Genomic DNA, 72,089 nt, shown 5'->3' on the forward strand with positions numbered 1-72,089 from the left:
AAAGCTACCATATTAAATTTGACCCATATAATAGAAAGGAATGTTTGGTTACCACATGGTGAAAATTTCCCACCTTCAAGTGAACACTGAAACTTTATCCAATATATAACTTTTCAAATTCTCATGGAATAATTTCCAGTAAATCTCAGCAAGTATAAAAATCAATATTACATTTTTCAAGTACTCTTTAATAGAAATGAACATAATTTGGAAGGTTTTTACACAGATTTGAAAACCTTAATCATTTTGCCTTGTGACTGGTTGGCAAAGCCATTGTCTTCCATTTTGCCTTTCTCTTTCATTGCATACTTTTCATCCTTATCTTAGACACAGACAAAAGAAAGAAAGAAAGAAACAAAAATAAATAACAAAGCAATTTAAAGAGCCCAAGAGTAAACAATGAGATATACACAGCTTTCACATAAATGAGTGTAAGGCCAAAGAATGAGGAATGAACATTCTGATCCCAATTTAGCAAATAACATCAAGAATGTAGAGTAGAATGCACTAAACAAATGACTTCAATCTCTAAAGCATAAATTTTGTCGATGGATATCTTATTAGAATTAGTTTTTGATGTTGTTAAATTGATTGAGAAGAACGTTAACAAACTGCATAATCTCAAAAAACCTTATCTAGCTATAACTCAAAGCCTTTTTGCCAATATACAATGTAACAATGGTAATATCCCTTGCCTTAATCCTCAATTCCAAAAAGTTACGATCAATTTTTGCTTCATGTTTAGCCACATAAGGTTAGAATAACTATTACGAAGGTATAAAATAATTTAAACAAAATAGTTCTCTAAGTTTGAGATGTCCAAGGCTACCTTTGTCTTGAGATACCAAAGGCATGTGAAGAATGCCAAGAGTATGCTCAAGGTAAGATTAATTATAAAAACAATTGGAGCATTCTCAAGGTAAAATTAATTAAAAAAAAAAATTATGAAACCAAAAATAAATGCAAAAGAGTATGCCCAACTCTCTCACTGTCTTCCACTCATCGATAGTGTGACGTTAAGATATGTTAGGTTTGGGTTGTGATATGACATGATAGATGAATGATTAGATTTTGGCGATGATTGATGACATATTGTATGTTTAGATGTATGCTAGTATGTATGTGAGTATAGATACAATACTGAATATGCCTTTAATAGGGTTAAGACATAAGATACAATGAAGGAAGCCAACCTTAGGGTTGGGCGGTTTCGGGTGCCTAACACCTTCCCAAGACCATACCTTAACTCGAAACCTATATCTCTGGTAGTAAGATCAAAAGAAAAGGTCATTCCTTGAGAGGACGCTATATATATGGTTTCTAGACCATTGCAAAAACTAGGTGATGACTCCTTTGACCTGTTGTGTCCACAGGCACAATTGGAACGAACTTCAAGTGCCAAATTGGATGAAATGCTGAATCTTCAAAAAGCTGCATCTGACAAAACTGGTCTCGGGTATGATCCTTCTTTCTCTAGCTGTAGTACTTCTACTAATGCTTCTCATAGTGTTATTTTTGTACCTCCTGCTATAATTGTTAATTCTAAAATGGATGATCCTAAGATAGAGATAGAAAATGATGTTAAAAATAACAAAGGAAAATCCATTCCAGGAGTTCTTAAGAAAGAGAAAAAGTAGAATGCTCATCACTCTACTAACAAGAAGACTCAACTGAAGAAAACTCACTTCTGTCATCATTGTGGAGCTGCTGGACACACTCAACCTAATTGCTACAAGTGGCTTGCCAGTCAACAGTGCAATAGTGTGTCATATTTTGGAAATCAGAACCAGCTTTAGAATTCCTTGGCTCCTCTTGGAGATTTTCTTAAGGCTGTGTTTGTGTTTATTGGTACTTATGTACCTTAAATGGCCAATGAAACAAGGTTTCATAACTTTGTATCTCTTGTAACTTGGATGAGTATCTTCATGCACAACTAAGCATTGTGAGCTTTGTGGCTCGTTGTGTGATTTGTATGATTGGGACAATCATTCTTACTTATAACTATATCACTCATTTTGACTGGAATGACTAAAAAATCCTAAAGGAAAGGCATAAATAACCATCTCACCACTAAAACTTGTCAATTATAAACATCTGGGTGCAATTCATAAAAGCCATGCTCGGTAAGGTGTAGCACTTGCACAACAAGACAAAGGTGTTGTATAAAAATTTGAAGGGTATTTTTTTTTCTCTCTTATATGCCCATGCATGATATGCTTCATTGTGCTTCAAAGAAAAATGAAAAAACACAAAAAGAATCAAATGCTTTTAAATTGATTGTAAGCGTGTTTCTAGGAGATGTGAGAGTTATATGATGTATCTTAAAAGTGATAGTCCCAATTAAACAGTTATGATTGTGTGTGAGTGTTTTTGATTCTCTTATATCATTATTTTGCATGATGGGACATTTATAATTGCTTGCAAAAGTTTCACACACAACACGCAAATCTTTGCTACTATTGATACAATTGTATAGGTACAATGTAATTTGGCCATCACAAGGAATACATATGGTAGTAGAAGCTAACTAAACTGCCATAACTCTTTTTTGAAAATAAAATTCGTTAGACATGTTTAGTGTTTTGGAACTTAGAATGTTTTGCATCTAGAGTTTGATATGTTTGAGTGATTAACATATTATCCTTACTTTGATGTTTGGTTGGTATTATTTTTATCTTGATTGCATTCATATCATGTCTTTTCTCTTTTGGAAATTCATGTTTCTATGCTCCTTAATACCAGCTCAATAGCAATCTTGACACCTCTCGATACCTCTCAACACATGTCATTTCTATCGAACTTATTCTGGGTTTTTCTCGATACCTCTCGATACTAGCCTGAAACATCGAGCAAAATTTCCTGAGATTCTGTTTGCTTGATAACATCCTCGATACATCAAAGAATTTTGCTATCAACACCTCCTTGATATCTCTCGATACATCAAGCCTTTATTCTCGATAACTTCTCGATCTATTGAGATGCCTGATTCTGTATATACTTGAGGCTCAACCCAGCTTTCATTTCACTCAAACACTTCGACACCTCTTCAATTCCTCTCAATCCAAAACCCTTTCTCTCACCAAAATCCCTCTTCTAGTCAAATTTTCTGCCTATTCCTTCCTCCAATTCATTGGTAAGTGGTCTAAATCTCTTCTCTTTCTCATTTTCTCATGCATTTCATGCATTTAGACCTAGGTTTTGAAATTTTTGAGTTTTTTTTTTCCATTTTGTGAAAAATTTTGGGTTGGGTTATGTTGATTAGATTTCACATGCTCATGCATTGCATTCTCATGCACTATACTTTAGTTTTCATGCATTTCTAGGTTATGTCCTTGATTATATTGTGAATGTTGTAGTTTGGATTGGGTTTTTGACCATGATGCTTTTATATTTTGCACGTCACATGCTTATGCATTCCCATGCATTGTTCATTTCTCTCCTTCTCTATTCTGAGTATGTGTGTTGTTTCTTTTCTACCTTAGCTTTCCTTACTATGGCACCCAAAGTTAGAAAATCCGTCTTGTCTAAGAATCCCATCTCTAGACGTGGTTCTTCTACTTCTATTCCCTCTCATGAATGATTCTGTGATACAAAATCCCAAAACGATTTTGAGGAGAACTTTTTGGGCTGGTCTATTCGTACTAAACGACAAGTTCTCCTTGTGGGCGCAAAGAAGAGTATGTCTAGGCCAAGTGGACCGTGGCGGAGAAAAGTGGATTCACCACCTAGATTAGGTCTAAGAACCATATTGGGCCTTTTGGGCCAATCACTTACATACATGGGTCCACATACCAGATTATGGATACGACTTGGGAAAGTGTTAGGCACCTAGGACCGACTGGCTTGTGGACCAGCCTCCATTATGTGTTGCTAGGCCATATTCCATATTTAATTAAAGAGTTCATTAAGAGAGCCATAATCCTTAACCTAAACATACGTCATGCACTTAAGGAAATAATGCACACAACATAATAAAGATCACAATATAAAAGGAAATAAATAAAACATAATCAAGCAAAATAAATTAAACATGGCAAGTTGATAATTAAATATGAACACACAAGGAAAAGATATTAAATAAACTAAATATGGCAAAAAGATAAACATGGCAAGTTGACAATCAAATATAAAAACACAAGAAAAATATATTAAATAAACTAAGCCTTCGTTTGGATAGAGATGAAAAATTAAAATTATTTTACTATTCAGCTTATTTTTGCCACTATTTATAGGTCCCATTGCACTTTTTGGTACTATTCATGATCCTAATTGTACTATTTCAACTAAATTTTACCTTTATCTACAGTACTTTCAGCAATAAGTTTTCAGTTTTAACAAAATAAGCGATATCCAAACAAGCCCTAAATATGGCAAAAATACTTAAACAGACGTGGAAAATTATCAAACACAATTTATTAACCTAAAACAAAGTCAAACGGAATCAAATTACATGTGAAAAATGATTAAAACAAATAAAAACAACATTTTACCCTAATCTGGGTTTGGGTTACACACGCGTATTCAACTATGCGTACACATGGTTAAACTATGTGTATGCATACTCAAAGATGCGTACGCATCCTCCAGCACAGATTTAAAAAATTGCATTTTTACAGATTTAATTATTCAAAGATATAAACATATGAGATCAAGTAAACATGTTAGAAACCCTAAACACTAAACTAACATAAAGAAAACAAAACAAAACATCAACATGAACAAATAAACAAGAAACAAAATCAAACAATTAAACTGAACTATATTAAATCATATCAAACTAACCTAGGAATTGATATAACAAAAACAAAACAAAAAGAATAGATTATGAACTCTAAAATCATATTAATATATATCAAACATAATTAAGAACATCAAACAAATCAAATATAACAAATGGAGAAACTATACCAAGAAAATCATGTGAATCATATTAAGCAAAGTGGGAAACCATGGAAAAGAGGCTCACCTTGCTTTAGAATCACAAATTTGAAGTTGTTTAACTGACCCCTCAGTGCCTATAACACAAAGATTAGATAGAGAAGACAAAGATAATCAAAGAATACCACAATTGTTAGTAATCACAACTCAAGGAATGATATAACAAAAACAAAACAAAAAGAATAGATTATGAACTCTAAAATCATATTAATATATATCAAACATAATTAAGAACATCAAACAAATCAAATATAACAAATGGAGAAACTATACCAAGAAAATCATGTGAATCATATTAAGCAAAGTGGGAAACCATGGAAAAGAGGCTCACCTTGCTTTAGAATCACAAATTTGAAGTTGTTTAACTGACCCCTCAGTGCCTATAACACAAAGATTAGATAGAGAAGACAAAGATAATCAAAGAATACCACAATTGTTAGTAATCACAACTCAAGGATAAAAAGATTTTAAAAAGGTTTTGAGAAATCAATTTTAGAAAATAGTTTCTACCTTAGAACTAACTAAAGAGAGGTTTTTAATCTGTAAAAAAACGTGCTAAGGTGCTGCCCTAGGGTTTTGAAAAGAGAAAATAGGGTTTTAGAAAAGATGGAGGCAAAAAATGACTCTCCCTAGCTAGCCTTTTGATTAGACATAAGATAAGTATTTATAAGTTAAAACTAGGGTTTTGGGGCTTTTTAATAATTTATGGACGTTCTCAAGGGTTTATGGGCTAGACCATATTAAAGCATGATGTTTTAGGCCCTAAAATGAAGTTTTAAAACCCAAAAAATCGGACTGCCCAATTGGCTTAACTTCAACTGGTCATAGCTTACTCAATATTAGTCAAAATTAGGATGTTTACTCAATATTAGTCAATATTAGTTTTAAAATCCAAAATTTGTGTTTAAATTGAAGCCCAGAATGTCTACTTTCCAACGAAATAAACCTCAATCAATATTTCTTTATGGATCAAAAGTTATGGTAAAAAAAGTGAGTAAAGGTCATTTTTTAGAATTGATTTCAAAGCAATTTGAGCACTTATGAGTTATGATTACTTCCAAATTTTTGTGAATTGGTTGACATATGTCAAGCTCATTATTGGGGCCGGGGACTAAAATTTATTTACAGGTACAGAATGCGATGTCTACAATCCTATCTGAATTTTCAAATACTTTGTTGCCTAGATCGTTTAGATCACATGGCTGGGAATTTCTTTGTGAACCCTTCAGCTATCCTAGCGTGTTTATACAGGAGTTCTACTCCAACATACATGCTATCAATATCTCTATTCCTCGGTTTAATATTTTGAGGTACACAAATCATTGTTACTATGTTTTGTGTGAGCTCATTCTGCTAAGCACATGCTTTTTCGGCGATCTCCTTACCTATACCGGTGGTGAATTAGAGTGGTAGCAGCCCTTGTAAGGACCGAGGGAGCCCAAGGGTGGTTTGGGAGTGTTTGGATTTTACACTTTTAAGTTTCAGAATTTGGATTTTACCCCCTAATGTTTGGGGATGTTTGGATTTTACACTTCCAAAATTTGAAACTTTATGGTGTAAAATTCAAACACCCTCAAACTTTAGAGAGTAAAATCCAAACACTCTTAAAATTTAGGGGGTAAAATCCAAATTCTGAAACGTCAGAGTGTAAAATTTATACACCCCCAAACTTCAAGGGGTAAAATCCTAATTCTGAAACTTCATGGTATAAAATCCAAACACCCCCAAACTTTAGGGTTGTAATTTGCAATTTACCCTAATTATTAAAAGATTCTTAGAAATAAATAAATATAAACATTTCATATTCTCAATGTTTTTATTAGATTCCAAATCACACACCAAATATTAAAAAAAAATAAACCAATAACCTGAATAATAAAAGTAATGTAAATTTTCCCGTATCAAACACAACGTCAAGTCATTAAGGTCAAGACGTATAATAAGTCAATAACATGTGCCATTTGCTGTCTATTCATTGTTGCAATGAAGTTGAAAAAAAAGTGAAACTGAAACTTAATGGACAAGTTCTCAAATTAAAAAAAAAAAAAAAAAAAGCCACCAAGTCAACGAACCCGTCATTCTTTGGAAAACTTTCCTTTTCTTTTTAGAGTAATTATTTGGAAAACTTAATTCTGAAAAATGGGAAAAATATATATAAAAAGAAATACTAGGTGAAGCTAAGGGGAGGGGGGCATCTGAAAAATTTTATGAGTAATGCTGCCATTATAAACTATTTTATAATATTTTTATAAATTATTGATATGACAAATTTTTACTAATTTTAATTTGAGCCAATTATTAACACTACATTTTTACTTACAATAATTATTTAAAAAATGCTAAAATTATATTAGCGGTTTATAAAAATAGTGTAAAATAATTTGTAAAATATTATAAGATAATTTGTGTTTATAACATATATTAAATTTTATTGCTACTGCTAGTCAAGTCCTTTTTTTTTTTTTTTTTTTTTTCTTTTGAGAATTACTGCTAGTCAAGTCTAAATGCTCCTGACATAGAAAATACACCATACGCTGACCCCAATTAGCAAGAAACTGTCCTAACTTATCAAAAAAAAAAAAAAAAAAACTGTCCTAACACTATTCATGGAATAATAAAGCTGACTCAAACCAAAGACTTGTGTTTGATTTTGTACAACTTTTTTTAGCTTTACACTATTTAGAAAATCACATCAATTAAATTTAGTAGATAAAAGGGTATCACGGTGCTTTTATTTTATTTTTTTAAATGATTAGTTTACGTCGTACATTTTAAGTAAGATTTACGTTATAGATTAAAAACAAATGTATAAAATATTATATATTTTTAACAATTTTGAAAATTGATTTATTTGCTCAATTTATTTTAAAGAATCAAAGTATATGTTGAAAACTTATGTGTTTAGATTAATCTCTTATGTGGTTATATTTGTTTCTTTATTTTAATGCTATGAAATATACACTTATAGTTAATTGAAACTATAAAGAATCTTGAGAGTGATAATGATATGAAATATATAATTGTACTTTATGTTTGTATTAGATTTTGTATATGACAATTATAGTTGTTACAACTATTTATTTATTTTGTTATTAATATCAATTAAAAAAAGTCTTCATTGTTTTAAAATTTATCTTTTAATTTTGCCTTCCTAAACTAAAATCTTAGCTCTCCCATTGTCTATTGGTGTATGATAAATAAGTTCATCATGAAACAAGTATTTGTTGTTTGTTTGGACCCCTTAAAACATATTTTTAATCAAATATATCAGCCAAGTGATTATTTAGATTAATTATGAGATTTATGTTAAACAGTGAAAGATCATATCATGCACAGTAACAGACAAATAAATAAGACAACGATATGTATGCCCCCTAAACGTTTTTGCGGGCTTGGGCTGTTTAAAATTCTGCAGAAATTCTTTTTCTGGGATTTTCGATCGATCAAGAGCAATCAAATAGCAATTGAGAGAACTAGATTTATTTCACTTTTTCACCCTGAAATTGAGTTATTTTGTCTTGGACTTGAATGTATGGTATTCTAACTCAATGAGACTTAGTTTTTGTCATGGTTTGCCAATACTACAAACTCAAATCCTAACAGATATGACAAGTTTAAATCCTTTTTTATGTAAAAAAAACAACTAATCATGGCATCTTCATTGCAAAAGGAAAAGAAAAGAAAAAGATTATCCCCAAGAAATGAATGATAATGGTGAATATTGTGAATTGGTGGTTTACTTGGCACATACAAAGGGTTTTTTTTTTTTAATGTGCAGGTTGCACAACATGATATTTATTTTAGAAGGATGCACAAAAATAGTTATTGAATTTTTTTTGATGTGTAACCATTTTTATAATATGATTTTTGTCAATAATATGATTTCTACTTTTAATTCTTTTGGTTAAATGTTTGTTAGGATTTTGCATATGATAAATGCAATGAATCAATTTGATATATATATATATATATATATATATATATATATATATAGAGTTAGGGAAGGGGAGGTAGGATTCAAGCCACACATATGGTGCACCACAAAATATAATATATATACTATTGGTTATCACTGAAAGTCTAAATCAATTTGGAAAAGAAGAAAATCTGTATTATAAAGTATTGATTGACTGACTTATTTTTCTTAAAAAAAAAATGTGATGGACTTATTTGGAAAGTAAATTTATAGAAGGCTTAGATCTTATAAAAATATTGTAAACCTCATTGGCCATTTTTAGGAGAAAATGCCTCATTTATGCTTCTTCATAAAGGTTTTGGCCATTTAAACTCTCAACTAAAGAACTCATTCATATCTTATCAAAAAAAAAAGAAAAAAAAAAAAGAACTCATTCATAAGTTTAAAATTAAACGAGATTTTTATAATTTATTTAGAAGAAGACTAAACCAAATCTCTAATGATCAAATAAACATAAATAGAAATAAAGATAAATTTAATTCCTGTCACATGCATAAAGGAATTTCGTAAATTAATGAAATATGCAATTAGTTGAGCCAATATATAACGAACATATAATCACTAGCTAACTAGTGCTGGCAAATCAGTTCAAATACCATCTGAAAAGATTGAGTTATAAGTTATAGCAGTCAAAGACTCAAAAGAACATAGACATATGTAATTTTTGTAACACCATCCAAAAAAAAAAAAAAAAGGAAATGTTTGTAAGGAATCCAAGGATAGCATAATATATTGAATTTAAATATTCTCAAAGAATCAGCTACACTCGTACACAACTTGAATACTCCTCCCCTTGGGAAGTTGGGATTAAAACTCGCTCATCCAAAAATCCAAAAATTAAAAAAAAAAAAATATATATATATATATATTATATATATATATATAGAGAGAGAGAGAGAGAGAGAGAGAGAGAGAGAGAGAGAGAGAGAGAAAGAGAGAAGATGAAACTATGTAAAGGACAGCCCCTGTTTTGTATCTTGGAAGGCTGGTTTCAATAAAGTTTTTTCTATCAAATAATAATAATAATAATAAGTAAAAATAAAAAACACAGTCAATAAAAGTAAATTATTTTATAAACCTTTTTGACAAATAAGTGAAAAAGTAAAAGAAAAAGACAAAAAGCAACTTAGATTGTCCGTTTAGATACAATTTATTTTTGCTGAAATTAAAAATTGAAAATTTTATAGTAAAATTATTTTTAAATGTATAAATAGTGTCGTGAGACCTGTAAACAATGTATAAACAGTATATTTTGTCTCTTGCACAATGAATCTATGTGCATAAACAGTGCAGTTATTATTCATTCATGCAGGGAAAAAAAAAAAATATCGCAGAAAAGCGCAAAAGTAGGAAAACGTGAACCCAAAGACTCACTTAGGGCTTGTAGACTTAGAGCATTCCCATCAATCTTTGCATAGTTGTTTATAAATGTGCAAAATAGAAAAAGTCATCACTTTTATACAATCTGAGTAAAAAAAACACCCACATCAGTGGGTGTATAGTTGTTTATATTTATAAATTGCTACAGTACCCGTGTAAACATACACGGGTACTGTAGCATGTTTATATCATTTTTTATCATTTTTTTCTCTCTCATCTGTGTAACTGCCTCTCAGCTCCCTCTCTCTCTCTCTCTCGGCAGCACAACTCTCCCTTTCTCTCATCTCATCCATTTTTCTTCCTCTAGCTTCCGCCGATTGCCATCGCCGCTGATGAGAACGAGGTCGAGCAAGCCAAGTTGCCGGATAGGTCCATCGCCTACAACATGAACGGAGTTCTCCAACGGGTCTGTCGCCTAGAAGATCATGGGTTTTGATCCATTTTTGGTTGAGCTTGAGGCCGGAGGCCATCGCGAGGAGGTGGCGGTGCTGCGAGGCACTTTGGTTGAGGCCGGCAACTGGGTTTTGATCCATTTTTTCTAGTTTTTTGGTTGATTGTGGGTGTGGGTTTTGATCCATTTTTTCTGGTTTTTTGGTTGATTGTAGGTGTGGGTTTTGATCCATTTTTGGTTGAGCTTAAGGTCGGCGGCCATGGCGAGGAGGTGGCAGTGCTGCGAGGCACTTTGGTTGAGGCCGGTGACTGGGTTTCGATCCATTTTTTCTGGTTTTTTGTTGATTGTGGGTGTGGCTCAATGGGTTTTGATCTTGATCGGCTTGGCTTGAGTGGGTTTTCCTTTTGATGATGCTGGTTGGGTGGTGATGATGGTGGCTCGGTGGTGATGATGGTGGTGATGGTGGCGGTGGGTCTGTGAGAGAGAGAGGGGCAATGAAGGAGTGAGTAATAAAAAAATGTAAAATAATGAATATTTTATTGAATAAATGTGTAGAATAGATAAACTGATGTGTGTGTTTTGTAAAATTGGATGTGTAAAATAGAAAAAGTAGGTTTTTCCGTGTAAAATAGACAGAAAATTTACACAGACTGATGCAAATGCAGGAAAATAATTTGGTGATCTGTGAGCAATAGTTCCACTCTCTTTTTTCAATTTTCTTTCAGTTAAATATGACAGCTTTAAGCCTACGGCAGTCCTGTTCCTAACTTGTTTCCAAGCAATTGTCGTAGAATGATCACATGCTGCATCCTTTAGAAAAACTTTTTCCTTTTTCAATTTTCTTTTGGTTAAAGATGACAGCTTCAAGCCTACGGGCTACGGCAATTCTGTTCTTACTTCTTAACTTGTTTCCAAGCAATTGTCAGAGACTCACATGCTTGCGTCTTTTAGAAAAACTTTACTTTTAAAGGAGAGTTCACATTGAAGCTTTTAGAAGCTAAATTGTCATTCTTTAAAAAAATAGCTATGGTTTTTCTTAAAAAAAAAAAAAAAAAAAGGTTTCAATAAAGTTTTTTCTATCAAATAATAATAATAATAAGTAAAAATAAAAAACACAGTCAATAAAAGTAAATTATTTTATAAACCTTTTTGACAAATAAGTGAAAAAGTAAAAGAAAAAGACAAAAAGCAACTTAGATTGTCCGTTTAGATACAATTTATTTTGCTGAAATTAAAAATTAAAAATTTTATAGTAAAATTATTTTTAAATATATAAATAATTTCGTGAGACCTGTAAACAATGTATAAACGGTATATTTTGTCTCTTGCACAATGAATCTATGTACATAAACAGTGCAGTTATTATTCATTCATGCAGGGAAAAAAAAAAATATCGCAGAAAAGCGCAAACGTAGGAAAACTTGAACCCAAAGACTCACTAAGGGCTTGTAGACTTAGGGAAATAATTAGGTGATCTGTGAGCAATACTCCCACTCTCTTTTTTCAATTTTCTTTCAGTTAAATATGACAGCTTTAAGCCTACGGCAGTCCTGTTCTTAACTTGTTTCCAAGCAATTGTCGGAGAATGATCACATGCTGCATCTTTTAGAAAAACTTTTTCCTTTTTCAATTTTCTTTTGGTTAAAGATGACAGCTTCAAGCCTACGGGCTACGGCAATTCTGTTCTTACTTCTTAACTTGTTTCCAAGCAATTGTCAGAGACTCACATGCTTGCGTCTTTTAGAAAAACTTTACTTTTAAAGGAGAGTTCACATTGAAGCTTTTAGAAGCTAAATTGTAATTCTTTAAAAAAATAGCTACGGTTTTTCTTAAAAAAAAAAAAAAAAAAAAGCTATAGTAAATCGAGGGGATTAAAGCAAACCCCATAGATTGAATTCGAAATCTATTTTATTGAATAATAATTATTACATACATTCGTTAAATGCATCATCCTTTTCATGATATATGTGTTTTGTATACGAATTCAACAACAATTGCATATCTATATATTTCCAAGATTTATTATAATTAAGGTTATAAACAAATTTTCATTGTTTAAATTGAAAAATATATCACATAAAAAAAAAAATAAAAACAATTATTGATTAAAAATATTCCAATAAAAACAAAAGTGAGAGAGAGACCTTAATTGAATACTTCAAACTTAAAGGATTGAACGAATTCTCTTGGCACTTCCTTATACAAAAAGTGCTTGAGGTCTAGGAGGAAAATGGTAAATTTTGTATTTAAACCTTAAAAAAAATTGAAAAATACAAATTAACCATAATTCAGGATGGTTTGTACAATTAATCTATTTGTTATTTTTTATAGGATTAATCCAATTTGTTATGTGACAGACTCATAATGTACCTATTACTGGTCCACGTTGAATTATTGCTTTCAAGAATATATATATATATATGAGAGAGAGAGAGAGAGAGAGAGAGAGAGAGAGATAAGTTGATATGGCTTTTGCAAAAGCATTTGATACTATATGTTTCTTTTGCCAGCCAAGTCAACAAACCTGTCATTCTTTGGAAAACTTTTTATTTTTTATTTATTTTTTTTACTGAACTTCTTTGAAAAAACTTTTTTTTTTTTTTGAAAACTCCTTTGGAAAACTACATATAAAAACAAATTAATAGTAGGTGAATATAGCAAGTCATGTTAGGGACACAATGGCCCCACACGTAGAAAACTAAATAAAATTTTAATGTCGACAAATTGGGTTCAAATTCTGCTTTTATTAAAAATCTATTGGTGTATGATAATTATAAATATGTTTAACATAAAATAGATCTGACAAGTTCAAATCTTATCTACAGTAGGGAAAAAAAATTATCCCAAAGATATGGATGATAATGGTGAATACCATGAATTATTGGTAGTTTACTTGGCACATACAAAGACTTCTTTCTTTTTTTTTTTCTTTTCATTTTTTATAATGTGCATGTTGCACAAATGATATTTATTTTAGAAGGATGCAAAAAAACATTTATTGAATTTTTTGATGTTGTAACCATTTTTATAATATGATTTTTGTCAATAATGTGATTTTTTATTTTAATTCTTTTGGCTAAATGGTTTGTTAGGATTTTTGCATATGATAAATGCAATGAATCAATTTGATTATATATATTGTATACCATTGAGTTATCACTTGAACTCTAAATCAATTTGAAATTATAGTAATAGAAAAGAAGAATATTTGTATTATAAAGTATTGAGTGACGGACTTATTTGAAAAATAAATTTATAAGATGGCTTAGAGCGCTAGCATTAAATGTGCTAGATGATATATTTTTAGCATTTAGTATATTAAACATAAAACAACACCCCTACTTTAGATCTCCCCAATGCCAAAAAAAAAAAATTTAGCATTTGGCATGGTACACTTCTATACTCCAAAGAAGTGTACGGTATCATGTGCTATAATTATTTTACTCTTTCTTTTCCTTTTCTCTCTCCTCTCACATGTCATGCTTCTCATTTTTGTGGTTGAATTTTTTTTTTCTTTTTTTCTTGTTTAACGTGTGTTCTTCTTTGGAGTGTTTTTCTTTTTTTAATAAAAAGTTGATTTTATTTTAGGTTATTTTAATTGTGATGTGTTAAAAGTAAGAGATGTCATGTAGTTGAATTGTAAAATGATGTATTAAAATAGATAAAGTAACTTTTTAAAGTGTCAAAATAATATTCTTTTAGCATAACTTATGCCAATACTCTTAGATCTTATAAAAATGTTATAAACCTTATTGGTCATTTTTAGGAGAAAATGCCTCATCTATGCTTCTTCATAAAGGATCTTTGCACTTGGAGCAATGACGCAGCTAATGAGGTTCTAACCGAGGCTCGTCTATTGCTGGTTGAAAACTATTAAGGTTTTGGTAATTCAAACTCTCAATTAAAGAACTTATTTATAAGGTTTTGGTAATTTAATCACATTATGAGAATCACATTTGCCATTAACTACAACAAAAAAATAAAATAAAATAAAAAATAAGGAAAGCAGTCCTCCATAATTAACTATCCAAAATAACTTTACGAAGGAGTGATGTGAGAATAAAGAACACGGTAGTGAGGTACGATATATTGAAATTGCGTATAAGTATATTTATCTTTCTTGTTCTTGTTAAAATATATCATCATTTACTTAATCATCTGAGAATTGGTGGCAATTAATAAAAAAAATACAGCAAATAGTTGATTTTAATTAGCCAAATTATCAACATGTTTAATAAGATCAATTACGCAATGTATTTTGTTGGTTTTTAGATCCTTGTTAAAACACCTGTTAACCAGTTTTAAGCCCAATTTGTTAATTTGATTAATTATGTACCGCCCTTGATTAATGAGACAATTACCAATATTATGTAACAAATAAACACATTAGAGAAGAAGAGTACATAGCAATATGGTAACCTAGGGAAAACCAATGAAATATAAATTCCAAAGTGATTCAACCTAACAATCCAAAGGCACAACCGTTGCATCTAGAAACCTAGGGCATGAAACCCAAGGCTTGGGTCATCATGGGCTGAAAAACGAGCTTGATTAGTCAGCTGGAGTCGAGATTTAATGAAGCTTGATTGATCGAGCTGCAATGTCCAATACCATATTGGCATTCCTTTTATCTTTCTTTTTGCATCTGTTTCTTGTCCGCGTTAATCGTGCAAATGCAACCAACTTTTTCTTCAAATTCCATTAATGATATGCAAAATCCTAACAAATAAGATTAGAAGTAAAAATAAACTTATGCAACCAACTTATTCTTCAAATTCCATTAATGATATGCAAAATCCTAACAAATAGGATTAGAAGTAAAAACAAACTTAGTGACAAAATTCCAGTGGTGGCTTCAGGATTTTTCTTCTAGGGGGGTCAATAGTGTTGAAGCTATAAATTTGTTGTAGGAGGAGTACAAATAAAATGATTATTTATTATTATTATTATTTTTTGTATATACAACTTTCATATTATATAAAATAATCTAAAATAGTATTCTAAATACAACTTAGTATACAAACTGTATTGTACAATAGTCTAAAAAATTACTAATAGTTTAAAGATCGATAAGACAACAACCATTGAATGCATAAATAAATATAATTAAATAATAATTAAACATTTTTTTTTTCAAACTTATAATAATTTATAATATTTATATGTACTAACAATTTAAAAAAAAAATGATAAAGAAGAATAGTAATACACATAAGATTGGGTCTGGGAGTAAATGTGAAACTAAGAAATAAAAATAGTAATTGATATAAGTTTTTGCTTTTGAATTGTATGACTTTTTAATCATACACATGGTCATTCTCTTGGAATTGGAGCAAGCAATAAAAGACTTCTTGGACTTGGAAATCTATAAAACACTTATCAACCTACTTGATTAGATAGAAAGAAAACATAGAAGGGAGAAAGAAAGATAAAGAGAATGAGGAAAAAATCACAGATATAAATAGGTTTGTTGCAGAGGTGGTGTAATTTTTTTTTACAAAAAGTGGAGTAATTTTTTTGCTAATGAAGAAGAAAATTGGAAGGAAAAATAGTTTCATTCCACCATCAATAGTAAAGTAAGCCAGAGTTAAATAAAATTTATTGATTTATTTATTTTAAAATGAATTAGTAATTTTAAGAGTAGTGTTACTGCACAACACCTTTACAACATAATCTAGATGACAAGTTGTTAAAGGTATGTAAAAAAGTGTCGTCAATTGTGGGTCTAAATAAAATTAGTTATAACTTGTCGCTTAACCTTTATTTTAAAATTATTATGAAAATATTGTGAAAATAGCAATAAGTTAAGCATATTCAAGCTTATTTCAACTAAATTTAAACAAAATTGATGTTCAAGGCATTCAAAATTTTGTTTTAAGGGTCAAAACAAAAAAATTTTAAAAATTTTATATAGTTTTTTTTCCCTAGTTCATTTGAACCCCTGATTAGGTTGTTTAGAGCATTCGCATCAGCAATCTACAAACTATTCTATTTTACCACCTCAAAATCTATTTTATCATTTATACCATACCATTTTACAACACTCCCAACATCCCAACTTTTATTTTCCTATTCTACTCATTAAAATAATATTTCTACACAATAAAATAATATATCTCTCATTCTTTCTATTCAACACCACAAAAAAAACACCACCCTCTCTGACCATCAACACCACAAAAAAAAAAAAAAAAAAAAAAAAGCAACCCATGACAGTAAACCCAAACCCACACCATCATTAATCACCACGCAAACCCAAACCCACACTCATGACAGTAAACCCAGACCCATACTAGTAAACCCATCCCTTCACCACCCACAGCAACCCCCACCTCCACGACTCCACCCATCATCAATCAGCACACCACCACCACATCATCACCACACCACCCTAAACCAACCCAAACCAACTAATCCGAATCCAAACTAAACCCAATCACGACCTACCCGATCTCCACAAACCTAGACAATCCACAAAAACCCCCCATTGGAACCCACCCAAACCCACCTCATCGATCTCCACCTCAACTACGCCGCCCGCTGCCACCATCGATCACCGACCAGACCATGCCACCTCTGCCACTACCACCACCACACGAGGGTTCATGTTTGAGGAGAGGAGAGAATAGAACAAGACCACGCCAAGAAGGAAGGTAAAGAAAAATGAAAGAGAGAGAGAAAAGTGTCTCGTTGGGGGAGAATAATTTTTTTTTTTTTTACAATACTGCTACAATGCAATTCTACCTTTAGAATTGCACTGTAGCAATATTGCAATTTTTTTTTTTTTGCAATACTTGAGTTTTACAATTCTAGATGTAGGGGGTTTTTTGAGTCTTTATACTAAATCTTGCCAACATATAACATATAGCATTCCTAATGTGAATGCTCTAAAGCCACCCATGCAAAACTCATATAAATATTATTAAAAAATTGCTGTAGCATTAAACAATTGCAAAGATCTTTCTTCGATCCTTTTCTAAAATAATTATACAATTCACCATTGTCACGACATTTCTAATTTCTATAGATGATTGTCCTTTTTTTTCTTTTTCTCTTTTGCAAGGAAGTTGCCATGATTAGACTGATGAGAAACTTACTTTTGTTTGCTATCAACTTTTCTTCAAAGCTGACTCATTAGGACTAGTAACAGAATTGTTCCATCACAATTATGATTTGACACTTCAACCTTTGAACTTGGTCATGGACGGTGAACCATTGAACTTCTGTTTGTTCATATTTATTTTTTTAAATTTTCTTTTAGATAAAGATGAGAGCTTCAGGCCTACACAATCTTGTTCTTACCTTGTTTCCAAGCAATATTGTTAGAGACCCACATGCTTGCATTTTCTAAAGAAACTTCTGAGTAATTGTAGGACTACGAACAACTACACCATTTTTGTCATAGTTGTACGACGGGATGAATGGTAAGTGGTGAAAGTATAGACACACAACTTTTTTTTACTATTCACAACTCACCTTCTTTTGGATAAAGATGACCACTTCAAGTCTACGGCAATCATGTTCTTATCTCGTATCAAAGCAAATATTGTCAGAGACTCACATGCTTGCATCTTTTAGAGTAACTTATTAAGCAAAGCTAAGACCACAAACAAATACACAATTTTTATGATAATTTTACTGCATGGCGAGTTGTGAGTGGTGAATACATAAACTCACGTGGACTCACCACTTTTTCTTTACCACTCACAAACTCTTCTTTTGAATAAAGACAACAACTTCAAGTATATAGCAATCCTGTTTTTATCTTGTTTCCAAGCAAATATTGTCAGGGACTCGCATGCTTGCATCTTCTAGAGAAACTTACTGAGCAATGCTTGGACCACAAATAAACACACAACTTTTATCATAATTTTGCCATGTGGCAAGTCGTAAGTGGCAAACAAGGGTGGTTCTACCCTTTGTTCAGGGGGTTCAAATGAACCCTCTGACTTCCACAAAAAAAAAAAAAAAAATATATATATATATATATATATATATATATATGTATTTATAATTTTTTTTGTTAGTCTAATATTTTAATTTATTCTTAACAAGATTTTTGCACACCTTAACTTAAATTTTATACACCCTTACTAAAAGTATTTCCAACTTTAAGAGTACGAGTAAGTGTATGTGAACTGTTAGTATCACTCTTTATTATGAATTATATTATATGTGTGTAAGTGTGTCTAATATTAATTGTGTGCATTACCTTTTGTTATAATATTATTTGTATGAATAATGATGTGTGTGGATATTTGTGTGTACAGTATAAATATAATATAACTTTATATAATTTAATAATTAGGAAATAAAGAGGGTTTTTTACATGTGTGTATTGTTATCATGTCATAATAAATTTTTGTTATAAAGTAAAAAAAAATTCAAGAAGAAAAATTGTAAAGTTAGTGATTGTTCAAGCATTTAATTGGTTAAGTAGACACGTAGTGTATTATTTTATATATGAATGAGTGTAGTTGTATGCGTCAATAATTAATATAGAGCCAATGAGTTAAGTTTATTCACGTAGTTTCAAATATTTTTATAAAAACAATGACAAATTAATAGATAATAACAATTGCATAAAAATAAAAATGTTAGACAAACTTAACAAAATAAAATGGTCATAACTATCCACATTGGCAATAAATACTCATAATGAACTATCTTTTTTTTTTTTTTTTTTGGGTTTCCCACCGTATTTTCTCAAAACTTTCAACTAGTGACTAATCACTGTTCAAAATTTGAAAACTTGTAGAAAGAAATTGTAAAACAACATATTTTTTTGTCAATAACTTGACATATTCAAGTTCTCTTTTTATTAAAAATTTTTTAATTTAAGTTTTTTAATGATTCCCCTAAACAAAATTCTTGGAGCTGCCACTGGTGGTAAAGGCATAGACCCAAGTGAACCCATTATTTTTTCTTCATCACTCATAACTCGCCTTCTTTTGGATAAAGATGACAACTTCAAGTCTACTGCAATCCTGTTCTTATCTTGTTTCCAAGCAAATATTGTCAAAGACTCACATGCTTGCATCTTCTAGAGAAACTTAGCAATACTAGGACCACAAACAAATACACAATTTTTGTCACAATTTTGCTACGTGACAAGTCATGAGTGGTGGAGACTAGGACCCATCACTTTTTCTTCAGCACCAACAACTCGCCATGTGGCAAATTGTGCAAAAATTGTGTAATTATTTGTGGTTCTAGCATTTTCAAAACTTACTTCTAAGTGAGTTCACATTGAACCTTCAAAAAACAGCTAAAATGTTATTTTAGCAACTTCAAACACCAAAAATATTGCTCTATTAATTAAATATTGCTTTTATTTTTCTAGTGTAGCATATCAGATTAGCTACTTGCTACTCATTAAGGTTTCGTTTGTTTTGATGTAAAAGGTGCCTCGATGGGTTGAAAACCGAAAGGCAATCCATGCAAAATTAGAGAGATCCCGCTAGGTTGAGAACCTAGGCAAAAATTAGGGATTGCATCCAAGTCGTTGAGGGTCTCTGCCAAGATCAAGCCACCGGATTACCTTTCTTTAGCTCATAAGCTATCGTGCACATTTGAAGGTCCACACAACATGCGTTTTGAACCAAGAAATAGCTTGCATGAGCACACAAGCAAAAGGCAAAAAGAAAGTACAAGTGTGGCCTCTCACCCTCGGGAAGGGTTGAACTAGAAAAATACTCAAAAACCAACTTAAGGTTGAACTTCCCAAAAACACACCACCTATTTGCTGCGGTGGAAGGGATGCCTAACAAGACTTGCAGCAAGGAAGGAAGATCCCACCCATGGTAGAGAAGATGAGGTCATCAATCTCTGGTTCACACATAATGGCAGCAAATTCCTTGATAGTAGGGCATAATTCTATTTCGTGGAAGCGGAAGAGAAGGAACCTAATAGTTGATAGCAGCACGAAGAAAAGGTTTATCCACCCTAATTTGATTTTAGGGAAAGATGCAGGAAAGACCATAGGGAGCAATGGAATCCTTGAAATAGGGACCAAGCTTCATAATCCAAGTGGAGACATCAAGAGGAGAATTTTCTACCATTGGGAGACCTCAAAAAAGTGTTCTTTGGGTTGGAAGTACGTTGGTGAGGGTTTTGGACTCAAACAGCTACTTTTAGTACTTAAGTAAGTCGGTTAGGGTTTTCCAGATTCGTCACCCATGTACGCAAGGTCAACCCTGCTTACGCAAAGTCAAATCTGCATATGCAGGCCCAACCCCATGTACGCATGGCGCTTGGTAGAAGCCCATGTTCCTCTGTTTTGAGTAGAGTTTTTCACTCCAAGGCATTCCTAAGGGTTCCTGCAGCTTAAGGGATCATCCAAGATACATTCCAAGCATAAGATTGCAAGCATCAAAGAAGCAAAGTTGTATAGAAACATACAATTTATGATGTATCTTGTAAATTATATACTAAGTTGCCAATCAAGAGCATAAATGTAAAAAGATGTTTTCAAATACAATCCTATCTCAAACTTAATCCAAATATGTCTGCTAAAGGGAATAAAAAACCATAAAAGAAAAAAGAAGAAAAAAGATGTGTGTTGTATGCCCATATGTGTCTTAAACTACAGGTAATCAATGGTGCCACCTCTTCCTCGACCGATAGCTAGAAGTCGCCTCCAAATCCTCCTCTTTACCATCACCATCATCACCACCACCACCACCAGGATGGGCCGCTCCTCCAGGACCATATAGCTCCCTCGAGTAGTTGGTCACCTCCAACTTGAGATTTTCGACCAGCCATACCAACTCCTCGTGCTCTTGGATAGTGGGCTGCAATTTAAAGAAAGAAGGGTTAGTGACTGAAACAAATAGAGAAATTTGGCAAAAAGAAAGGGACAAAAGGAGAAAGAACTCACCACCCAAGTGTTGGGAGGGAAAAGATAGCCCATGACATTAGGATTACGGGGCACGACACGCTCCCAAGCAAAGCCATCCGAGCCATAAGCATAAACCGTCCAAGAGAGGTGTTAAGGATCAATAGGCTCACCGACAGCAGGTCCCCCTTGTTACAATTTCCCACATTAGAAGCCATGACAAACAAGGAAATAGGGGTATTTGAAGACACTGCATTTTGTACCCTTTACAACTTGGGCCCTCATTCCTCAATGATGCTCGAACTCTAAGGCCTAAGGCTAGGGTAGAGCCCAATTAGATATCAAATTGACTTGAGGAGTGTTAAAATGGAAAATATAACCTTTTAAATAAGCAAATATTTTTGAAAATAAAATGATCAAAGTGGCCCTCGGCCTGCGTACGTGGGCTGAGGCTTGCATACGCGAACCAAAGCATGTGTATGCAAGCACATTCCTGCGTATGCAACTAGGGTTTCAGGAGCATAAGAAATGCAAGTTTTTTGCAACATTGGATGGGGTTTGGAATGGATCCTACATCGTTTGGGAGCCATTCCAAACCCAATTTTTTCAACTATAAAAAGCCTTACATGGTACATTTTCAAAACACACAGAAATCCCATGGGAAAAACCTAAGATTCACTAGAAACTAATGAATCAAAAAGGAGTTTTACACAAAACACCCTTAAGTCAATTTTATTTGACTGGACCTTTTCTGGTCCCAATCCTTTTAATTTAATGTTGATAATCACTTTCTTATTGGTTAATGAATAGATTTGACTGAGAGTAACGGTCAAAAATCAAGCTTAGGAGCTTTTGCTTTAAGGTATTCTTTTTAGCTCTTCTTTTTATTTTTTGTCTTTCTTTTCTGTTTTGATCTTGTTTTTAGTTTTGTTTATGTTTATGCATGTTTGCCTAGGTTAATATACAATTTTGTCTAGGTTTTGAGCATGCTAGGTTGTTAGAGATAGGTTATTAATGCTTGTGCTCTGTTTTCTACGTTTTTAGGTTTTCTGGGCAAGGACTTGCATACGCATAATCTTGCCTACGCATGTAGGCTTGATTATGCGCAAAAGAAATTGTAAAACAACATATTTTTTTGTCAATAACTTGACATATTCAAGTTCTCTTTTTATTAAAAATTTTTTAATTTAAGTTTTTTAATGATTCCCCTAAACAAAATTCTTGGAGCTGCCACTGGTGGTAAAGGCATAGACCCAAGTGAACCCATTATTTTTTCTTCATCACTCATAACTCGCCTTCTTTTGGATAAAGATGACAACTTCAAGTCTACTGCAATCCTGTTCTTATCTTGTTTCCAAGCAAATATTGTCAAAGACTCACATGCTTGCATCTTCTAGAGAAACTTAGCAATACTAGGACCACAAACAAATACACAATTTTTGTCACAATTTTGCTACGTGACAAGTCATGAGTGGTGGAGACTAGGACCCATCACTTTTTCTTCAGCACCAACAACTCGCCATGTGGCAAATTGTGCAAAAATTGTGTAATTATTTGTGGTTCTAGCATTTTCAAAACTTACTTCTAAGTGAGTTCACATTGAACCTTCAAAAAACAGCTAAAATGTTATTTTAGCAACTTCAAACACCAAAAATATTGCTCGATTAATTAAATATTGCTTTTATTTTTCTAGTGTAGCATATCAGATTAGCTACTTGCTACTCATTAACGTTTCGTTTGTTTTGATGTAAAATATTTCCAGGAAAATATTGTCACATTTTACAGTGTTTATTTTGTAGTAAAATATTTGGTCAAAAGTAAAATATTTTCAATCAAACAAATCACCTTAGGCAAATTTGTGTAAAATATTTTACACTTGAAATTTCAGTAAAATATTTTACATTTTTTCTCTCCCTCTTGCCTGATACTTTTCATGCTTTCTCCCTCTCATACTCTTTCTCCCTCTCAGATTTCTCTCCATAACCTAGGTTACTGAGCCACCTCCAATCCCTTTCTCCCACTAGCAACTCTAATTTGGCAACAAACTTGGTTGTAGATTAAGACTACAAATCCACTGGATATTTTTTTTATTGGATGTGAATTTTGACAAATCTGCCATTGGATTATATATTTTTTTCTTATATCTTCCATCCTAGCAAAACTTCACGAAGATCAAAGATCAATAGTTATGTCATCAATCAAATATTTAAATTTCAAGTTTTTGTAATCTAAAATTATACATAAAAAATAAGTATATGGATTGAATAGTAAATAGCATCTAATTAGCATCAAATTTGACATGTGTTTTAAGAATATAAAAACATAAAATTCCATGGTTAGATTTTCAAAATATTTAGTCTTATTAATTTTTTCAATGAGAGTTGTAGTCTTAGGCTATAACTAAGTTTGTAGTTAAACTTTATCCTTAAACTTTGGTCCTTTTATGTCTTAACAATATATTAGGCCCTTACAAATCCAAGAAAAATTTTATTTAACTCAAATTTTGAAAAATATGTAGCTTGTAGTATTGATAATAAGATTATCATACAACGATTTCAAAATATAAAAAAAAAAAAATCATAGTAGCTTTTTTTTTTAACAATATATTAGGCTCTTACAAACAAAAAAAAAAAAACCAAGAAAAAATTTATTTAACTAAAATTTTGAAAATATTTATTTTTTATGTTATTATCCTAATAATTATAGAGAGAAATGATTTTTTTTTTTTTAAAGGAAAAAGAGAGAATGGAAATTGAACAAAGCTTTATGAGAACTTCTACTTTCTATAACAGGTTTCAGGTATCCAGTGAATGCTCTAGGAATTTTTCAAGGTGGTTATTAAGAAACTTAAATTATGCAAAATCTAATAAGAAGAAAATTTTTTTTTTGAGAAAATAAGAAGATAACTTCATATATTGGGAAAAAAATGCAAATACATAAAGTCTTACAATTTATTTCTACGACTTTTTTATTTTGAAATCGTTGCATGGTAATCTCATTATCAATGCTACAAACTGTATCTTTTTCAAAATTTTAGTTAAATAAATTTTTTCTTGGTTTTTTTTTTTTTGTTTGTAAGAGCCTAATATATTGTTAAAAAAAAAAGCTACTATGATTTTTTTTTTTTTATATTTTGAAATCGTTGTATGATAATCTTATTATCAATACTACAAGCTACATATTTTTCAAAATTTGAGTTAAATAAAATTTTTCTTGGATTTGTAAGGGCCTAATATATTGTTAAGACATAAAAGGACCAAAGTTTAAGGATAAAGTTTAACTACAAACTTAGTTATAGCCTAAGACTACAACTCTCATTGAAAAAATTAATAAGACTAAATATTTTGAAAATCTAACCATGGAATTTTATGTTTTTATATTCTTAAAACACATGTCAAATTTGATGCTAATTAGATGCTATTTACTATTCAATCCATATACTTATTTTTTATGTATAATTTTAGATTACAAAAACTTGAAATTTAAATATTTGATTGATGACATAACTATTGATCTTTGATCTTCGTGAAGTTTTGCTAGGATGGAAGATATAAGAAAAAAATATATAATCCAATGGCAGATTTGTCAAAATTCACATCCAATAAAAAAAATATCCAGTGGATTTGTAGTCTTAATCTACAACCAAGTTTGTTGCCAAATTAGAGTTGCTAGTGGGAGAAAGGGATTGGAGGTGGCTCAGTAACCTAGGTTATGGAGAGAAATCTGAGAGGGAGAAAGAGTATGAGAGGGAGAAAGCATGAAAAGTATCAGGCAAGAGGGAGAGAAAAAATGTAAAATATTTTACTGAAATTTCAAGTGTAAAATATTTTACACAAATTTGCCTAAGGTGATTTGTTTGATTGAAAATATTTTACTTTTGACCAAATATTTTACTACAAAATAAACACTGTAAAATGTGACAATATTTTCCTGGAAATATTTTACATCAAAACAAACGAAACGTTAATGAGTAGCAAGTAGCTAATCTGATATGCTACACTAGAAAAATAAAAGCAATATTTAATTAATCGAGCAATATTTTTGGTGTTTGAAGTTGCTAAAATAACATTTTAGCTGTTTTTTGAAGGTTCAATGTGAACTCACTTAGAAGTAAGTTTTGAAAATGCTAGAACCACAAATAATTACACAATTTTTGCACAATTTGCCACATGGCGAGTTGTTGGTGCTGAAGAAAAAGTGATGGGTCCTAGTCTCCACCACTCATGACTTGTCACGTAGCAAAATTGTGACAAAAATTGTGTATTTGTTTGTGGTCCTAGTATTGCTAAGTTTCTCTAGAAGATGCAAGCATGTGAGTCTTTGACAATATTTGCTTGGAAACAAGATAAGAACAGGATTGCAGTAGACTTGAAGTTGTCATCTTTATCCAAAAGAAGGCGAGTTATGAGTGATGAAGAAAAAATAATGGGTTCACTTGGGTCTATGCCTTTACCACCAGTGGCAGCTCCAAGAATTTTGTTTAGGGGAATCATTAAAAAACTTAAATTAAAAAATTTTTAATAAAAAGAGAACTTGAATATGTCAAGTTATTGACAAAAAAATATGTTGTTTTACAATTTCTTTTTACAAGTTTTCAAATTTTGAACAGTGATTAGTCACTAGTTGAAAGTTTTGAGAAAATACGGTGGGAAACCCAAAAAAAAAAAAAAAAAAGATAGTTCATTATGAGTATTTATTGCCAATGTGGATAGTTATGACCATTTTATTTTGTTAAGTTTGTCTAACATTTTTATTTTTATGCAATTGTTATTATCTATTAATTTGTCATTGTTTTTATAAAAATATTTGAAACTACGTGAATAAATTTAACTCATTGGCTCTATATTAATTATTGACGCATACAACTACACTCATTCATATATAAAATAATACACTACGTGTCTACTTAACCAATTAAATGCTTGAACAATCACTAACTTTACAATTTTTCTTCTTGAATTTTTTTTTACTTTATAACAAAAATTTATTATGACATGATAACAATACACACATGTAAAAAACCCTCTTTATTTCCTAATTATTAAATTATATAAAGTTATATTATATTTATACTGTACACACAAATATCCACACACATCATTATTCATACAAATAATATTATAACAAAAGGTAATGCACACAATTAATATTAGACACACTTACACANCTAGGTTCTTATCTCTTCTGTATACGTATGAGGATCGTTCCTGTTAAGGAAATCTTCTAGAGGGTCACCTAAATTACTGAAGTATAGAGTCGATCAGTATTTAATCTTATCCGAGACCGAACTTCTCCTCGGACCATCCTCCTCTACTCCATCTTTTATAATTCTGAACTATGGGCTTCTTCTAATCAATCGTTCTCCTCGAACACACATATTCTTAGATCTAGCCCAAGGCCCAATATACAATCCTGGGCTTTTACCCCCACAATAGCCTCTCAAAATTCCGGTTTTTCCCTCGCATTCGAGGAGAAAAGATGGGATTTTGAATTATTTCAAATTTGAATAATAAGAGTATTAAAAACCCCTTAGCTTACACGTGTGGGAGTATTGTTTTATGCGCTTTCATGATTGCTGTTAACGTTTCGGAATTCGTGAGGCTTCATTAACTGCTACAGGTGGCGTTATGTCCCTCGCGTCTGATGATGAGGCTTTAATCAAACGGCTGACGTTCTTCCTCAGGATTTGGGCGGGATAACTTCCACCCACTTTTGCCCTCTATATAAAACTTCGAAGGAAATCCTTTCTCATTTTCTTTACAAATTCTCAAACTTTCCAACGATCTCCAGCGTTTCAACACACAAAGCCTGCTAGAATCACCAAGCTTCCATAGTTGTTTTCTCAGAAATTATTGCAAGTTTCTCGAAAAACTTCAAGGGTCACAATATACCTTAGTATATGTGTGTGAAATTAAATCTTAGAGACTAGAATTCCAGCTCTTGCCCCTCCTACCTCACAAGAACTTTGTACTTGTAGAGTAACTATAATGTCAAGAGTGTCATTATTAATTTAAAACTTACTCACATGCTTGTTTTAAAATTTCACCATCACACCAATGGTGTCATTATAAATTTTTAGATTTTAAACATTCAAAAATGAGAATTTCTGCAGGTTGCCATTGTTATCTGGATTACTAGATGTACATAGTACTTTATAAAACTTGAATTAATATATCATATATAAAAAATACTAATTAAAAATATAAATTTAATTGTTTAAAAAAATCTTATACAAACTCATTTAGGAGGTAAATACTAAATAATTAATAATTTGACTATTATGGATTATTTTAACATGACAAAAATACACATTATAAAAAAAAGGGGGATTGGTCCATTCCCAGAGAGGTGGATGGAGTGTGAAACAGTGAAAGTAAGAAAATCATAGGATCCATTCCCACAAAGGTGGATGGAAATGTGAAAGTAAGAACATGTTCCCACTTAAAGCACCTATAAATGCCTCTCCCACGTTGCCAGGAATTTAATACCGCGAATGATAATTGAAACCTTGATACAGAAAGTAGAAGTTCTCATAAAGCTTTGCTCAAGTTCCATTCTCTTCCTTCTCAAAAAAAAAAAAAAAGAAGTTCCATTCTCTTTTTTTCCTTTAGAAAAAAAAATCCAATCTCTTTTAGTACTCCCTTTTCCATAAACAAGCTATAGGTAGTAGTTCTCATAAATCTTTGATCAAGTTCCATTCTCATCCTTCTCAAAAAAAAAAAAAAAAAAAAAAATCCATTCTCTTTTTTTCCTTAAAAAAAAAAAAAAAATTCCATTCTCTTTTAGTACTCCCTTTTCCATAAACAAGCTATAGGTTGTGAATTTCCAATGACTTCCATGAGCACTCAAAAAGCCTGCGCATCCTCGTCTTTCTCATCTTCTTCTTCTACATCTCAATGGAAACATGAAGTTTTTCTTAGTTTCTATGGAGATGACACCCGTAAGAATTTTACGGATCATCTATATGTTGCTTTGATACAAAAGGTATTATTGTTTATAGAGATGATGAAGATCTCGAGGAAGGAAAACCCATTGGTTCAGAACTCATGAAAGCAATAGAAGAATCCAAGTATGCAATTATTGTTCTCTCAAAAAATTATGCCCATTCAAAGTGGTGTTTGGATGAACTTGTCAAAATTCTTGAATGCATGAAAGAGAAGGGGCTGAAAGTTCGGCCCATTTTCTACCATGTACATCCTCTGATGTTGGGAATCAGAGAAAGACTTTTGAGGAAGCATTTCGCAAGCATAAAGAAGAGGGCAAAGTTAGCATAAATCAGATGCACGATTGGAGAACTGCACTGGAAGAAGTAAGCAAGATCAAAGGGAGGCATTTATTGCATAGGTAAGGTTCTTCTACCTTATCTTCTGGTCATATCATCAATGATTTGGATAACTTTTGAATTGGTTTTGTTCTAATTATCTGAAAAATAATATGAAAAAACAAATATTGTTGAACTTGTCCAATAAAACTATAGAAGTAAAGTAAACCCAACAAATTCAATTTGGTACCAAAAAAAAAAAAAATCAAAAAAATTATATTTGATACCAAAAATTTATGCATTCGTATCAAAACTTTCAAAATGCTATTTTTTAGCAACAAAAATAATAAAATGCATCAACATCAATAATGCTAAAGCTAAAACATTTAGCGTCCAAGCTACAGTGAGCTGTCATCTTTAACAGCTTACTGTAGCAATAATCTTAAAAAAAAGTGTTGGTGGTAAATGGTTTTGGGTCGTGGTTTGCTATGTTATGGTGGTGGTGGTGGATTTTGGGTCATGGGTTCGGTGTGTTGTGGTAGTGGGGATGTGGTGGGTCATGGTGGTAATGGTGGGTCACAGTGGGTTTGCTCTCTCTCCAAGTCATGGTGGTAATGGTACGCAATGGTGGGTTTGTTTATGGTTTTTTTTTTTTTTTTTTTCTTTGGTGGTGGTCTTGGTGGATTTTTTTATTATTATTATTTATTTTGGAGGTGGCTTGTGATTGTGATGGTGGTTGTTGTGGCTGGTGGTGTTGGTCTATTTTAATGGGTTTTGTGGTAGGTTGTTGTTGATGATGGTGGTTGTTGTTGTGTTTGTGGTGGTGGTTTTGTTTTTCTTTTTGTTTTTTTGTTTTTTCGGTAAGTTGTGGCTGCCGTGATGGTGGTGGTGGTGGTGAAAGTGATTGGTTGTTATGAACTTTTTTTTGAACTTTTATTTTATTTTAATTTGTTTATATTATTTTAACGAGACAAAGTAAAAATAGAATCTTTGATGTTAGATATATTGGGTCCGATTGGATATAACTTATTATTGCTGAAAACTGATGACTGTTGCTGAAAACACTGTAGCAAAATAATTTTTAAATGTATGAATAATGCCGCAGGATCCATTTTTAATATTTTTTTAATAAAGTGGCTGTGGGTCCCATGAATAGTACGTGAACAGTACCAAAACAGTGTGTGAATAGTGTTTTTTTCCCTTGCACAGTAAAACTTTGTCTCTAAACCGTGTGAAAGCAAAAAGAAAAGAAAAAAAGAAAAAGAAAAAAGAAAGAGGAGAAAACGCAACGCCGGATTAAGTTGTATCCAACAATACATTGTAAATATATTTGTTAAAATTAATGTTAGATATATTATAAATGCTAAAATTTTTAAAAAGGTTTGATGGGAGTGCACTCAGCCCCGTGGTCCTCCAAACACACTGAAAAACCCCAGTTTTCCATTTAACACATTCCAAATCACCATTGGAAAAAAAAAAAAAAAAAATACAAATTACCTGCTATGAGTCTGTGACTTCCGTACGGCTGGCATGACTGGAATCTCTGTCGCTCCCTAGCCTTTGTACTGCTATATTTTTTTGAATAAAGGTCCATTTTGAGTACAGTTTATTTTATTAAAAATTAAAAATATTGTAGTAAAATAATTTTTAAATATATGAATAGTATTGTGAGACCTATTTTTAATAAAAAAAATTGCTGAAAAGTGAAGTTTATGAGTTTTGTGAATAGTGCACATAGTGCACTAGAAAAAAGTAAAAAATTATGGCTAAAAAAAAAAAAAAAAGGAAAAACGTGAAAACACAGATGTGGGAAGCACAAAATGCGCTTTCCAAATGCACTCTAAGTCTAGTTGTATAACTTGTGTCACAACTTGCTCAAATTGTAGTTGGTAGAGAGGTGATAATGAGTCCATGTGGAGACACATTTTCATTAACCACAACTCGCAGTATGGGCAAGCCACAACTTGTGGCACAAATTCTGCCACAAGTTGTGGCCTAAACTTATTCATATTTTGTTTGTTTGTTTGTTTGTTTGTTTTGTTTGATAGAACACTGTGTTCTATGACTGAGAATTGAGACGTTTCCATGTGATTGAGTTTAATGTCATATAATAATATATAATGCTTATCAAAACTCATTAAAAAAATGCTTACTATAAAAAAAATATTATAATATATAACATACATTACTGTTGTTTATAATTATTTATTTATATTTGGTATTTATAAATTTTTTTTTTTATATATTGGGTTGTAAATGGGTTGAGGTATAGAATATCTTGCATATTATATAAAAGCTGAAGCGTAAGCTTTTAAATTGGGTTGTAAATGGCTAATGAGGACACATTTTCTTTTTCCATTTGTTCTTCGTCCACAGCCCACTACTTTCTTTAAAAAAATTCTCCCGGTGGGCTGTTGTCCAACTTTTTCAAAATTTTCCGTGTCCTTAATTACTCCATTTAAATCAAATTAGACGATGTTTAGCGCGATTCACAAATATTTTATAATTTCATATTAAAATTCCTTTTATGACTTATTTTGACATTTTACTTTTTTTCATTAAAAAAAAAAAAAAAAAAGCTTGGCACAAATTATATCACTAAACTAATTAGTATGATATGATTTTTTTTTTTTTTTAACCTGAACGCGAAATGTACATTGTGCACCATCTAAAAAAAAAAAATTCCAATGCATTTTACACCTGCAATTTTTGTAAAATCCTACTGTTACAAAAATTGAATCAAGCACCCAAATTTTGTACATGGCAAATCGCATAGATAAACTTCTAATAGACCTCATACGATTTTTAAAATTCATATAAAATAACTTTATGTACCGCACACCCTTGGTGTGATGGTCACTCCATAAGTATAAATGCTTGTGGGGTGTGGAGGACAACAGTCGGGGTTCAAGTTTTCAGGAGAAAGCTTCACACACATATACATTTAGATTAAGTTAGAGTAAAATTCTATTTTGTATTAAAAAAACTTTATGTTAATTAATAACAATTTTTCTGAAATCTATTAAATTATAAACCTCACATTCAAAATTTCAAATACAATTCTAATAGTTCATGCTAATCAGGGAAAAAAACTATTTCATTTATGTGTGTGCAATACTTAGTATCAAAGTAAAGTTAAAAATACAAAAAGACCAACAAAGAATAGGTAAAAAATTGGATTAAGGGTTGAAAGTTGATAGAATGGTATATATGTTGCCACAATGACATACCCATCAAATCAAAACTCCCAAAACCCATAAAAGTTCTCCCCTATCCAATCACAACACTCACAAAACTCATGTTGGACCTCTAACCTCCACATAGCATGATAGTGCTACATATGTGCAGCTGATGGTTGAGGCTAAAGAACATCCTTCCTAGTTTGGAGAATCTCATGTGTGTTTTTGAGTTGGGATGAAGTAAAGGGCTATGGGCAGGTGTACAGAGAGGAGCAGAAGTGCAAGAGGTGAAAACCCAAAGTGAGAGAGAGAAGGAAGAAAGTCTTGAAACGATGTACCTAATTAAATAAAGAGTCTTTATCTTTTAATTGGTGTTTATTTTAGTTAATAAAAAGTCCTTATCTTTGTGAGAGATAGAGAAGAGTCTTGAAATGATGAACTAAAGAAAACTAAAAGTTCATATCTTTTATTGCAGAGAATCCTCAACATAGTGCCACATGGAAGGACCTACTATTTTCTCACAAAAATCATAAAAAATCAGCATAGCGTAGTGTCTCATTTTTTTATAAGCATAGCCGAGTGTCTCATTTAGTTTGTACCGTATGCAATTATTATAAAGAAAAGTAATTCTTTTTTTTTTTTTCCTAGCTTTAGTAATATAAGATTTTATTTTATTTTTAAAATACAAGATTTAATTTCTATTCTAGCTCAATCTAAGTTTATATGTGTGTGAAACCTCCTCTAGGAGATTTAAATCCGGGTCCTTACCCCCTACAAGCATTTATACTTGTGGAGTGACTATATACCAAGGGTGCGTGATGGTATAAGATGTTTTAGTATCGAAAGACAAGGAAAGAAAATAACTTCTACGCCTGCTGGTTGCTTAATTTTGCTGAAGTTTAAAAGGTTTTTGGAATTAAAAAAAAAAAAAATCCTACAAGTTTATATTTGTGACAAATTAAACCTCTCTCTCTCTCTCTCTCTTTATATATATATATATATATATATATATAATTGCGTCAATTAAAACTCCACACCACACTTTCATTAGTGGGACGATCAAAACTCCTATTCCCACTTCCTTAAACTCTGTCTTAATGACATAAATTTGGCATCAATACAACTTTTTTTGTAAAGACAAGTGTGATGTTTTCTATTGAACTCTAATGCTATGTTTGGTTGGAGTGATTTTGGGGAGGATGAAAAAAAAAGAAAAGAAAAGGAAAATAGGAGAGAAAATAGATGGGAGGGGTGTTTGGTTGGAAAGGGGAGGGGGAGAGAAAATAGGTGGGGCCTAGCTATTTACAATTCTCCCACTTTTTCATCCTTCTATCATTTTTTATCTTCCCACTTTTTAATCTCTCCAACCAAATGAACTTTAGGAGTCAGTTTGGTTGGAGTGAAAACATGAAGGATGGAAAATTGAGTAAAAAAATTGGTTAGTGTGTGTTTAGTTGGAGGGATAGAAAATGGGGGAGAAAAATTTTTCTCCCAAGGCCTACATCTGCCATTCTTCATCTTCAATGTTGGTTTCCCCTTTTTTTTTTTGGGTAAATATTTTTTTTCCTTCTTTTTAAAAACTATTAATTTTTTCAAAAGTTTTCCATCTTTTCATTTTTCCATCCCTAACTAAACACACATGAGAGAAAACTAAAATCTTTTCTATTCTCCCACTTTTCATCCCCATAATTTTTTATCCTTCCATTTTTTCATTCTCTAACCAAATGGAACTTTAGAGAGAGAGGTAATGTTTTCAAAATGTGTTTTTCCTTTTTGGTAAAGACTTCTTCTCTCTCCCTCTCTCTCTCTCTCTCTCTCTCTCTCTACATTTATTGATGTTCTGTCTCTTTATAAATTGCACACATGTCTCATCAAAATTATTGTCACATCTCTTTTTCTACAGTTATGAATCAGAAGTTATCCAGAAAATCACAAAAAGCATATTTGATGAATTGAGTCGTGAATTCCCAGATGTATCTGAGAACCTTGTCGGAATAAACTCACGTTTGGAAGAAATGATGAACTTATTTGGTACAATGTCGGATGAGGTTCAATTTATTGGGATTTGGGGAATGTCTGGGATTGGTAAAACCACTCTAGCTGAAGTCACTTATAATAGAATTCATCGTCAATTTGAAGCTAGCAGCTTTATTTATAATGTTAGAGAAACATCTAAAAAAGGTGGTCTAGTTAAACTACAAGAACAACTTCTTTCTGAGACTCTTGCGGAAAAAGTAGAAAATATATGGAACCCTGAGAAAGGAATCAAAATGATAATGAATAGACTACCCCATAAAAAGGTTCTTATTGTTATTGATGATGTTGATACAGATGAACAACTACAAGCATTAGTAGGGAGCTGTAATTGGTTTGGTCCAGGGAGTTGCATCATTATAACGAGTACATATAGGCACTTGCTAAAGAGGCATCACGTGGGTATCACTATACATAGGGCTAATGGATTGGATAATGATGAAGCCCTAGAGCTCTTTAGTAGGATTGTGTTTAACCAAACTTATCCTAAAAAAGATTTTGTGAATTTGTCCAAAGATTTTGTGAAGTATGCTCAAGGGCTTCCTTTAGCTCTTGAAGTTTTTGGTCGAACCTTGATTGATAAAGAAATAGAGATATGGAAAGATAGCCTACGTCAATTAGAAGAAATACCTGAAGGAGAAATTGAAGAAAATATTGCAGATAAACTTGAAATAAGTTATACGGGATTGAATTATGCAGAGAAAAATCTATTTTTGGATATTGCGTGTTTCTTCAAAGGAGAGGACATGAATCGAGTGGCACATATAGAAGGTTCTGGTGGCCTCAAGAATATAGATACTCTCCAAGAAAAATCACTTATTACCATTTTAGGGAGAAGATTGTGGATGCATGATTTACTACAAAAGATGGCTTGGAGAATTGTTCATCGTAAATCACCTCAAGAGCTTGGAAGACGTAGTAGGCTCTGGCGTTATACAGATGTATTTCATGTACTAAAATATAACACTGTAAGTGGATTAGAGAAGTGTATATTTGTTAATATAATACTTCTAGCAATTTTTTGCTACAGCTTTCCCTACCCTAATTTAATTGTTCTTGATTACCAGGGAAAAAATGATGTAGAAGGCATGGTGCTGAAAGAAGACTTGAATGCCAAAGATGATGTAGAAGGCATGGGGCTGAATTTGCCTCCACATAAAGAAGACTTGAACGCCGAAGCCTTCTCAAAGATGAAAAGTCTAAGGTTAATCAAAATTTGTAATGTGCACCTACCTGAAGGCCTCAATTTTCTTTCTAATAGGTTACAAATGATGGAATGGCATGATTATCCTTTGAAATTCATGCCAACCAATTTTCAACCGGACAATCTTGTTGAACTCATCATGCCTCGCAGCCACATTGAGCAATTACCAGAGGGATTTAGTGTAAGTTTTCCACTAATGCATGCCAGTGTTATTGGTTTTTTTGTTTTTGTTTTTTTAGTGTAGATTAAGTTCTTGACTACCTAATTTCCCATGTCTATTTATTATCGCAGAACTTGGCCGGGTTGAGACACCTGGATCTTAGAGACTCTAAGGGCTTAGTCAAGACTCCCAGCGAAATCAACTTGAAATCTCTTGAAATTTTTATTCTATCTGGCTGTTCAAGTCTCAAGAAGTTTTCAAAGATTGGAACAAATATGACACGCTTGTCAGAGCTGTGTTTAGATGGGACTGCTGTAGAAGAATTGCCATCATCACTCGAGCGTTTGACTGGCTTGACGGTCTTGAGTCTTCAAGGTTGCAAAAACCTTTCTAGTTTTCCAAGTGTCAATTTGCCGTCTCTGAAAACTCTCAATCTATCGGGATGTAAGGCTCAACCACCTAAATCCTGGCTTTCGCACGGATTCTCCCTCGTCCGTGCTGCACATGTTTTTTTCCAAGGTTTCTTCCCTATCCGAGAGGCCATCAACCTGTTGTTGCCTAGGTTAAGATTTATTGTATCTCTAAATCTAGGTGACCGCAATTTATGGGACGGAGGACTCCCCGATGATCTTAGTGGCTTATCTTCGTTGCAGGAATTGGATTTGAGCAAAAACAACTTTACACGCCTGCCTGATAGTATTTCTCAGCTTTCTAAGCTTAAATCTCTCACGTTGAGTGATTGTAGCAGGCTTCAATCATTTGCAAATCTTCCGTTAAGTTTAGTGTTTTTAACAGCACGAAGATGTCCTTTATTGGAAAAGTATTCAAATCAGTTTGTTTTATGGACTTCGGGTGAAACAGGGTTCACTGTGGTTGATTGTGACAACCAAATGGATGAGGACCGAATTGCACCCGTCCGCATTCCGAGCTTACCATACAATGACTTCGATCCATTTTTTGAAAGATTTGTGGAGGTATTTCTCTCTCTCTCTCTCTCTCTCACAACACAATGTCACAAACGCGCGCGTTGAACATCTTTTTAATGCTTATGCATTTTAATATTTTACAGGGTGTAATTCATCAAAATAAGATCTTTCCCTTGTTCTCAAATTCAACTGAAACTCCAAAGTGGTTCAGCCATCAGAGCCCTGGGTCATCTGTAACAATCCCGCTACCTTCAAATCTTCGTGGTGATAGTAATTGGATAGGGATTGCTTTGTTTATTAGGGTTGTAATCCTTGAAAATTTGAACAATGTTTCTTCTTGTCAGGATGAAGTTTCTTTTGACTTTGTTTGTAGATCAGACATAATTGAAGGTCCATGTATAAGTTGTGGTCACATAAGCATCTCCGAAGCGCTATCTAAAGGAGTCAATGGACCCTTATTCTATGCTAGTTCATATGGAGTGAGCGTACTTATTCCAGCCGAAAGACTTAGAGACCATTTAAAGGATTGCAGTTGCATTAGTGCTGTTATTAGGAAGAAGTGCACTTTTATCGAGATCGAAACGTGTGGTGCGCGTGTACAGTACAAGCAAGAACTGGTAAAGTTTATACATGCTAGTGGCGAGATGAAGCAAAGATCCAAATGCCACCTTGATAAAGTGGAATCTTCAAGATTGTGTCAGGTCTCCTCCCATTCTTCACTTGACATTATATTTCTGTATCTCTTTTTATCTCTCTCCCACACACAACACAAACACGTGCGTTGAACATCATTGTAATTATGTATTTTAATATTTTACAGGAAGCAGTTCATCAAAATAAAAGCTTTTACGTGTTTTCAAATTCAACTGAAATTCCAGAGTGGTTCAGCCGCATCAGAAGCTTGGGCCATCTATAGGAATGCCACTACCTTTGGATCTGCATGATAATAGTAGTTGGATAGGGATTGCTCTGTTTGCTGTTGTTGTAGTCCATAAAAAATTGCACGGTCAAGATTATAAAGTTTTTATCAAATTTAATTGTAGATCAGACATGGTTCAAGGTCCTGTAGATAGACGTCCCTTGGTCTGTGACATCTCTGAATACATACCTGAACCCCTTCGCCGTGCTAGTTCATTTAGTTTTAAGTTCTTTTTTCAAGCTTGGCAACTTAGAGACCATCTAAAGGAATGCAGTTGGATTAGCACTTTGATTACGAGTGACAGCCCTTATGTCCAAATCCAGATGTGTGGTGCCGGTGTAGTTTACAAGCAAGATCTTGAAAAGTTTGTACAGGCTGAAGGAAAGATCAAGCAAAGATCCCAATTCCAGATGGATAAGGTGGAATCTAGTCAGTCCAATGACCGGCTTAAAGAAAAGCTAATGTCATTGCTTTTAACAGTGTATCAGGTCTCCCCTATTCTTCACTGAACACTGTATTTCTATATATATATTTTCGTCACACTCATTTGAACTATTTTTTAATTCATTTTATTTTACAGGGAGACTTGGCTCGAAACCATAAATATGATTATGTCTTTCCTCATATGTCAGTTCCAGACTGGTTCAGTTATCGAAGTTTTTGTTCCGACATAAGAATTGAACTGCCCGCCAATTTGCAGCGTAATGGGAGATGGATGGGAATCGCTGTGTGCGCTTATTATACTGTCCAAGAGCGACCAGCAATTTCTGGTGACAATAAGGATTTAACAAGTTTTCTCAACTTCTATAATCCTTTAGTTAGTCATCGAGTTTGCCTCACTCGTCACAAGGTCTTTCAGGAATCTAAAGACATTTTTGTTGACTCATCCCATCGAATTTTGGTATTTTATATACCACACGTGTTACTTCGGCTGGAAGAGTGTCGACATATCGGGGCTTCATTTGAACACAATAAACCAGATGTGCAGGTTAAAGAGTGTGGACTCCGCCTTGTATACGAGCAAGATGTTGAAAAGTTTGTGCAAACATTAGCCCAGTGCATGTTACAAAGTCCAGATGCCGAGTGTTTTTATCAAAATTTATTACATCAAGTTGAGGAAAGGGTGGCAAGCAAAGATTTTGGTTTCTCTTCCTCGCTCCAAAGGTTTTTCAACTGGAAATAATTTTTTATTAACCTGAATGAGACATTTATCAAATTTTTATGTCAGTATGTTGAATTTCTAAGATATGTTATTTGATACCTGCAGGATGCCTCAACCCATGCCCGTCCTTCAACCAAGTATTGAAAATATAGCAGACGGTTGTACCTCTTCGGAAACAAGTCCGAGCTCTTTTACTGGTTTTCTCGTAACAACTAGGAAAGAGCAATATGCAAGTATTATGTCAAGTGAATCTTTGATCAAAGCACGATTAGAGGTTCTCTCTGTTTCTCTCTCTCAAGAAAGTTAACCTTAGCATCATAGCATACATACAGAGGATAAACAAGACACAATTTAGTCTTTTCCACTCACAACTAAAATTATTATAGTTGCCCGTAGTAAAACACATAATAAGGTTAGAATTCATAGATACATTTAAAACATCGATATGGGCAATCTAGTAAAGGTCAATTTGTCATTTTTACATTGCCTCCTTCAAATTAAGTTTTTAATGAAAATACTATATGCAGATGCCATCATTTTGAAATTATCATCGTAATTGAATAGTGATGTCATAGAAGCCTAAAGAAAGCATACACAATACTCTCTTCGATGGAACAGAAACTAAACTGTTAGTTTCTTGTAGTAAATCTTGAATCCACGAGGGGTTTCTTGAATCGACAAGATGATAAGTCTGGAATCCACTAGAAAAAAACAATAAACAAAAGTCCGAATTTTTATTAATCTGAAAACTCCATTGCATTTGGAGGCTACAATGCATTTAAATAGTAAAAAGAAAACTTAAATTAACTTGAAAACCTAAGGCAACTAGGAAACCCTAAGATGACTAGGGAAGCACATAAAATCCTAATTTGACTAAACAACATTAAAAACACCTAAAACAAGGAAATAAATAACATAAACCTAAAATAACGAAAATTACATAAAAATACCAAAATTAAATAGTAGATTTTGTCCTACGTCAAACCCCTCCACTTAAAACAAACTCATCCTCGAATTGATGGTTGAGATTTGAAATCTTCCATGCCAAGAGAACAAATACTTTGAATACTTCATCTTCTTTGTCTTCTTGCCAAACTTGAAAGTCATCAATTGGGCAACTTGAACATCTTGTCCCTTAATCTTCATGCACTTGACAATATTCACCAAATAAGAGTCAATGATCAAATCAAATCTTTCCACTTCAATAAAATTAATGAACTTTGTTTCAGTGTCTCCTACTAAAATAATAGGGGCTTGAATGTTGCAATCATTTAACTTGACTTCATCGAGATCATTGACAACTTTCTCTATAATTTCTTCTTCAATGGTCTCTACTATCTCGACTTCAAGATCTATATGTATACTAGGATCTTTGTTAATCTCCTCCAAATTAATCTTGATGTTAGGATCTTCTTATTCTACAATAAGGCTTTCATGAAATTCCTCAGAAATCTCTAAATTTTCTTCCTTGACTTTTGCATATTCTTCAACATGCAATTCCTCCATTAATGGTAGAATATATGACTTTTCACAATATTTTTTGTATGAACTTCTTGGCCAATAATAATCCTGTTTTGTGTACAACAAAACTTCTTCACAATCCAAAGGATAAAAGTTGATAGCAAGTATCATTTTCATCCATAGCCATGAGGAATTTTGTCTTTACCTTGTCGGATTTTATCAGATTATAATCGTTCCCACTAATGTAAGGCATATTCACTAAGTTTATACAAAGCAATTTTAACTTTTCTCTTATAATAAATATTCTCATTGTCAAATAAATCCTCTAGATCAAGTAACCAATATAAAAATAACCATTAAAAATTGCAATTTTTTTATAAGGCCTATATGAAATTTGCTTACTAATAGGTTGTCCATAAGTTATGTCTCTGTGGCAATTATCCCTATTGTTTCCATGCTCTAATGACGCCATCGTAGCAAAGATATTTGTGAGTACTTGTTATACGTCATGTAATACTTGCTAAGTTGTTCGTCATTGTTGTTGTGGTAGTTACCGTCTTGTCGGTTAACAATCAGACCAAGGTAAGCCAAGGCTTAGATACCAACTGATGTTGTAGAAGCCTGAAGAAAATGCACATGATGCTTTCTTTGGTGGAACAAAAACTAAATTGTTAGTTTCCAGTAGTAAACCTCAAATCCACTAAAGATTCCTTGAATCTATAAGGTGATAGGTCTAAAATCTATCAGAGAAAAGTTTGACAAAAACTTTGAATTTTATTAATCTGAAAACAGAATTGCATTTGAAGGTTACAATGCATTTAAATAGTAAAACAAAAACCTAAGGTGGTTAAGAAAGTGTATAAAACCCTAATTTGACTAAACAACATTAAAAACACCTAAAAATAAGGAAATAAATAACCTAACCTAAAATAACGAAAATTAAATAAAAATATCAAAATTAAATAATTACAAAAATTAAATAGTAGATTCTATCTTACATCAAATCGTTCATAGGAGTAGAATTACCATTGTATGGTACCCCTTTTAAAATGTGCTTGAGACCTACTTTATAAGCTTCATTCACTTAGCTAAAAAGAAAAGTTTATGTAAAATCAACTTCCTAAGTGTCTTCACCTTCACATGCTTGGATGATCAAACGTTGCACTATCATTTGAGTCTTACTTTGTAAAGGGAACCTTCCTAAGCTATTCAGATATTAATTAATTAATTTTTATTTTTCTGAGTAATCAAAGCCATTCAGATTTATGATCCTAGTTTTGAACATCATCCTTGAGTATCAATAAACTTTCTATTCGTGAGAAATCATGAACTTAACAGCACAAGTCCTATAAAAACAATGTGAATTTATAATTTAGCAATATTACTAGACAATAGACATATGAACTGATAAAAACTGTAACTAACAAATTATATCGTATTTCGAAACCAAAAATTTTGCAAATTAATATTATTGGAAAGCAAAAGTATTTTGAAACTTCAAGGAATCAAGAATTTCCACCTTGTCAAGGTAAAATCAAGTAAAAGAGTATTTGCTCTATGTATGAACAGAATCTTAAAAAAAAAAAAAAAAAAAAAATTTCATCAATCACTTCTACTTTCTTTAACTACATAAGTCTAGAAATTTCGTTTACTGCAAAAACAATTGACCAACTTGTATTTTTCATCAAAAACAACTTTCAGCATTTCAACTTCTGGATTTGGATTGTACTAGAATCTGACAAGCAACGTTTTTCAACCTTAATTCTTAACAACTTAAATATTCCTTCATAAAAATTAAATTGATTGTTTTTTGATATGGGTTTCAGTTACAGCACTGTCACCCCCACAGTATATTTCTAGAGCCAATTTTTTCTGTAAACATATTTAAGGATATATAGTACGTGTTGTATTATTCTCTCTGAAACTCTGTGCTTTCAGAATATCTTTTTAGCTAAACGGGGGTTTTAGACTACTTACAATAAAGTATTATTATAAATAATAAAGACTTTACAACTTGTTCACTCATTGAATCAAATCGGTCACAAATATTCTTTTCAATATTTTTCATAATTATTTATGTGCTAAGTTATGATTAAAATAACATCCATTCCACATATATAGGTATAACTCCCATCATAACATACCATCGCATCGGTCTTGAAAAGGATTTATTTATTTATTTTTTTGTGTATTTAGACCTTTTGATAAATTACCAATATATTAGTATGTTTTAATTAGCTTAAACTGTTCAACTAGTAATATTTCTTGTTGTTAAATAAGAGAAATGAGTTCAAAATTAGCCTACAACAAATGGTAACTCATTGGTGTCTTTACTTAAAGAATAATAATCATTTACAGATTTCAAATACTATCGTATCTTAAAAAAAAAAAAAAAAAACAAAACTTTGATCACGCTTGATATAAACTTCCGCCATGTTTTCCAGAAAAACTTCGATGAGGGTGAAATATTCAATTGCTGTTTTGCTGAGCGTGAAATCCCACTGTGGTTTTGTTACGAAGATAAGCAGTCAACGAAAATCCCACTATATCCAAAATCTGTTAATGATCCTGATTGGATGGGATTTGCACTATGTGGTCTTTTCTCTTTTAATAGGCATCCAACTGCTGTTCGTCAGAGTCTGGGTTCAATAGGAATTGAATTTTTCGAATTCCGATGTCATTTTCAGACCAGCTCTTGTTATCCGCGTTTAGTCTGCTATGGACTATTGACTACGGACAACGAATTAGTTACATTAAATCAACGTGCATTCATTTGGGTAATGTTCATCCCACGTACAACGCATGCACATTTATGGAGTAAAAGTGCTTGGGCTGAATTCCTGCTTGACAGTGCAGAACCAGATTTGTTAGTACAGAGTTTTGGGGTCAATCTTGTATTCAGGCATAACATGGAAGAGTTAACGCAATTACTGGTGCAATGCTCTGCCCCATTTGGTAGCTTCCTTGACTCCTGCGATCCCAGGGTATTCTGCGAAATATGGGATGAATATCCTGTGCTATTCACTGGAACAAAGAACTCTTATGAGGACCTACACCCCCAAAGGTTATTCATTTCTCAGGATGAGACTAGCGTAACTGCCCAATATTCTTACGAGGAGGACTCATACCCTCACAATCGTTTCCGGGTAACAGTTCATAACTATTTCTGCAAATTTAATAAGAAGTATATGTATACTTTTATATATTTACATTGTATTTACATGTAAACTTACATTTTAGACACAAAAAGTGGTAAATATTGTACACTTTTTACAAATATGTATAATATATGCCACTTTTTATTAGTTTACAGTGTAAGTTTACATTGCAAGTACATGTAAACATAAAATTTGCAAATGTAAACATAGAATTTTTCGATATGCATGCATAGTGGTCTATGTTGGAAGTTGGTTGAATTTTCCTCTATGTATAGTCGTCTATGTTGGAAGTTGGAGGACCTTCATGGATTCTCACTTCCAAACACTAACGTCAAGGATCCTGGATTTTAAATTTCTATTATTAAGCAGTGTATATTAATTTATCATATTTGAAACTTTTTATTAAAAAAAAAAAAAAATTATGTATAGCCTCCCTCCAAAATTGAAAATGAGCCCTAAAGAATTTGGGATTTGGATGTTGCCATATTCATTGTCTAGCTCCCCCTAAAAAATTGTTCCGGTAGTCTTTTCTTTAACCATTAGCAGGATGACTTTACAATCAAGTATCATTATTAACTAAATATTTTCTATATTAATGCAGAAAATTTTCAATTACAATAATTGAATCGTGGATTTAGTGAGCATGTAGTTGCTTATTATTATCTCATCTTTGGATTCTCAAGAGGCATATAAATATTTTTTAGAATTGATTGTATGTGTTCATTAGTAAACACGTATTTTTAGTAAGACTTCACAAATCATAAAAAGATAATCTTAAAAACGAAAATTCACCATTATGAGAATAATGTAGGTCGACATTTAAACTTCAAAAAATAGTTAATTTTTTTTAATCATGTCAATGGCCAATATGGACCATAAAATCAATAGCCTAATAATTTGCTTATAAAGTGGGTATACTTATATTACCTCTTCTAGTTTCTATCGCAACTTTGGAGTTGTAGACACCTCATATGGGAGCATGTACATTTTCAATAATGAATACTGTCTTTTGCAACAAAATGAAATATGATTTTTTAATAAATTCTTTGATTTTGTATATTAAAAAGAAAATTGCTACAAAATTTAGTACAAAATTAATATCGTACATGCCTTTTGAGATATAAAAAAGATTGAGTTCCCTTTTAATAGATCATATATGATTGAGTTGAAATATTAAAAAAAACTTATTTTGTATCTTTTATATTGTTAATGCTGAATAAATGATAGTTTTATTTTTTATATATTAATTTAAATTGGAATTTTAGGGTATTTTTTATTCTTAAATGGTCAAAAGAATTATTCATGTTTTACCCACACTTAGATAAAATCACAGTTTTGTCCCTATTCACATAATGCTAAATGGAAGAAACTTACATTCACATAGCACGTACACACAGGGAGAGAGAATGGGGAGGGAAGAGGAAGAAAATCTTCACTTTTTTGGTTTTCTCTCTTATTTCACTCTTGGTTTGGAATGAAATGATGCATAGGATATATATAATACACCATGTGACCTTTATCTCAATTACATTTATTATATAAACTCCCCACATTTATAAGTATTAGGATTCTCTTCATTTACAATGGATCAATTTCATGTTATAGACTTCTTAAAAAAAAAAAAAATTCATGTTATAGGTTGAATATTACAAATATAGAGGAACACCCAATGCTACATTTAGAATTTTACATGACGTAACATTTTGTACACTATCTATTCAAGGCATAAAATTTCAACTTGAAAAAGGACTCTTTGTTCCAATTTATAAACTCTCCACATAACTTCAACAAACTCCTCACATGAATTCACTAAAAGATTGTCAAATATTAAAAATCTTAATCAAACAATTTTAACTTCTAACAGTCTTCTTTTTCTCTTCCTTTAATTGGACACAATATTTCTGTTTTGTATTGTAAAATTGTGATTTACAACTATGTTTTATATTGGTTTTAATTTCATATCAAATTTAATTGTAATTATGTTCAATAATTTCCCTGTATTTTTGTGGGATTTAATTTAAGGGTTGTGTATGAGAGTTTGGTGAAGAATTTGTGAAGATGAGGATTTTTTGACTAGCTTGCGACTGCTGACCAGCGAAATAGGCCACGTGAGAAGCACATACTGAAATTTGAAGAGTCTTTGACAGGTTGGATTTCGCGAGTTAGGCCAAGTCGCAAGTGACCTGCGAAACTCTCTGCTTGATTATTTTTGAGTGCGCCTTTTCTCATTCCTCTACCAACACTATATAAATCCTCATTACCTACGAAATATAAGAAGAACATGGAGTATTCACAAAAAACTTTTGAGAGAGAAAACTCTAGCCAAACACTTAAGAGTTAGAGATTGTTTACCCACAATCCTCTACATCATTTCTCTAGAGTTTCCATTTACTCCTACCTCTCAATCTACACATCATTGAGAGGTTTTTAGTCCAAACACTTACCTTACTCATTCTAAGTATTGAGAGAAGTTTTGGTGCTTATGGGAAGCATTGGAAGAAACCATTAAGTGATGGATGCAGTCGGGTGGAATTGCGAGATCCGGATAACTAGTAAAGACAAGACTTTGAGAAGTCCGATGGTATTAGGAGTTTAGAAGGCTCAAGTACATTAGGTAGATTAGGCTTGAAAGGTCTTTTTGATATTCGTGTACTTCAACTTATTCACTAGTGGATTGATTTCGATTTGGAGGGCTGTAGAGAGGTTTTTTGCCGAGTATTTCGGTTTCCTCTTTAATAACACGTCTCAGTGTTATCTTATATTTGCATCTCTCTTCTCTACTCTTTAAGTTTTACATTTATCACTTATTGTACTTGTTTATGGCTTAGAGTAGTGTTCCGGTCCATTGCGCTTCATTTCCTCTTGTTTTGCACTTAGATAAGTTAAAGTAAAAACAATTAAACCGTAATTTAAAATTGGGAGTTTAAACAAGCATTAGTGTTTTCACACTAATTAAGCTTTTATGTATCTATTTTGTAGTGCTTTCATCCGTCCACTTTATATAATTCTTGTTTCCCAACAAGAAGAACTCCAAGGTGGTTTAATCATCATTGTCGTCTTGGGCACTCAGTGACAATTGAGATACCCCCAAATTTGTACGAAGAAAACAATTGGTTGGGGCTTGCTTTATATGCTTCTATTTTAATCCCCAGGGATCAAGAAAATGCAGTTTCAGCAAATTCATCTCACTTTCTATATTGTCAATTCCAAACGAGTAAAGCTAGTCTAGGCAATCAAATCCTTGTTTGCCGCACCACTGATGAAGAAAACAACTGGTTACATCTATTCTTTGGACTCATTTGGATATCTTATATACCTGGTGAGGCATTGAAGGATATGCTGCATCAATGTGGCCACATTAAGGCTTCATTTGTAAGTGATTGGCCAAGCGTGACAGTGCAAAAATGTGGGCTTCGTCTTTTGTACCAGCATGATCGGTTACAGTTTGAGCAACAACTAGAACGTTGCAATGTCTTCATTTCTGCACAACGGGATTTCACTTGTCAATCTAACCGTCATGGCACGAGGTTAGAACTAATGGAAGAATGTATGCAAGTGGCTGACAAAGTTAGATCTCTACGCAATAAATATGACCAGCTGGTAAGAAATTATGAGTACTTTCTTTGTTTCAAATACACCATTAACTTCCTCCTCTATGTCGTATAATTTTATTTATTTTGCAGCGCTTTGATGGGCACTCTAAATATTCGTATTGTTTCCCTCCAGTGGAAATTTCCCGTTATTTGACTTATTTCAACTATCAGAGTAATGAGCCGTCAGTAAAAATCGATCTATCCAATGACAGCAAATGGATGGGACTTGTTCTATATGCTTATTTTTCAAGTGACAAGCATCAAAATGCAATTATTGAAAATCCCAATTCATCAATTTCTCAACGCCTTATTTGTATTTTGGAAACGGATGTAGCTGGTCCAGAGCCAGGAATCTATGTCCATCGCACCATTGGAGAAGAATTTAAGTGGCTAGATATTGAGGGAGGATTTCTCTGGCTGTGCTATATTCCGAGTTGGATGCTTCTAGATAGGTTCAATCAATGCAGTTGCATCAAGGCTTCAATTAAAAGCGATTGGCCAGGTATCACTGTGCAAAAATGTGGGCTTGGTTTCTACCGTGTGCATCATAATTGGTTTCAGGAAATAAGAAATCATTGCAATATGCAATATGCGTATCAAGATTTCTATGATCAATTAACAGCTAGTTATATAGCGAAAACTAGTAGAGCTAAGAATCAGCTCTCTGAAAGCCACTTGCCGGTAATTAATAAACTATGACTTTGCTTTGCCTCAAACATAATATTTCCTTTACCTCTCTCTAACTTCTCACTCTCACTTATTAAACACAATATTTCTGTTTTACAGGGCTTTGATCGATCCTGTGACTATAATTCTTGTTGCCCTCCAAAAATTCCGCATTGGTTCGACATTCAAAGAGATGAGTCCCACGTGAGAGTCCGTCTAACTAGAAAATTGCATAATAGAAGTACTTGGATGGGAGTTGCTCTATGTGCACTTTTTTCAGTTAGAAAGGATGTGGCTAACCTCAATGACATTATGGATTCAAAATCTTCTTACAAACTTATTTGTCACTTGGAAGCAAGTAATGGCCTGAGTGTGAAACCTCGCCATATCTATTGGCCAACAAAAGAAGACCTCATGATGTCACTGCTAGGTGGATTCACTTGGCTGACCTATATATCACGTGGGTCGTTTCCTGATTGGCTATATGATTGTGCCTCCATTAAATTTTCATTTATGACAAATTGCCTTGGCTTGAAGGTGCAAAAGTGTGGCCTTCGTCTATTGTACCAGAATTCTGTGGAAAAGTTCAAAAACTGCGTCAACTCCAAGTCTGATATTTCGGCCATCCTTAATCAAAAGAGGATTGAGAATAGAAATAGAAAAATGAGGTCTTTGATTCGGAATGAACTCGGCAAAAGTGACACACTGGTAATTAATAACTATGTTGTTTTTCTGTCTCAAACAAGATATTCCATCTCCCTCTCTTTAATTTCTCTCACTCTCATCCATAAAACACAATATTTCTGTTTCACAGGACTTTGATCGATGCATTTTCTATAATCCCCGCTTGCCTTCAAGTGAAATTTTGGAGTGGTTCAATCCTCAGAGCGATAAGCCCTGGTTGACAATCCCTCTACCTCCAAATTTGTACAATGATAGTACTTGGATGGGTTTGGTTCTATGTGCTTATTTTGCTATAGATGTGAATCTAACTGCCCACTTTGACATTCTGGATTTAGATACTAGTCCTGGCCTTATTTGTCATTTGGAAACCAATGTTGGTGGTATGGGACCTCTTCTTAGTTATCACCCGACTAAAGAAGATCTCGTCATCATGCTACAGCAAGGTGGATGCATTTTGCTATCCTATAGAGGGCGAAATTGTCTGAATCAAGTCAACTGCATTAAGGCTTCATTTACAACTAACTGCCCAGGTTTGAAGGTGGAGAAATGTGGCTTTCGTCTCTTGTACCGTAATGAGTTGGAAGAGTCTGAGCAAACAATAAGCCATAGCATGAACTCCTCGTCTGATGATTGGGATCTCATCCGTCAATTGACAACTGATGACGTAAATAGGGATAAGCAAAAGCATGATGGTGAAGGAATATCTAGTAGAACCTCCAGCTCTAGGAAAGAGTCTAATTTTGGAAGTCAGAGGCGACCCATTGATCCTAAAGACAAGGGCAAGCGAGTTCTAGAAGAATAATTTCTCTTATGGGGCTCTTCCTTCTGAAATTATTGGTAAGTCATCCTCCCTCTAATTTTCAATTTTAACCTTATACCAAAGAACTGATAATCTTTACTGTAGTGCACAGAAAGATAAGATGGAAATCATATGGGCGGTTGTTTTTCAAAATAGAAAGTCCATAGATAAAAATATATATATATATATATATATTATAAAAAACTTGCGCACCTATTAATGTGTTAGTGATAGTTTAAAAAAGTGATGTTATAATTGGTACAGATAAAAATTAATAAAAACTTATTAATTTAGGCCCTGTTGATATAGTAGTTTAATAATATGTTTTTAGTTTTTAAACAATATTACACGTATTTTTATATACTTCTTCATCCACCCGTATTTCAAAAAAATACAAACAACATTATTAGAATAATGTTATCAAACGGCCCCCTTAATTGTTGTGAAAAATATTGTGAAATTTTTTTATTTATTTAACATTGTTCCTCTCAAACCAGGATTTGCTTGGACTGTGCAACAACTGTGTTTTTTGACTTATTTCCTTTTGACTATGTGAAGATATAATTTTACCATGTTCTAAGTTGGACTTACCTCAACCCTTTTTTTTTTTTTTTTTTTTTTAAAAAAAAATTATATTTCAAACCCTATTGTTTAGGAGTAATTTTAAACTTATCCTACACTTTCCAAAAATTTCAATTTAAACTATGCTTGTTCAAAAGGTTTTCAAATAAGCCATCAATTATTTTCCTGACATCATTGATGAAAAAGGACGTTTTGATATGTAATTCAAAGAACTGGATGGGCTTATTTGAAACCTTTTAAAATGATAGGGTTTAATTTTGTCTACTTGTACAGGGTTGAGCTTGGAGTAGAAGGGACTGTCCTGAGGCTAATCTATTCGACCCATCTGACTCGAAGCATGAAGGACTGTTTTGAATGAATGGGTCAGTTGAAATCGGATATGAAGGGCAAAAAAATATTCAGGGTGGATGGGCTGGTCAAGTTTAATAGAGTTTCTAGGTTCTTGATTATGTAAATTTGTTGGTAGATGTGTAACATTGGTAGTATTATGTTTTCAGTTGTTGATGTAAATTTGTGTAATTTTATGGCTTTTTGATGAGATTTATAAATTTAAATGTCTTTTTTTGTTAAGAATAAATTTGCAGAGAAGTGAAGATGAGCTTTCTAGAAGCATTGATATTAAATAGACTAATTAATATCATAAAAAACCTCAATTTTTTTTATCTTTATGTTGTCAAGCATAAAGTGCACAACCTAGCCGATTACGTTATGCCAATTTTTTATTTTTATTTTTTAATCCTTCTGTTCAATTTGAATTTCTATTATATAAGATTTGGGTTTTATTTATGTTCAATCAATTTCAAATTGTGATTTAAGAATGGCAGAGAGGAAATTTTATATAAGCTGATATTGAGCATTTCCCACTGCGATCAGGAGTACTTGTCCACCCCGTCTTGGTTAGTGATCAATCCTCCATGTCTTGGCCTGAGATTTTAATTTTATTGATACTGTTGATTGCAAGTGCATAACAAACTGTTACAGATTCAATGAGCTTAGTATTCATGCTTTGCAGTTTCTATGGTAAATATTGTAATTGGTTTCCCTTCCCAATTTCGGGCGGTGACACCAATACTTACATAAAGAGAATTATTAGATATGGCTTCTTCCATATTCATTGAGCTTACCTGAAACCTGTTCTCTTGCAGATTTTCCCAATTAATGTGAAGAGGGCTGCTAGTGGCTTGATTGTGCTGCTGAACTGGTTTAGTGCTTGGGCAGTTTCCTTTACATTCAACTTTCTTATGATATGGAATTCCTCATATAAGGAAAAATTTTCCCATAGCACCAAACGAATGTATTGTCAGTTTATATTTTTTTGCAATTGACAATGTCACTCCTATGTTTGATTTTCTTTTCCAGACTTTTTTCATCTACCCTGCATAGGATCCTAGAGGGAGAGAAGGCTACAAATATTTGAACCGACAATAGCTGGAGATACTAGACCATTGGATTTTATTTTGGCTCAAGTATCATCTTCATTTGGTGCTGAGAATTCAAGTTCAAACATGGCAAGAAGAATTTAAACCATTTGTTTTATTAACAAATTCTTTGGGTTGGACAATAGACAGCAGAGACAATTTTTAATAAGCATAATATATATACTTGTGCTCATGTAAAAGAACACCGGGATTACTACTTCTATCCAATTTTTGCAGAGTTTTCTGTCATACTTTCGCATTGCAAGCCAGAAATAAAATTTTTTGCACAGTAAGTCTAATATAATAGTTTGCTAAATGCTATGACCACCTGATGCATGAGTTAGCTTTGAAAGTTTAACGGAAAGTTGAAATTAAAAGAAATTCAATTAAATAATAATGTAGGTTTTTTGGTCATAGTAAATTAGCAATGTACAAAACCAATTCTAATATTCAAGAACTAGTATGGTTTGGTCGTTGATTGAGGCTTTGGGTGGAACAAAGGCAGGGGAACAGAAAGGGTTCAACAGTTGATTGTGGCTTTGGAAAGCAAACTACAGATCTTTGGTTCCATTCTTTGTGGCTATAAAGGCACATGACTTGCGGCTGCGGGTGATCAGGTGTATAATCAGATCAAAATAAACTTTTTATTTAATGTATATAATATTAGTAAGTAATTGTTTGAGCAAACCAAATTTTATTAAGTCTGGTCTCTTCAATGTTCCGCATGTGGCTTGAAGTGAAACTCGAGGAATTATAATTCGAAGTGAAATCTGACTCCATGGATTAAATGGCTCACCTAAGAGGACTTTATGTCGCAATGCAAGTAACAAATGAAAAATGAAAAATATAGACACTACAACTGTGACTAAGTGCTGAGATATTTAATCCAAGTTATTTCAAAATTCTAATGCCATTGATTCAGAAAGTCATGCAACAGTACAAGGCTTTTATCAAAAGCCTAAGGGCTCTTCATTTGTACAATCTTTTTTTCAAGGGAGGTCCTAAAAATAGAATATGAACACATTCTCTTTCAAATCTCTGGCCTGTACAGACACAATAGACTTTCATCTATTTATCATGGTAATCTTGAATGCCTCGCAGTAAAAAAATTTGTTTGTGAATAGTTTTGCTACTAATAATTTAGGTTTCTTCCAACTCTCAACCTATCCTCAATTAACCTTTAGATATCTAGTTCAAATCCTCAAAAGAGAGTGGGTCTCTAAGACCTCACCTCCGGAGGTATTAGGTTTTCAACTAAGTTTATGGTTACTAAATATTCTAGAAAAATGTAAACAAAGGAAAATGCCAAAAAGGGCAAGAAAAATGTCTCATAGTATAGGTTTTTATTTTTCAGGAAAAAAAATTGCTATATCAAAAATGTTTTGTTTGGACTTTGGATTAGATTATTTTAAAAAAATCAAGGGATTTTGAAGAATGACTATTAGTATAAATTACTTTATATAAATTTAACAACACGTTTTATACAAAATAAAAAACCAATATATGTATATGATGAAGTGGATTTTGGAGATTTACTCAAATAAAAACACACGATAATTAGTTAAATCAATGCTACATTTTAATAAAGCTCAAATATTTCCATAATTTTTCATCAATTAAAATAATTGAAATTTCATTCTCTATTCAAATTATATTTCAATCTAAATTTAAAAACTAAAATTTTCTAATTTATTTAAATTAACCATAGGTATTGAATATTAAATAAGTTAGGACAAGAATAACAGACAAAAAATCTTGTATTTCAATGACATTGCTTGATCTTCTTATGAGAACAAAGGCTAAATTATTTATTAAAAAAAAAAATTAAAAAGAAGGGGGAAAAAAAAAAAAAACAAAAAGAGGGGGCCACTATCTACAGGAATGGGCTGCTTCATAGGCTTCTTGTAAAGAAAAGAATTCTCTGGAAACTAACAGTACTTCAAAGAAGCTTAGAGCGAGTAAAGAAGACTCTGTTTGAAAACTGTATATTGATTATGAAGAATGAGTTTACATAAATAACTACTCTTCCTTTATATACAAAACCAGAGAAAGCAAAGAAGCGGGAAAATTAGGAATTCCCTAACTAATTTCCAAACTAATTACACTGTGTAACTGCTTAAGGCTTCAACCAATAGATGAGTGACAACTGGCTCTTTGAGTAACTGAATCTGCCTTGCTTCTTCTAACGTGTGAGCCATGTGGGCTGCGTGTCTTCATTAAACTAAACGCTGCCGTTTCCTTCACTGCCTTATTTCTAACTGCAAGGCTACTTGGTGTCGTTTTCTTCTCATCTTGTTCAGCCTTTTGTCGTTTAACCTCTGAATACCTTGCTGCTGTGTTACTTCAACACTTCTCTAGAGGCCCAACTAAAACGGCAGTGAGAGAATCTCTTGTTATATTTGTAGTGTTAGAGATATATATTAGACATATTAGCCCAATGTAATAGGCCCAAGCCCATTCCTGCTTGTACTAATAGTCTAGGGTTTAGTCGCCTATATATACTCATATTATGGTTCATTATAACACAGGTTATTGTACTACACTCCTACACAATAAAGATGTAGCCCTTAAGGGATTCCTCCGTAGATGTAGGCCGTCAAGGCTGAACCATGTAACTCTCGTGTTCTTGATATTCCTATTCTATGCTTTCTCTTCCGCATCCACTCTAGCATACACAACATGGTATAACATATTGCGTTTGATAATATTCTCCATTTAACATGGTATCAGAGCTAATATTCAACATGTAGCAACTATAACAACTGGTCTCCGAGCATAGCTTCATTGAAGCAAGGACTAATGGGAAAATCATTTTTTTTTTTTTTTTTTTTCAATGGGAAAAGACGGTAATAAAAAGAGGCATAACAGAATGGTTCAGAAAGTGTTTTACTCAATATAGTAAATACTTAATACAGTTATTACCAATAATATGCTATAACAAACCACCTTAGAAAGGTGCAATTCATACTTTCTATGATCAGAAACAAAAACAAAAGTACAGCGAAAATATTTGAATGCAGGTTGTCTTCTGGACAAAACTTTGCTTCCAGACAACATTTAGAGTGTTGGTTGTGTTCTAGAAAATGCCATGAAAAATATATTTTTTACTATTTTCTCATCTCTCAAGAACATATATAATAAAAATAAGAAATTTTTAGATTAAAAAAAAAAAAAATCGTGATCGTTATTGGTGGAGGCAGTGGCCAGTGGCCACCTATCACCTACGGTAGTTGGCCACTGGAGACTGGGGACATTAGTGGGGGTAGTGATTGGGTGGCAGACATGTGAGGTGTGGTATGGGGGGTGGAGGTTTGGTTGATAAGTTTTGAGTGAGATAGAAAATAGTTAACGGAAAATTAAACATTAAACCAATTTTCGTTATAAGTGCTTTTATTTTACAATCAATCGGAAAACAATTTCCGGTTGATCAACATTTTTTGTCGCCTCCAAACACTTGTAAATGCAGAAAATATTTTCCAGAAATCAATTTCCATAAAACCAAACACAGCCTTACACTTAAATCTATAATCTATTGGTATTTTGCACTTAAAGTTACTTTTGAGCTAGGCTTATTTGATCTATAATCTATTGGTAATTTTTGGTATTTTGCTATCTTGAAATTGAATAATTGAGCTAGTGGTCTATTTACATGTATATATGTTGTGTTCTTCCTTTTCGATTTTCAGTGTTTTTGGTCATTGGGAGCTTTTATTTGCTTGCAAATTGGGGTGGCCTGTTTGGGTACATTGTAGTGTCACCAGCTGTGAATTTCTCTTTACATTCATTTTGTTCGATTTGAATTTCTATTATAAATTTTTTTGATTTTATGTTCAATTCAAATTTCATATTATGAATTAGGAGTCCATGTCAACTTGTCCTCGTCTTGGCTAGAGATACAGTTGATTCCATGTGCATTAAAATTTGTAAAAGTTTGCTTCAATAATTTTTCTTCTAAAACGTTGTTTTACAATTGTTATAGATTCAATGAGCTTGGGATTCATGCTTTGCAATTTTTATAATCATGATTGTAATAGGTTCTCCTTCCCAAAGGGCATAGTCAGGAATAATTACTTAGAGGGACTTGATTGTAGTAGAGATATACTAAATATAATAAAGTTTTAATTAATAAAGTTTTACCTCAAACATAATATTTTCTCTTCCTATCTTTAATTTCTCATAGACTTATTAAACACAATATTTTTGTTTTACAGGTCTTTGATTCATCCCGAGATTATAATTCTTGTTTCCCACAAAAGGAAATTCCACATTGGTTCAACATTCAGAGTGGTGAGACCCACGTGAGATTCTGTCTTACTCGAAAATTGTATAATAACACTACTTGGATGGGAGTTGCTCTATGTGCTCTTTTTTCAGTTGCAAAGGATTAGCTAATGTCAATGACATTATGGATTCAAAAACTTCTTTCAAACTTATCTGTCAGTTGAAAGCAAGTAATGGGCCCAATGATCTGAGTGTGAAACCTCGCTATATCTATTGGCCAACTAAAGAAGATCTCACGATGTCACTGCAAGGTGGATCCATTTGGCTATCGTATATACCGCGTGGATCGTTTCCTGATTGGCTATATGATTGTACCTGCATTAAGGTTTCATTCGAGACAAATTTCCATGGCTTGAAGGTGCAGAAGTGTGGCCTTCGTCTCTTGTACCAGCATTTCGAGGTAAATTTCAAGAAAATAATCAGGGACTGCATGAAGTCCATGACTGATTCTTCGAGTTTCCTTAATCAAATGAAGATTAAGAATGTTAAATATTAGCTCTGATACCATGTTAAATGGACAATATTATCAAATGCAATGTGTTATACCATGTTGTGTATGCTAGAGTGGATGCGGAAGAGGAAGCATAGAATAGGAACATCAAGAACACGAGGGTTACGTGGTTCAGCCTTGACAGCCTACATCCACGGAGGAATCCCTTAAGGGCTACATCTTTATTGTATAGGAGTGTAATACAATAACCTGTGTTACAATGAACCCTAACATGAGTATATATAGGCGACTAAACCCTAGACTACTAGGACAAGCAGGAGTGGGCTTGGGCCTATTACATTGGGCTAATATGATTAATATATATCTCTAACACCCCCCCCTCAAACTCAAGGCGGAAGCTCGATGAAGGCTTGAGATTGGATAAGCATGAGAAGATCACTTGGAGATGCCTTGAAGAATACCTTTGAAGAAACCACAATGAAGAATGTGCCAATTGACCAATTTAGGAGTTTCAAATGAAGAAACGGAGTCCAAAATCGGAATCTACGCGAAAAACTGAACAAGATAAGCCCTTTCAAAAATTTTGACTTTTGGTCAAAGGTCAACGCAAAAAGTCAAAGTCAACTGGTCCAGGGTCAAAGTCAACGGATACTGGTCCGGGTCGGTTCCGGGTTTTCGGGTCGGGTCACGGATCGGGCAGCAGAGCCGCTGACGTCATCTTATGACGTGTCGCTGACGTGGACTAGGGCTGATGTGGCAACGGTTTGCGTGGCGCTGACGTGTCAAGATGACGTCATCATATGACGTCAGCAGGACTGCTCGGCGCGTGGAAGGCGCGTGTCAGCGTATACCGGCGCGTGGTGGCGAGACAGAAACCTTGGCGGCGCGTGTAAGCGCGTGTGGCTTCAGATGTGGACCGGAATTTCAGGTTTCATAGATCGGCGGACGAGGAGGCCGTAGGGGCGGCGCGTGTACCAATAAGACGATCTGAAATTCAGGAATCTGAGGCGGCGCGTGGGGGAGTTTCGGAGCTGTTGGCGGCGCGTGGTGGCGCGTGTAGCTTCTTTTGGTGGCCGAATTCCTGGGTTTTGGTCGCGGGAGGTCGTGGATCACGTCTGTGGTGTTGGTTTCATTAGGCGAGGCTTGGATTTGCATAGATCTAAGAAGTTGAGTCACGGCTTTGCTTGAGGTTGTGGATCTTGAACACAGCACTGAGCCACGGTGGCTGCAAGATGCCGCCATGGAGTCTAGATTCAGCAGAGAAGCATGTGTGACTTCTAATGGTGGTGTGCATATGAGAATCTTCTTTGATTGTTAGAGATATTGTTTGATGCCAAGAACGAAGTTTGGCTCTGATACCATGTTAAATATTAGCTCTGATACCATGTTAAATGGACAATATTATCAAACGCAATGTGTTATACCATGTTGTGTATGTTAGAGTGGATGCGGAAGAGGAAGTATAGAATAGGAACATCAAGAACACGAGGGTTACGTGGTTCAGCCTTGACGGCCTACATCCACGGAGGAATCCCTTAAGGGCTACATCTTTATTGTATAGGAGTGTAGTACAATAACCTGTGTTACAATGAACCCTAACATGAGTATATATAGGCGACTAAACCCTAGACTACTAGGACAAGCAGGAGTGGGCTTGGGCCTATTACATTGGGCTAATATGATTAATATATATCTCTAACAAGGAATAGAAATAGAAAAATGAGGTCTTGGATTGAGAGTCAACTTGGTGAAATTTACCCCCATCATAAGGATCAACGCTGCCAAAGCAACCTACTGGTAATTAATAACTATGATTATTTGCTGTCTTAAACATAATTTTCCATCTCCCTCTCTTTAATTTTTCTCAGCTCATTAAACACAATATTTCTGTTTCACAGGGGTTTGATCGATGCCTTTTGTATGATCCCCATTTTCCTCCAAGTGAAATTTTGGAGTGGTTCAACTGCAAGCCCTCTGACTACTAGGACAAATATATAGGCGACTAAGCCCTCTGACTACTAGGACAAATATTGGTACTGCAAGCCCTCTCATTGGCTATCAACTGACTAAAGAAAATCTCCAAATGTTAAAGCAAGGTACCAGATTTATTTGGCTGTCCTATATACCACGTGGGTCGCTTCGAAATTGTCCAAATCAATGCAGCTACATTAAGGCTTCAATTACAGCCCGGTGCCCAGGCTTGAAGGTGGAGCAAAGTGGCTTTCGTCTCGTGTACAATCATGACGAGGACGAGTTGAAGCAAACAATTGGTGACAGCATGAAATCCTCGTCTGATGATTCGGATCTCATCCCTCAATTGACAACAGATAATGGAGATAGAGATAAGCAAAAGCTTGATGAAGAAGGAACATCTAGTAAAACCTCCAACTCTAGGGAGGAGTCTAATTTTGAAAGTCTGAGGGGATCCATTGATCATAAAGACAAGGGCAAGGGAGTTCTAGACGAATAGTCACTCTAATTTCCTTCTGAAGTTACAGGTAACTGGTAAGTCATCCCCCTCTAATTTTCAATTTTTAGCTTATACAAAAGAACTAGTAATCTTTACTGCACAAATAAATCAGATGGAAAATATTTTTTTAATCATGATATAGGACTTTGATAGGGTGATGAGTTCCTTGGACTGACAATTATAGTGCAATCTATTTATTTCTTATTGTTTAAGTAATTAAGTGGTTATAATGGCTTAACTTGGAATTACCTCAACACTATTTTTTTTAATAAATCATATTTTAAACAATATGGAATAGCAGTAATATTAAACTGATCATACTTTTTAAAAAATTTTCAATTTAAATCCTATACTTTTTCAAAACGTTTCGAATAAAACTTTCCATTAATTTCCCTGACATTATTGACAAAATTGACGTCGTTTTAAATTTGTTTTACAATTGGCCAAAATTTCAAAAGTGGCATATCTTTTTCAGTATATATCTCTTCTTTTTTTTTTTTTTTTTTTTTTTTCAAGTATTGAAATGAGAAAGAGTGGACTTTTGAGAATTACTGCTAGTCAAGTCTAAATGCTCCTGACATAGAAAATACACCATACGCTGACCCCAATTAGCAAGAAACTGTCCTAACTTATCAAAAAAAAAAAAAAAAAAACTGTCCTAACACTATTCATGGAATAATAAAGCTGACTCAAACCAAAGACTTGTGTTTGATTTTGTACAACTTTTTTTAGCTTTACACTATTTAGAAAATCACATCAATTAAATTTAGTAGATAAAAGGGTATCACGGTGCTTTTATTTTATTTTTTTAAATGATTAGTTTACGTCGTACATTTTAAGTAAGATTTACGTTATAGATTAAAAACAAATGTATAAAATATTATATATTTTTAACAATTTTGAAAATTGATTTATTTGCTCAATTTATTTTAAAGAATCAAAGTATATGTTGAAAACTTATGTGTTTAGATTAATCTCTTATGTGGTTATATTTGTTTCTTTATTTTAATGCTATGAAATATACACTTATAGTTAATTGAAACTATAAAGAATCTTGAGAGTGATAATGATATGAAATATATAATTGTACTTTATGTTTGTATTAGATTTTGTATATGACAATTATAGTTGTTACAACTATTTATTTATTTTGTTATTAATATCAATTAAAAAAAGTCTTCATTGTTTTAAAATTTATCTTTTAATTTTGCCTTCCTAAACTAAAATCTTAGCTCTCCCATTGTCTATTGGTGTATGATAAATAAGTTCATCATGAAACAAGTATTGTTTGTTTGTTTGGACCCCTTAAAACATATTTTTAATCAAATATATCAGCCAAGTGATTATTTAGATTAATTATGAGATTTATGTTAAACAGTGAAAGATCATATCATGCACAGCAACAGACAAATAAATAAGACAACGATATGTATGCCCCCTAAACGTTTTTGCGGGCTTGGGCCTGTTTAAAATTCTGCAGAAATTCTTTTTCTGGGATTTTCGATCGATCAAGAGCAATCAAATAGCAATTGAGAGAACTAGATTTATTTCACTTTTTCACCCTGAAATTGAGTTATTTTGTCTTGGACTTGAATGTATGGTATTCTAACTCAATGAGACTTAGTTTTTGTCATGGTTTGCCAATACTACAAACTCAAATCCTAACAGATATGACAAGTTTAAATCCTTTTTTATGTAAAAAAAACAACTAATCATGGCATCTTCATTGCAAAAGGAAAAGAAAAAGAAAAAGATTATCCCCAAGAAATGAATGATAATGGTGAATATTGTGAATTGGTGGTTTACTTGGCACATACAAAGGGTTTTTTTTTTTTAATGTGCAGGTTGCACAACATGATATTTATTTTAGAAGGATGCACAAAAATAGTTATTGAATTTTTTTTGATGTTGTAACCATTTTTATAATATGATTTTTGTCAATAATATGATTTCTACTTTTAATTCTTTTGGTTAAATGGTTTGTTAGGATTTTGCATATGATAAATGCAATGAATCAATTTGATTATATATATATATATATATATATATATATATATATGAGTTAGGGAAGGGGAGGTAGGATTCAAGCCACACATATGGTGCACCACAAAATATATATAATTACTATTGAGTTATCACTTGAAGTCTAAATCAATTTGGAAAAGAAGAAAATCTGTATTATAAAGTATTGATTGACTGACTTATTTTTCTTAAAAAAAAATGTGATGGACTTATTTGGAAAGTAAATTTATAGAAGGCTTAGATCTTATAAAAATATTGTAAACCTCATTGGCCATTTTTAGGAGAAAAATGCCTCATTTATGCTTCTTCATAAAGGTTTTGGCCATTTAAACTCTCAACTAAAGAACTCATTCATATCTTATCAAAAAAAAAAGAAAAAAAAAAAGAACTCATTCATAAGTTTAAAATTAAACGAGATTTTTATAATTTATTTAGAAGAAGACTAAACCAAATCTCTAATGATCAAATAAACATAAATAGAAATAAAGATAAATTTAATTCCTGTCACATGCATAAAGGAATTTCGTAAATTAATGAAATATGCAATTAGTTGAGCCAATATATAACGAACATATAATCACTAGCTAACTAGTGCTGGCAAATCAGTTCAAATACCATCTGAAAAGATTGAGTTATAAGTTATAGCAGTCAAAGACTCAAAAGGAACATAGACATATGTAATTTTTGTAACACCATCCAAAAAAAAAAAAAAAAGGGAAATGTTTGTAAGGAATCCAAGGATAGCATAATATATTGAATTTAAATATTCTCAAAGAATCAGCTACACTCGTACACAACTTGAATACTCCTCCCCTTGGGAAGTTGGGATTAAAACTCGCTCATCCAAAAATCCAAAATTAAAAAAAAAAAAATATATATATATATATATATATATATATATATAGAGAGAGAGAGAGAGAGAGAGAGAGAGAGAGAGAGAGAGAGAGAGAAAGAAGAGAAGATGAAACTATGTAAAGGACAGCCCCTGTTTTGTATCTTGGAAGGCTGGTTTCAATAAAGTTTTTTCTATCAAATAATAATAATAATAAGTAAAAATAAAAAACACAGTCAATAAAAGTAAATTATTTTATAAACCTTTTTGACAAATAAGTGAAAAAGTAAAAGAAAAAGACAAAAAGCAACTTAGATTGTCCGTTTAGATACAATTTATTTTTGCTGAAATTAAAAATTGAAAATTTTATAGTAAAATTATTTTTAAATGTATAAATAGTGTCGTGAGACCTGTAAACAATGTATAAACAGTATATTTTGTCTCTTGCACAATGAATCTATGTGCATAAACAGTGCAGTTATTATTCATTCATGCAGGGAAAAAAAAAAATATCGCAGAAAAGCGCAAAGTAGGAAAACGTGAACCCAAAGACTCACTTAGGGCTTGTAGACTTAGAGCATTCCCATCAATCTTTGCATAGTTGTTTATAAATGTGCAAAATAGAAAAAGTCATCACTTTTATACAATCTGAGTAAAAAAAACACCCACATCAGTGGGTGTATAGTTGTTTATATTTATAAATTGCTACAGTACCCGTGTAAACATACACGGGTACTGTAGCATGTTTATATCATTTTTTCATTTTTTTCTCTCTCATCTGTGTAACTGCCTCTCAGCTCCCTCTCTCTCTCTCTCGGCAACAACTCTCCCTTTCTCTCATCTCATCCATTTTTCTTCCTCTAGCTTCCGCCGATTGCCATCGCCGCTGATGAGAACGAGGTCGAGCAAGCCAAGTTGCCGGATAGGTCCATCGCCTACAACATGAACGGAGTTCTCCAACGGGTCTGTCGCCTAGAAGATCATGGGTTTTGATCCATTTTTGGTTGAGCTTGAGGCCGGAGGCCATCGCGAGGAGGTGGCGGTGCTGCGAGGCACTTTGGTTGAGGCCGGCAACTGGGTTTTGATCCATTTTTTCTAGTTTTTTGGTTGATTGTGGGTGTGGGTTTTGATCCATTTTTTCTGGTTTTTTGGTTGATTGTAGGTGTGGGTTTTGATCCATTTTTGGTTGAGCTTAAGGTCGGCGCCATGGCGAGGAGGTGGCAGTGCTGCGAGGCACTTTGGTTGAGGCCGGTGACTGGGTTTCGATCCATTTTTTCTGGTTTTTTGTTGATTGTGGGTGTGGCTCAATGGGTTTTGATCTTGATCGGCTTGGCTTGAGTGGGTTTTCCTTTTGATGATGCTGGTTGGGTGGTGATGATGGTGGCTCGGTGGTGATGATGGTGGTGATGGTGGCGGTGGGTCTGTGAGAGAGAGAGGGGCAATGAAGGAGTGAGTAATAAAAAATGTAAAATAATGAATATTTTATTGAATAAATGTGTAGAATAGATAAACTGATGTGTGTGTTTTGTAAAATTGGATGTGTAAAATAGAAAAAGTAGGTTTTTCCGTGTAAAATAGACAGAAAATTTACACAGACTGATGCAAATGCAGGAAAATAATTTGGTGATCTGTGAGCAATAGTTCCACTCTCTTTTTCAATTTTCTTTCAGTTAAATATGACAGCTTTAAGCCTACGGCAGTCCTGTTCCTAACTTGTTTCCAAGCAATTGTCGTAGAATGATCACATGCTGCATCCTTTAGAAAAACTTTTTCCTTTTTCAATTTTCTTTTGTTAAAGATGACAGCTTCAAGCCTACGGGCTACGGCAATTCTGTTCTTACTTCTTAACTTGTTTCCAAGCAATTGTCAGAGACTCACATGCTTGCGTCTTTTAGAAAACTTTACTTTTAAAGGAGAGTTCACATTGAAGCTTTTAGAAGCTAAATTGTCATTCTTTAAAAAAATAGCTATGGTTTTTCTTAAAAAAAAAAAAAAAAAAGCTATAGTAAATCGAGGGGATTAAAGCAAACCCCATAGATTGAATTCGAAATCTATTTTATTGAATAATAATTATTACATACATTCGTTAAATGCATCATCCTTTTCATGATATATGTGTTTTGTATACGAATTCAACAACAATTGCATATCTATATATTTCCAAGATTTATTATAATTAAGGTTATAAACAAATTTTCATTGTTTAAATTGAAAAATATATCACATAAAAAAAAAAAAAAAAACTTAAAATGCATTAAGTTTTACTAGAATTTACTTCAGTCTTTTAACTTTGCTTTTATTCATTTCAATCCTTTAAATGTCAAATTTATTTAATTAAAATCTCTTCATCAAATTTTGTTAAATGTTATAGTTAATTGTACGAATTTTAATTTTTTATTCAAATTAAAAAAAACAATTATGATTAAAAATATTTCCAAAAAGTGAGAGAGAGACCTTAATTGAATACTTCAAACTTAAAGGATTGAACGAATTCTCTTGGCACTTCCTTATACAAAAAGTGCTTGAGGTCTAGGAGGAAAATGGTAAATTTTGTATTTAAACCTTAAAAAAATTGAAAAATACAAATTAACCATAATTCAGGATGGTTTGTACAATTAATCTATTTGTTATTTTTTATAGGATTAATCCAATTTGTTATGTGACAGACTCATAATGTACCTATTACTGGTCCACGTTGAATTATTGCTTTCAAGATATATAATATATATGAGAGAGAGAGAGAGAGAGAGAGAGAGAGAGATAAGTTGATATGGCTTTTGCAAAAGCATTTGATACTATATGTTTCTTTTGCCAGCCAAGTCAACAAACCTGTCATTCTTTGGAAAACTTTTTATTTTTTATTTATTTTTTTTACTGAACTTCTTTGAAAACTTTTTTTTTTTTTTGAAAACTCCTTTGGAAAACTACATATAAAAACAAATTAATAGTAGGTGAATATAGCAAGTCATGTTAGGGACACAATGGCCCCACACGTAGAAAACTAAATAAAATTTTAATGTCGACAAATTGGGTTCAAATTCTGCTTTTATTAAAAATCTATTGGTGTATGATAATTATAAATATGTTTAACATAAAATAGATCTGACAAGTTCAAATCTTATCTACAGTAGGGAAAAAAAATTATCCCAAAGATATGGATGATAATGGTGAATACCATGAATTATTGGTAGTTTACTTGGCACATACAAAGACTTCTTTCTTTTTTTTTTTCTTTTCATTTTTTATAGTGCATGTTGCACAAATGATATTTATTTTAGAAGGATGCAAAAAAACATTTATTGAATTTTTTGATGTTGTAACCATTTTTATAATATGATTTTTGTCAATAATGTGATTTTTTATTTTAATTCTTTTGGCTAAATGGTTTGTTAGGATTTTTGCATATGATAAATGCAATGAATCAATTTGATTATATATATTGTATACCATTGAGTTATCACTTGAACTCTAAATCAATTTGAAATTATAGTAATAGAAAAGAAGAATATTTGTATTATAAAGTATTGAGTGACGGACTTATTTGAAAAATAAATTTATAAGATGGCTTAGAGCGCTAGCATTAAATGTGCTAGATGATATATTTTAGCATTTAGTATATTAAACATAAAACAACACCCCTACTTTAGATCTCCCCAATGCCAAAAAAAAAAAATTTAGCATTTGGCATGGTACACTTCTATACTCCAAAGAAGTGTACGGTATCATGTGCTATAATTATTTTACTCTTTCTTTTCCTTTTCTCTCTCCTCTCACATGTCATGCTTCTCATTTTTGTGGTTGAATTTTTTTTTTTTTTTTTTCTTTTTTCGTGTGTTCTTCTTTGGAGTGTTTTTCTTTTTTAATAAAAAGTTGATTTTATTTTAGTTATTTTAATTGTGATGTGTTAAAAGTAAGAGATGTCATGTAGTTGAATTGTAAAATGATGTATTAAAATAGATAAAGTAACTTTTTAAAGTGTCAAAATAATATTCTTTTAGCATAACTTATGCCAATACTCTTAGATCTTATAAAAATGTTATAAACCTTATTGGTCATTTTTAGGAGAAAATGCCTCATCTATGCTTCTTCATAAAGGATCTTTGCACTTGGAGCAATGACGCAGCTAATGAGGTTCTAACCGAGGCTCGTCTATTGCTGGTTGAAAACTATTAAGGTTTTGGTAATTCAAACTCTCAATTAAAGAACTTATTTATAAGGTTTTGGTAATTTAATCACATTATGAGAATCACATTTGCCATTAACTACAACAAAAAAATAAAATAAAATAAAAAATAAGGAAAGCAGTCCTCCATAATTAACTATCCAAAATAACTTTACGAAGGAGTGATGTGAGAATAAAGAACACGGTAGTGAGGTACGATATATTGAAATTGCGTATAAGTATATTTATCTTTCTTGTTCTTGTTAAAATATATCATCATTTACTTAATCATCTGAGAATTGGTGGCAATTAATAAAAAAAATACAGCAAATAGTTGATTTTAATTAGCCAAATTATCAACATGTTTAATAAGATCAATTACGCAATGTATTTTGTTGGTTTTTAGATCCTTGTTAAAACACCTGTTAACCAGTTTTAAGCCCAATTTGTTAATTTGATTAATTATGTACCGCCCTTGATTAATGAGACAATTACCAATATTATGTAACAAATAAACACATTAGAGAAGAAGAGTACATAGCAATATGGTAACCTAGGGAAAACCAATGAAATATAAATTCCAAAGTGATTCAACCTAACAATCCAAAGGCACAACCGTTGCATCTAGAAACCTAGGGCATGAAACCCAAGGCTTGGGTCATCATGGGCTGAAAAACGAGCTTGATTAGTCAGCTGGAGTCGAGATTTAATGAAGCTTGATTGATCGAGCTGCAATGTCCAATACCATATTGGCATTCCTTTTATCTTTCTTTTTGCATCTGTTCTTGTCCGCGTTAATCGTGCAAATGCAACCAACTTTTTCTTCAAATTCCATTAATGATATGCAAAATCCTAACAAATAAGATTAGAAGTAAAAATAAACTTATGCAACCAACTTATTCTTCAAATTCCATTAATGATATGCAAAATCCTAACAAATAGGATTAGAAGTAAAACAAACTTAGTGACAAAATTCCAGTGGTGGCTTCAGGATTTTTCTTCTAGGGGGGTCAATAGTGTTGAAGCTATAAATTTGTTGTAGGAGGAGTACAAATAAAATGATTATTTATTATTATTATTATTTTTTTGTNTTATAGCCTGCCTTGAGTTCTCAATAATTGAGTATAAAGTTATGATTCTTCCCTATCATGTCAACTTTCATCCTTTTTACAGTCCAAGATCATAAGAAAAGTAGATAAACAAACGTAAGTAATAAAGAACAATCATACATGAAATTATATAGGTAATTAACGAACCCCAAATGTCTCTTATAACTTGCCAAAAAGAACTACGCGTTACAACCAAGAACATCCTTGAAAGGATTTAAAAAAAAAAAGAGATAAAAAGGACACTAAAAGGAATTTGATTACAAGCAACTATTTGGTTAACTTTATTTGGAGCTTGGGGGGCTTTTGCCAGCTACCTCATGAGGAACGTCCTTTTCCTGCACCGTGGGAGCGTCTCCAGCAGGCAGGGTAGTTGAGGCTAAGGCCTGTTCAAAAGTGTGAGAGGCCGCTCCGTCTTGGGCCCTGCTACTTCTTTGGCCGAGGATGGATCCTTTACTTTTTCAAGCACTGGTAATTGCTCCTGCTGACTGAGTGTGGGAGGAGCCTGAGTCTGAACTTCCTTGGGTGGCTCAGCAACAATAAAAGATACCTCCCTTGTGGGGTAGAGGGAGTGGAGGCCCGAATAGCTGGAGAGAAGTAGATATTTTCAGGTTTCCTCAACTCTGAAGAGGATTCAACTCCAGCTCGGTCGAGAGCCTCTTGCCAGGTCAAGGCACAGTATTCCCGGCACACGACGGGCACCTCAGCTCGGAAAGTGTTCTCTGTCTCGGCAACGCCCACATTGTAACCATGCTGCTCAGTGACATCTTTTCTTTTTCGGCCTCAGCTTTGGCTTTTTCAGCCTGATCTCTGAGCTTCTGGACTTCTTCCAGTTGTTTCTGCAGAGTCAGCACATGTTCCTTAGAGGCTGCTAACTGGGCATTGGCGTCACGCAGAAGCCGCCCTTGGTTCTCGGCCTGTCTTTGGAACCCTCCAGAGCCGAATCAGCACTCTTCCGAGCATTTTCCTCGTTAATAACTTCTTCTTCAACTGCACAATGTTTTGCTCGGAAGCATTCAATGTTGTACTGCTGTTATCTTTTTCTTCTCTCCTCGTCCATTTGATTGTAGTAGGACTCAGCTATTTCCTCCAGCCTGAAGGTGGCTTGAACGGCCTAGAGAAAAAGGAGTTAGAATACGTAACAAAATAGATAAAACTAAAAAAATAAAAAATAATAAAATAAAGATAATAATAAAATGTAACAGTAAAAGCGTTGTACCATGCCTAAATATCTTTTGGTATTTTGAAAGACCTCGTCCCTCTTGATCGCTCTCAGCTCAGCCATGTCCCTGGGAAGAAGAAGTGTTTCCTCTAATGCTGTGGCAACTCGGCATCCAAGTCCGCCACTAAAGTCCCTAATTAAAGCATCCTCCCTCAGAGGCCTTTTATCGAGCATAGGGGTTGGGAGCCAAGCCTCGGGATCCGAGGACTGAGTTGTTGTTTTATCCACCCCTCGTTGTGACCCATGACTTGTTTTCTACTGCTTCGCAGCCCTTTGGTCCTCACCCTCACTGGTAGTGTGAGTCCTCCCTGCGTCCGTCACTTCTTTGCCCTTCGGCTCTCTCCTCCTCTTTGGATCACTGGGCTCAGTCACAGTTGGTTGGGATGACGGAGGAGGCGGAAGGGGGAGAGATGGAGGGTTGACCTGAACTTGCTTTTCCGTCACCTTGCCAGGTTGGCCTTCAATTACTTCTTTCAAACTCCTCTGACTTCTCATTTGGATAACCATTTTCTTAGAAGTCACCTCAGGAGATTGGGGTTGATCAAAAACTTCAAATTCGTCGGCAGAATCAGGCAACTCTATAAGCCCTCCTGGGGTGTCTTCTTCTTCTTCTTCTTCTTCTTCTTCTTCCTCTTCCTCTTTTTCTTCTTCTCCTTCGGCTCTTTTTCTTTTTCTTCTTCTTCTCTCACTTTTTGGGGAACGGAGCGTGATGATGAAGCTCCTATAGAAATAGTGGCCTCAAGCGATGGTTCAGTAAAGAGCTCACCTTCAGGAATAGGGGTGCCCTCAGGAACAATGAATCCCTCAAAGGCTACACTGATACAATGGAGCCAAGGATCTTTTGCCTTTATCACGTACTTGGGAACCTGAAAGGCTGTGGACGCAGGTTTGTACTTGAGTATTAAGTGCGCTGCTCTTAATTGGTCGTCGGAGGGATTCACATACACCTCAGACCGCAGAATTCTATCTAGGCTCTCCCTGTTGATCAGCCTAATATTGCGTCTAGTGGCGCGCTTGTCTGCAAAGTAATTAAAACATAAAAGGAAATTTCCATTAGAAATAAAAACTACTTCAATTAAAAATTAATCTGACTTATCAGGGACGTACATCCTAGGAACCCCACCTGGTTGTCCCTCTTCAGTCGGGCAAGGCAAACCATCGTGCCACTCCTCGGAAAAAATAAGGAAATCGTCTTTAAAACCCTTGTTTAAGGTAGGGAGGCACTGGATCAATCTTACTGCAGGGTACCTAGACTTAAGGTAATATCCCTGATCCTTCAAATGATTGAGATTATATATCCAGTTCACATCGTGATGGGTCAAACCTAAATTGTATAAGGCATTTAAAGCCTCTATGCTCCCAAGCACCCTGAACATATTCGAGGCGCACTGCGTGGGAGATAACTTAAAGAACCTAAGATAATTTCTCGTCAGACTACCCATTGGATAGTCATCCCTCCCTCGACAAAAGTTACCATGGGGATAACTACCTCCCCCGTTTTTCTTTCGCGCAACCAAGTTTGGGGGAAGCGTATCTCATACCCACTGTTGAGGGAATCCTATACTTAGCCCTAAATGATTCTATTTGTTCCTCAGAATCAACTAGATACTTAAATCTACCCATTTTCTAACAGTAACAGAGAAAAACTGATACAGAAGATGGAAAACTAGGGAGGGTTAAGGAAACTTACAGGTTTAGAAAATAAGCTCCTCGGACGGGCTCTTAGTATTTATGAGAGCGTGGAGTAATGAGAGAAAGACAGATTCAATGAATACGTGCTGAGAGGGAGTAATTTGTAACTGAAGAAAGATTTGATTTGAAAGGCACTTTATAAGGGCACAGAAAGTGGGAGCGGGAAAAACCCCGCCCATAAATGCAAAGGATCCCCCACCGTTAGATTTGCATCAGATCGTTGAACGTATGGGACAACAGAGCAGTTATCATTTAATAATGGCGTGCTCATGACGCCGAAACGTCAGGAGCGTGCCTTGGGCAAACAAAAAGACATTCTGAAAGCGGGGGAACCTACGAAATAAATGAGGGCTGGATATCAAAATCTCCCTTTTTCCCGAGGTGGCAAAAAGCAAGATTTTGAGGGGTTCGCGGCTAGTTATATTAAACCCACAATCGGCTCAATCACCTAGATTTTTTTGAACCTTCAAACCCAATACTTTCTTTTGACAATTCGATAATTACAATGGAGAAGAGGGATTTAATTCAAAAAAAAAAAAAAAAAAAAAAAAGGACTTGACTAGCAGTAGCAATAAAATTTAATATATGTTATAAACACAAATTATCTTATAATATTTTACAAATTATTTTACACTATTTTTATAAACCGCTAATATAATTTTAGCATTTTTTAAATAATTATTGTAAGTAAAAATGTAGTGTTAATAATTGGCTCAAATTAAAATTAGTAAAAATTTGTCATATCAATAATTTATAAAAATATTATAAAATAGTTTATAATGGCAGCATTACTCATAAAATTTTTCAGATGCCCCCCCCCCCCCACCCCCACCTAGTATTTCTTTATATATATATTTTTCCCATTTTTCAGAATTAAGTTTTCCAAATAATTACTCTAAAAAAAAAAGGAAAGTTTTCCAAAGAATGACAGGTTCGTTGACTTGGCTAGTGAAAGAAACATAAAGTATCAAATACTTTTGCAAAAGCCATCAACTTGTCTTGAAAGCAATAATTCAAGGTGGACTAGTAATAGACTTTGTGAGTCTGTCACATAACAAATTGGATTAATCCTATAAAAAAAAATAACAAATAGGATTAATTGTAGAAACCATCCTGAATTAGGGGTATTTGTATTTTTCAAAAATTTTATGTGATGTATTTTTCAATTTAAATAATGAAAACTGACAATTTTAACCATAGTTATAATAAACCTCAGAAATATATTGATATGTAATTGTTGTTGTGTCAAAACACACTTCATGAAAAAGACGATGCATTTAACGAATGTATGTAATAATTATTGTTTAATAAAAGAGACTTTGAATCAATCAATATGATCTACTTTAGTCCCCCCAATTTACTATAGTTTTTTATTTTATTTTTTATTTTTATTTTTTAAATAAGGAAAAACCATAGCTCTTTTATTCATTCAAATGTATATTGCATCTTGTGTGTTCTAGTTAACTCAACTGGTAAAGTGTCTGATAATTAAATAAGAGATCTAGAGTTCAATTTCTGTCTACACCAAAAACCAATTTGTATCTTGATCTGGTGATAAACTATCACCAGGAGTAAGCATCATGAAACGAAACTATCTCCAAAAATAAATGTATATTGCATCTCTCAATAGCCTATGTTAAACAGCTCACTTGTTTTCTACAAGTGGTGCTGATTTGGTTAAAAGAGAAGTCAGAGTAAAGATTAAAGAGTCCCATTAATGGATGTTTTTAAGTTATTTGGTTAATAAATTATTTTAGAAAAATTTTAATATCATTTTTATGAAAAATATAAAAAATTATAAAAAGAGTTAGTTATTTTTTTCTTTTCTTATAAAATGTCTCTAAAAATATTTTATAAATCATTCCTTAGAGCATTAGTATCGGAGTTCCTAACCAAAAAAAAAAATTACATTCTAAAAAGATACTTTTTCTATTTTACCATACTATTTCAAAACTCACCTAACATCTTATTTTTTATTTGAACATACAATTCATAAAATAATATAAACTACCCAATCATATAATATAAACACCATATTTCTCTCTCTCTCTCTCTCTCTCTCTCTCTCTCTCTCTCTCTCTCTCTCATCAATAACCAACTTCCACCAAAACAAAACCCAACCCAACCACCGAAACTTCACCATTCGCCACCACCACTAAAACACCAAAAACTGAACTAACCAACCACCACCATCGAAATTGAAAACCAAAAACCAAAAATCAACAACCAACAAACACCAAAACTCAGCCATCACCAAGGAAACCCAAATCAAGGCAACCATCACCGAAGCTCAAACAACCACCACCGAAATCCCAAACCATCAAGCTAAAAATGCCAATCCACTGCCACCCAAAATCACGAGAGAGAGAGAGAATAAAATAATAATTTTAAGTTTAACACCTAACAATAGTAAGTTGTAAAAGTTTTACAACTTATTGTAACAAAGTATTAAAATTGTTTAGCAATACACATTGGAATAAAGTTGGTTTTGGATATGTGTGGTTCTAAAATAACAATTTGAAGGGTTTATACACCCTATGCTTATTCTCTTAAGATATCCATTAACTTTTTCTAAGATTAAATAGAACTTATGTTTTTCTTATTTTCACATCTCCATCCACCTCAAGGAATGTACCAATTCAAGAAATGGCAACCTTCATAAATTATAATTTTTGAATGTTTAAAATCTAAAAAAATTATAACTCTACAAATTTAGGATCTGTTTGGCTGAAAGAGTTGAAAAGTAAAATGACAACAAATATTTAGTTTTATCTCAAATGTGTTTAGTTGGGAGAATGAAACAATGGAGAGATAAAAACTCGTTTGTTTGATTGAGAAGAAAAATAAGAAATCAAATTTTAAAATTGATATAAATTTATAATTATATCTATGATATAAAACAAAAAGTAGCACATTTTTTATTAAAAAAATTGTATATGAATGGTACTTCATTTATTAAAAAGAAAAAGGAACAAAAAAAAAAAGACAAGAAGTTTAAGAACCCGTTTGGTAACAGTGTTTAAATATTGTTATTCAGTTTTCAGTGTTTTGAAAATACATGTTTGAGTGTTATAGAAATACACGTCAGAAGAGTTATTGTTGTTTAAATACTGAAAACTGTTG

General features: G+C 33.0%; 2 protein-coding genes and 2 non-coding genes across 4 annotated transcripts; all 4 read left to right on the plus strand.

Annotated features, from left to right (window-relative positions):
* Positions 1 to 14,485: 14,485 nt before the first annotated feature.
* Positions 14,486 to 14,633, plus strand: LOC136064494 (U4 spliceosomal RNA). The gene has a single exon (XR_010626103.1). It is a non-coding gene; the product is annotated as a U4 spliceosomal RNA (small nuclear RNA).
* Positions 14,634 to 27,898: 13,265 nt separating this feature from the next.
* LOC112015684 (disease resistance protein RUN1) lies at positions 27,899 to 37,213 on the plus strand. The gene is made up of 6 exons (XM_065766277.1): positions 27,899 to 28,866; positions 33,866 to 34,964; positions 35,064 to 35,381; positions 35,492 to 36,334; positions 36,430 to 36,987; positions 37,107 to 37,213. The coding sequence occupies exons 1-6, from the start codon at positions 28,667 to 28,669 to the stop codon at positions 37,200 to 37,202; spliced, it is 3,114 nt and encodes a 1,037-aa protein (XP_065622349.1). The 5' UTR covers positions 27,899 to 28,666; the 3' UTR covers positions 37,203 to 37,213.
* Positions 37,214 to 37,336: 123 nt separating this feature from the next.
* LOC112015694 (uncharacterized) lies at positions 37,337 to 49,919 on the plus strand. Its single transcript, XM_024048126.2, has 9 exons — positions 37,337 to 37,693; positions 37,786 to 38,369; positions 38,473 to 38,641; positions 42,273 to 42,974; positions 45,966 to 46,586; positions 46,670 to 47,260; positions 47,366 to 47,953; positions 48,060 to 48,766; positions 49,584 to 49,919. Exons 1-8 carry the CDS (start codon positions 37,337 to 37,339, stop codon positions 48,729 to 48,731), a joined length of 4,284 nt encoding a protein of 1,427 aa, XP_023903894.2. The 3' UTR covers positions 48,732 to 48,766; positions 49,584 to 49,919.
* Positions 49,920 to 64,880: 14,961 nt separating this feature from the next.
* Positions 64,881 to 65,028, plus strand: LOC136064495 (U4 spliceosomal RNA). The gene has a single exon (XR_010626104.1). It is a non-coding gene; the product is annotated as a U4 spliceosomal RNA (small nuclear RNA).
* Positions 65,029 to 72,089: the final 7,061 nt, after the last annotated feature.

Source organism: Quercus suber, unplaced genomic scaffold (genome assembly GCF_002906115.3).
Source record: "Quercus suber isolate HL8 unplaced genomic scaffold, Cork oak 2.0 scaffold_697, whole genome shotgun sequence".
NCBI classification, from domain to species: Eukaryota; Viridiplantae; Streptophyta; class Magnoliopsida; order Fagales; family Fagaceae; genus Quercus; species Quercus suber.

Bases quoted from the DNA above. Each gene is read 5' to 3' on its own strand.
- LOC112015684 (XM_065766277.1), top strand. From the start codon at position 28,667: ATGCATGAAAGAGAAGGGGCTGAAAGTTCGGCCCATTTTCTACCATGT. The intron at 28,867-33,865 runs GTAAGGTTCTTC...CTTTTTCTACAG, and splicing joins GGGAGGCATTTATTGCATAG to TTATGAATCAGAAGTTATCC. The intron at 36,335-36,429 runs GTATTTCTCTCT...AATATTTTACAG, and splicing joins TTTTTGAAAGATTTGTGGAG to GGTGTAATTCATCAAAATAA.
- LOC112015694 (XM_024048126.2), top strand. From the start codon at position 37,337: ATGGTTCAAGGTCCTGTAGATAGACGTCCCTTGGTCTGTGACATCTCT. The intron at 37,694-37,785 runs GTCTCCCCTATT...TTTATTTTACAG, and splicing joins TGCTTTTAACAGTGTATCAG to GGAGACTTGGCTCGAAACCA. The intron at 47,261-47,365 runs GTAATTAATAAA...TCTGTTTTACAG, and splicing joins TCTCTGAAAGCCACTTGCCG to GGCTTTGATCGATCCTGTGA.